The sequence below is a fragment of the Chionomys nivalis genome, chromosome 4 (genome assembly GCF_950005125.1).
Source record: "Chionomys nivalis chromosome 4, mChiNiv1.1, whole genome shotgun sequence".
NCBI lineage: Eukaryota > Metazoa > Chordata > Mammalia > Rodentia > Cricetidae > Chionomys > Chionomys nivalis.
Window position 1 is genome coordinate 74438824 of NC_080089.1, and position 66938 is coordinate 74505761.

The 66938-nt window shown below is 47.6% G+C and overlaps 2 protein-coding genes across 2 annotated transcripts; both read left to right on the plus strand.

Annotated features, from left to right (window-relative positions):
* The first annotated feature begins 603 nt into the window (after positions 1-603).
* Gnb5 (G protein subunit beta 5) lies at positions 604-33069 on the plus strand. The gene is made up of 11 exons (XM_057768709.1): positions 604-838; positions 12666-12802; positions 17201-17242; positions 18076-18152; positions 19687-19819; positions 21347-21490; positions 23344-23435; positions 26047-26095; positions 28639-28735; positions 30419-30585; positions 32185-33069. The coding sequence occupies exons 1-11, from the start codon at positions 727-729 to the stop codon at positions 32194-32196; spliced, it is 1062 nt and encodes a 353-aa protein (XP_057624692.1). The 5' UTR covers positions 604-726; the 3' UTR covers positions 32197-33069.
* Positions 33070-35138: 2069 nt separating this feature from the next.
* Bcl2l10 (BCL2 like 10) lies at positions 35139-38818 on the plus strand. Its single transcript, XM_057768698.1, has 2 exons — positions 35139-35591; positions 38236-38818. Exons 1-2 carry the CDS (start codon positions 35151-35153, stop codon positions 38356-38358), a joined length of 564 nt encoding a protein of 187 aa, XP_057624681.1. The 5' UTR covers positions 35139-35150; the 3' UTR covers positions 38359-38818.
* Positions 38819-66938: the final 28120 nt, after the last annotated feature.

A 66938-nucleotide genomic window follows, 5' to 3' on the forward strand; every position in this document is an offset into this window, starting at 1 on the left:
TACCAGAGGGATCACTGCCTTTCGTGCCTGTTTCGAATCTGGGGGGGGGGGGGGGGGGCGTGTCTAAAATTCCTTTCGGAGAAACTCCTTTGGGCATCGAAAGAGTCACCAAGGAACCTAGGCCCAGAGAAATGTAGGTGGAGAGGGGCCAATGCAGTCTGCACACTGCCACCAAATTACCAAACTTAAGAAAACACAAGCAAGACTTCATTCGAGAAGAAAGGACGCCCCTGACCCCAGCAGAGTGCACCATAGACACCTGCTTTTGTTGCCCCATCCCAGGACCCAGGCAGTCAGAACTCATTTTTAAAAGAATGTTCCTGGCTAATGAGTTGCAACAAGGATAGGTTTCTGACGCATCCTGCCCCAAGTCCCCGGGCATGCAGAGGGCTGGGCTATATCTCTTCGCCTTCACTAGGTTTCCCTGGAGAGAGGAAACCAGAGTTGGGATCAAAGCTTGTTCTATGAGCCTCAGTTCCCCGCAACCTCCACCACCCCAACTCCGCCCCCTACCCCGGCCTAGCCCCGCCTGGTTCTCAGGGAGGGCGCGGAGGGCGGAGCCAGGGAAGTCTGTCCCCGCAGCGGTTGCGTCATCGCCGAGGGGGCGGACCCGGGGAGGCGTTCGGGGTCACGGAGGCCACTGCTGCACCCGCCCTCTCGGCCAGCCCCCGCGTCGGCTCTCAATCTCCCGCTTTGCGTTTCTCTCCCGGCTGCATCCCGACGAAGATGGCAACCGATGGGCTGCACGAGAACGAGACGCTGGCGTCGCTGAAGAGCGAGGCCGAGAGCCTCAAGGGCAAGCTGGAGGAGGAGCGGGCAAAGCTGCATGACGTGGAACGTGAGTGCGAACTGGGGGTGAAAGGGAAGCTCTCGAGACCTTCCGAGGGGCTGGCGGACCCGCGTGGGACCTGTTCCACCGCCCGGGGTGGGAGGATGCTGAGCCCCTCCCAGGGGGCGGGTGGAGAGGCAGCAAGCAGGTGTACCGGGGCGGGACCGCTTTACTGTTCCTCGTTGGGACTCTGCCCCCACCCCGCCGCCCCCGTTAGGTCTCTTCTCCGCGCTCCGTTTTCGTGTCTCCCTTGTCCGTGGGGGTAGGGAGCCTGACGGCGGAGGGAAGCGAGACGCTCCCTGCATCCACCCGTTCAGCTTGCAGCAGGCCCTTCAGAAGCGTTTGATGGATGCCGCGGTTGATATAAAAGGGCCAGCACGGTGTAAATAAACTTGCCAGCGTGCCCGCATCCCGGTTCATAATAGGGCTGGGACTCTGGGTTAGAGGAGGGTCCCCCTTCTCAGGGAGGGGTGGTCCTCCGCAGAGTTCAGAATGGGCATAGTGGTCTTACCCGCTCACCCCCCTTTGCTGAGCAAGGCTTGCCAGCATCCCCCCAACACACACACACACACGCGCGCACACACACACACACACACACATACACTTATGTGCGGTGTCCCCACCTTCCTAATTGGTCACAGACTTAAGTTCTATTTGGAGAAAGGAACTGGGGTTCAGTATGGGAGCTTTACTTGCTGGAAGAACAGAACTCTGGTTGTGTCTTCTAGGGGCCTTATTAGAAGGGGAGCACGCCCCTGTAAGGTTTTGAAATGTGTCCAGATGTAGTAAGTTAAACTGTGAGTTGTTTTTCTGGTAACAAGATCAGGTCCGGTGTAACTGCTTGGAGCTTTGAGGGACCCAGGCCTTCCACACCTTCGTTTGTGCCATTTACCCAGCCACTCCCAGATGACTGCAACTGCACCAGACTTTGTCTCCGTATCCAAAGCAGGAAGAAAGGAAGTGTGAACCCCAGGCTCTTTACCTTCTTAGGGAGAAAGCAAAAGTTTTCCCAGCATTCCTCTCCTCCCGAGATTTCTATTTGTACTTCATTGGCCAGAACTAGGCCATGTGGCCCCTGCCAGGGAGTCTGGAGAAAAGGGAGTCAGGCTAAGCGCGTTGCCACTCCAAAGTTGAGGAGAAGTGGGGAGTAAGTATGAGCGGCCTGGCACGGCTCTCGTCCTTCCCTTTCCTGAGCCTGTGTGCTGCAGATGATGGTGATGTTGTCTCAAGCTTGGTATAATGCCTCAGACTCCTCCGTTTGACACCTGAGGAAATGGAGACACTGCTTAGCCCTGAGGCTTGAGTGTTCTTTTTGAAGTCCCTTGTGACATGAGCCCTCACTCTAGCACAGCCCTGCTCCCCACCCAGGGGAATCTTGTCTTGCATCCTCTCTGTCTCTGACTTAGTGTCTCTGACCATAGTCTCTCCAGGATCCTCAGGAGCCCTGGCTCTCGCCTGGACTCCTCGGACTCCTCAGCCCTGGCCTGTCTTTCAGCCCTTCCCTGCCATCAGCACAGATATCTCTATCAACTTCCGAAAGTCTTGCTAAGAGACCCTGACTCTGTCTGGCCCTCCTGCCTCCTCCTCAGCCCTGGGTGGCTCCATGCCTCCCCCACTTCCTCCTGCTGCTGAACCCCTGAAGCTGACTCTGTGGCCAGGGGCTAAGTCACCCTGCAGTGTCTTCAGGCTGCTCTCTACCCTGGCAATTGTCAGGTCTCCAATCCTCTTCCTCCCCGACAAAAAATAAAAGGTAGGGAGCTGGTCCCTGAGATTATAGACCCAACCCCCATGCACACCTGACCCCTCCTGCCTGGGGTCAGCTTCTTCCCATCCCTAGTCTTAGGGTCCCCCCACCTCATCTTTACTTTTTCCTCCATCTTTGCCCCCTGCCTCTCTGCCAACATTCTCTCCCCCCTCCTTACACGCGCGTGCACACGCACACACACATACAGACACACACACACACATACACACACACTTTTCCTTCACTCACACAGTTTGCCAGCCCCTGGTGTGTCAGGCTCTGCTTGATTGGACCGTAGAGATGCTGCAGTGAACAAGAATGTTCCCTCTGAGGGCTTTGGTTCAGAGTCAGGTACTCAATGGATAAAATAAGTGCTGGGTTAGATGTGTGCTCTGGACAGAAGGGAGTGAGGGAGTGAGAATGAGCTGTGGGGGTGCTCAAAAATCCCCCAGAACCTGTGGCCCAGGGACTGTGGCCCAGCATGGCTCCTAGAAAAGACCTTTGAAAACAGATTCCTTACCTGGATAAAGGACAGACTGTCGTGCGCAAGGAGTTTGAAACAAAACAATAAAGCAAGGATTTGTGTGGCGGGGCGGGTGTCTTTGCCGTAGTGAGCCTAAGCTAAGGCAGGGTAGTATGTGTGCTGTGCTGAGGGAAGCCAGGCCTGTCTGGAGAGGTAGGGTAGTATGTCTGCTGTGCTGAGGGAAGCCAGGCCCTGTCTGGAGAGGCAGGGTAGTATGTCTGCTGTGCTGAGGGAAGCCAGGCCTGTCTGGAGAGGCAGGGTAGTATGTCTGCTGTGCTGAGCGGAAGCTGGGCCCTGTCTGGAGAGGTAGGGTAGTATGTCTGCTGTGCTGAGGGAAGCCGGGCCTGTCTGGAGAGGCAGGGTAGTATGTCTGCTGTGCTGAGGGAAGCCGGGCCTGTCTGGAGAGGTAGGGTAGTATGTCTGCTGTGCTGAGGGAAGCCAGGCCCTGTCTGGAGAGGTAGGGTAGTATGTCTGCTGTGCTGAGGGAAGCCGGGCCTGTCTGGAGAGGCGTACACAGGGCCAGAGTTAGAGGTGGGGTTGCAGTGGAGAAGCTCTTGGGGTCTGGAGGGACACAGTGAGGTCTTGGGTGCTGTGTGTGCGCGCATACATGCGTGCATGTATGTGTGTATGTGTATACATCTATGTGTAGATGCCTGAGGTCAGCCTCAGATCCTTGTTCCTGTCCATTTTGCTTTTGTAGACTAGACTGGTCAGTGATGTCCAAAGATCCTCTTGTCTCTGCCTCCCCAGCACTGGGATGGCAAGCACGAGCCGCGATGCCAACTTTATTTACTCTCAAGTCCTGATACACGTGCCATCTCCCCAGGCCTAGGACATGAGCTTTCAAAAAGCCCAAGTGAACTGAACCACTGGCGTGTTTGTTTTTTTATATTTTTAGGTAACTTTTCAAATTTTTAATTGTGCATGTCCACTCCCACAGAACCAAGAAAGCTGCAAGGTATTGTTTAAGTCAGATTTCCTTTAAAGCCTCCAGTGGGGCCAGTGAGATGACCCAACAGGTTTTGGCCAAGTCTGAGTACCCTAGCTGTATCCCTAGGGCCATGTGGTTGAAGGAGAGACTGATTCCTGCAAGTAGTCCTCTGAGGTCCACATACGACACATGCACACACATACGATATGACACACGCACATATGATAGGACACACGCACATACAATAGGACACATGCACACACATACGATATGACGCATGCACACACATACGATACCACACACACAATGTGACACACGCACACACATACGATATGACACATACACACATATGATATGACACATGCACACACATATGATACGACACACACAATGTGACACACGCACACACATACGATATGACATACACACACATACGATGTGACACATGTACACACATACGATACAACACACACACAATGTGACACGCACACAATACAATATGACACATGCACACACATATGATACGACACACACGCGATGTGACACATGATATGACACATGCACACACACGATATGACACACGCACACATATATGACACACACACATACGATACGACACATGCACGCACATACGATATGACACACACACATATGATATGACACATGCACACACACGATATGACACACGCACACATATATGACACATGCACACACATACGATATGACACACGCACACACATACGATATGACACACGCACACTCATATGATACGACACATGCACACACATACGATAAGTAAACAAATTGCTGAAGTTTTAAAAGAAATTTAAAGATGAATGAAAAAATCAATCCTGAGCTACAGCTAGCTCAGTTGGTGAAGGGCTTGCCTAGAATGCACAAGGCCCCAGGTTCTATTCTCTACACCACATAAACCAGGCATGCAGGCCTGTAATCTACACTTGGGGGGGTTAGGCAAAGGATCAGAAGGTTAGGGTTATCCTCAGCTACAAAGTGAGTTTGAGGCCAGCCTGGGCTGCAAAAGACTCTGTTCAAAAACAAACAGATATATAAATAAATATATTTAAGTCCGTGTTGCAGACAGAGATGAGAAGTCTGGAAGGGAATGAGCAGCTCCTGAATCGGAATCTGACCTCAGCCCCGTAGCTTTAACACTCAGACCAGTGTCTTAAAACTTCATTCCCAGCCAGATCCTCGGCCAGCATGATGTGCCCGAAGTAGCCCAAATGGCTTGTGTACCTGCCTCAGTTGCGCAGCCAGGAGCTCCTACCGCCCTAGCCTCCTGTAGGTTCTTCTCCCTGAAGCCCCACCCTACCCCATCTGCCGATACCGAGGGTGCCCTTGCGTCAGTTTACAGTCATACAGCTGTGGCTGCACAGACTTCCACGGTCTGATAGCTGTTAGCTCGGGCTCAGAAGTCTCAATGGGTCAGTGGCTTCAGAGGCTCTGGGAGAGCCATTCCCCACATGCAGAGGTCATTGTGGTCCTCACCTTACAGCTTATGTTCTTGGTGTCTAGAGGCCGTTCCGTGGCTCAGAGGCCACTTTCTTCTGACCACTGCTTCCAGCACCGTCCTCTCTGGCTCACTCTGCTGTCTCCCATGAAAAGGACCCTTGGGGTTACACTGAGTCCACCCAGATCACAGTCCCATCTCAAAATCTTTAACATCCTCACAGATGCAAAGGCCCCTTGCCTCATAAGGTGATGTCTTCATGGTTTATAAGGCTGTGAGCCTCATCAGGAGCCATGGATTCGGCCCGCCAGCAGCCCTTAGATCAAGGAGAATCCCCTTCTCCAGCCTCAGGCCCCAGATTCAAAGAACGCTCTTCTACCTTCCATTCGAGATGTGAACGCATCTGAGTCCCAAGAGGGCAGAGGGGTCACCTCAGGCTGGCATCGCCAGAGCTGCTGGAGGGCAGCCAGGGAAGGTTTCAGGTACAGGTCTCTCCTCTCCACGTCTCACTGTGTTCTAGACAGCAGAGATGCTTTTTGTTTTTTTTTTTGTTTTTTTTTTGGTTTTTCGATACAGGGTTTCTCTGTGGTTTTGGAGCCTGTCCCGGAACTAGCTCTTGTAGACCAGGCTGGTCTCGAACTCACAGAGATCCACCTGCCTCTGCCTCCCAAGTGCTGGGATTAAAGGCGTGCGCCACCACCGCCCGGCAGAGATGCTTTTTGTTAAAGTAGCAAAATGGTAAAGACCAAGTACTGGTCAGTAGGTTCTCCATGGTCTAGTCAGTGCAGAATGCCTATAGAAATGTATGTGCTCTCGAGGGCTCTGGGATGCGGAGAGGCTTCACTTTAGACCCATCCCTCATGTGACGGATTGATTAGGGGTGGCATCAAGACAAGAGGAGGAAGGTGGACACAACTCAACAATGGGGTCCCAGAATTAGAGCGAGGAACCATCCAGAAAGCAGGCTGGCAGTGGGAAGTACTGGCAGGTCACAGCATCCTGGACTGAGGGCACTTTATCCAGAGTTCCAGCTCCTTAACTGCGAAAGCAAATTTATGGAATTTTTTCAATGCACAAATCCAGGTTCCATTTGGGTTAATCACAGGGTTTACCAGCCAGGACAGCTGACTTTTCTGTCCGCTGTACGTGGGCTTTTGTGGAAGGTTTTACTCTCACGCTGTAGTTGGAAGCCTGCACTAATCTGATCTTGTGGCTCCCAGGGAGATCCAGGCAAAACTGTACTAGAGACATACCTGAAGCAAGTGTGTCAGTAGCTTAGCATGTTCTGAGGAAATACAGCCCCAGGACCCAGGCGGAGAGAAAGCTGCTGTCCCTGCAGATGGCCTCCTCCTGCCTACTGCCTGCCCCGCCCTCTGAAGAGAGAGCAGAAAGCCAAGCTGTCCTCCATTTCCTGCCCTCTTCCTCTGCTGTGCGGTTATAGCTAATGGGTCCCCACAGTCCCCACACTCACTGGGGGGCAGTTAGATAAAGCAGAGGAGGAGAGGCTTTGTGACCCCCACTTGTAGGCTCCTCTTCGCCATACGTCGTGGATTGCTTCTAGATTTATAGTTTTGTAAGCACTCTTGAGATTGTATTAAATGCATTGCGACACATTTCATATTCATCCCAATAGTTCCTCCTGTTACAACAGGAGCTGTTTTGGGGAGAGAGCTGAGAGACAGGCTCTCATGTATCTCATCCTGGTCTCTAACTACGCTAGGTAACAGGATGACCTTGAACTTCTGGTTCTCCTGCCTTCGCCTCCCACAGGCCAGGATTCCAGGTGTGCACAGCCAGTTAGTCAGTGTCACTGAGACCTGAAAGGTAGCCTCATCCTGATGGGGGATTAGTCTCCTAGAGCAAGAGATTATTCCCCAGTCCCAGCTAGATGACTCTAATACTTGCATTTCAGGGTGTACAGCAGAGGCTCAGGGGAGCCTGATTGCTTCCATGGAATTGAAAATGCTGTCCTTCCGTTAGCCTCCTCCACCCCTGAGATGTAAGGGAGCAGGTGTAGCTCAGTGGCCTTCCCCCTTGCTGGTGTGGCCAGCCTGGGTCCCAGCCCCCCTCCCTCGTGATTTCATCTGGAGCGCAGCACAGGGCCTGGTTCCTGAAGGAGCTGCGTCCCTGCGTGCTGCAGCATTCTGATCTGAAGTCTCGTAATGAGACAGAGGTCAAGCTAGGGCCAAACTGGCTCTTGACTAACCCTGTGACCCACTGATCTGGTTCCCATATGGGAATCCATGGTTAGGGTGTCTCCCATGCCTGAGTGTCATTGTCCTTGATTTTCCGAAGACTCACAGCCATTTTGAGTAAAGTTGATCCCCCTGTTGAAGGTGTATGCCTGTTCTCAAGGGCCAGAGTATGTGTAGAGAAAGTCCTCAGCCCCTCTGAGGTTTGGCTTCCTCACCTGCAGAACTTTAAAACTGTTCACAAGCTGTTGTACAAAGCCCCCCCGCCCAACCTCAATGCAATAAACGCGGGATATTGTTCACATATACCAAAAGTCTTGGTGTGGTGGCACGTGTCTGAGGAAGAGAGAAAGGAAGGAGGGGAGGGTGGAGGGAGGGAGGTTCCTATCTGTCTTTCCCTTATCCCAGTTCTCATGCCTCCTTTAAATTCAGGAGCTAATGGCATTACCTTTGACAGCCTGTCAGTAAATAGTTGTATAGCATCCTTTGGCTCCCTGATCTCATATGACAACCTGTTAGTCACTGTCACACTACAGAGTGCTTGATGCCAGGGTGTTGGCCTGTCCGTTAGTTCCAGGCTATGAGCCTCCTAAGAGCCAGGACAGCCTATTCCTCTACTGAGGATTCGGCATGGTATTTAACACCCAGTAAACCACACCCATCTCCCTCTCTTGGAGTCTCCACTGCGGCTTCTGGTTCTGACAACGCTTGTCCAAATTTTCCAGCAGTTTAAGCTGTGTGGGCTCCAGCTGAGCAAGAAGGCAGTGAAGTACGCCTTGGGCACGGGTCAGGGAACAGGTTCATTTGGCTCAGCTTCTAGGCTGTTGCAAGCATATCTTAGAGGGACCGCAGGAGTGTGGTACAGCTAGTGCTCTGGTCCCTGCAGAGGGCTCTGCCTAAGAGAGGAGTCCCCTGGCCAGGTTCCTCCCATGCTGCAGCCAGGGACAGTCATAGACAGACAGATCTGTGTCACTCGATGACAGTGCACCGACAGGCTGCCGTCCGTGGGTAACAGCTGTTACGGGGTGCAGACATTACATCATTCTGCTCTCTAGGATGAGTCCCCTTGCTGCTCCTGATTACGTCACACCTTTGGGTCTTTGCTTTCCTTTGTTGAGAATGCCCATTGCGAGCCCCTTACATAGTCTCATTCTCTGAACACAGATATCACCCTAAAGCCCAGTGTGGCCTCCTGCTGTCTCTGTGCCTCATTTCTGGTTTAGCAAGGGTCCCCTTTGTTCCAGGCTTGAGTAGCTCTCGAGAGGAGCTGATAAGGGACCAATCCTTCAGGAGGAGAGATGGAAGGCAGATGGCTGTGTGTGGCTAAGACGGGTTCTTAGTCCCAGGAGGCTCAAGCAGAACACACCACTGTCTTCCTGAAGCTTACCTGCCAGCCAAATCTCCTAACCAGTTAGCATTCCTATTGTAGAAACCAGTGTGTTCATCACTTCTTTAAAAGATACGTATACCATTTCCTGGAGGAACAGTCTGTCAGGAGGCAAAGGAGAAGTCATTCCTGCTTCCAGCCCAACCTCACAAATACATATTTAGCTCATTTCCAAATTTTCTTTTATTTCCTGATATTTAATTTTTTTGTAATTCTTTAATTCAGTGCTTGCAAGATTTGGCAGATAGAGGCAGGATGGAGTGGGCTGGGAGTGAATCCGTGTGGGAAGGGAAGACGCAAAGAGAAAGGATAATTGATAGTTGGGATGTGTTAAAATTGAAGTTATGTAACGAGGGCCCTCTTTTAGTTGCTGAAACGTCTTGTTTTTTTCTCAAAGAGATCTTGAAAAACTAGGCTTCCTCTAATGCTGAAGCAAGAGAAGCTGCAATGGTATGGGAATGGGGATCGGTATAAAATATTAAACAGAACTACAGAGATGGCTCAGGGGTTAAGAGCACTGACTGCTCTTGCAGACAGAACCCAAATCAGTTCCCAGCACCCACCTGGCAGCTCACCACAATCTGTAACTCCAGGGGACATGATGCCCTCTTCTGGCCTCTGCAGGTACTGCATGCACTTGATGCACATAAATAGATGTAGGCAGACACATAAAAATAAATAAATCTTTTTAAAGAAATTAAATAGGACGTGTTCCCTACCAGTGAGGGTTTGTGTAAAATGCCTGTAAGAATTCAGAAAATTAAATCTGTTTTTTACCTTTTCCAGTATGCCTTGTGAGGACTGTGTTTGCAGGAGGCTGATGGTGTCCCGTTTGTGGAATAATTACTCAGCACTTGCTGGGGGCTTCAGCCTGAGCATTGAGATGGCATTTTGTAATGTACAAGAGCCTCTACCATTGAGGTTTTCTTTTGTTTGAGTATTTTTGCTTCATTTGCTTGTTTTGTTTGGGGACCAGGTTCTCACTATATAGCTCCAGCTAGTCTCACACTCAAAGAGATCCACCTGCCTGGGCCTTGGGGGTGGGAAGCTGGGATTACAGACATGCCCCACCATGCTGAAACATTGGGACTTCTCTGCTCTTACTTCTCAAGGGGCACTAACAGGGATCAGGCTTTCTTGGAGAAATTATTGGTTTCATGGTTGGCGTAGTGCAGGAAGCCTGAACTGGGGACCCCTAAAGATAATAAAATGTGGCAGGAAGCCACAAGAACCTGAGTGATGGGGCTTCTCCTGGGCCATGAAGACAATTTGGGCATTGGAGCACAGCACAGAAAAGCCAAGACTGTCGCTCAGAGCAGAGTCCTTTCCTGGGACACCCAAGGCTGAAGATGTGGCTTGGTGGTAGAGCGTTTGCCTGGTGCGTGCAAGGCCCTTTGCTCATTGCCAGGGTGGGGAAAAGAAGTCATAGGAACTGACCTATGACCTGGCCAATACAGTGGGACCCACAGAGGCCACGCTGCTGTCACCATCACATCATGAGGACCATGTGGGGAAAGCAGCCAGTGCGTGTGGAAGGAAGGATAGCTCAGGACAATCACCAGTCGTCAGCCAGCAGTGCATCATGGCGTCATGGCGTGGGTCCATGAGGGTGTTGTTGGAGCTGGGGGTAAAGCTCACCTGGCAGCGTGCTCGCCTCCATGGACAAGGCGCCACATAGACCAAGCAGGGGGCCATGTGTCTGTCTCCCCAGCGCTGGGGAGGGGAAGGCAGGAACATCTGAAATTCAAGGTCATCTTCAGTTATGTAGCAAATTTGAGACCAGCCTGAGTTAAGTAAGACTCTCTTTTTCATGATAGAAGGTGAAATGGTAACTGGTGGACCACCTTCACCAAATGGTCAAAGTTACCATCAACGGCAGAGGGACAGATGGTAGCAGGTGCCTCTAAAAATCTCCCTGTGGAGTTCCTGATAAGAGTCCCTGGGCAGAATCTCATCACGAGTGAGCACCAGACAGGGACCGGAGAGCCCGGGATACACTGAATGACCTGAAACTTGCCTTTGCTGCAAAGGGTGGTGTTGGGTAGCACAGCTCGGCAAGGCCTGTAGGTTAGCCAGCACTAATTCCTGATTATATATACTATACAATATATGTGATATGCAGATATATTATATACTATATATTAAATATTATAATACTATATACTATATGTAGTATATAAGATATATTATGGTTCTATAAGACGGCTCTTTGCACCCAGACGGAAGGTAAAATCACCAGAAGCGAGGCAGGGAAGATGTCCCTGAGGGACACAGTTGTCACAGCCCTGGCCTCCAGCCATAGATCAGCCTGCCCTTGCTTCCTCCTATGGAGGAGTAGCTCAACAGCCAACCACCCTGACTGCAGGAACCAGACCTTCCCTGAGCTGCACCCCTCCTTCTTCCTGCTTGCCAAAAGGCTTAGGAGCCCAGGTCCTTCCTGGCTTAACCACTAACCAACAAGAGAGTGGCCCCTTCAGCCGCCTTCCATGGAGAGGAGTCCCTGAACCCTGCCGACCTTTGTCTCCCATGGGCTTCATGGTGGGCTCTTCATCTCCTCACCGTGTCTTGGCTAGCATCAGCCACACCTCTCTAAGCTCATTGAGCTATTTCTTGGCCTCAGGAAAAGGACACAGGTCCCAGCCCTCAAGAGACTGCTTGGGGGAGGAAATCTGACCTGGTAGAGTGACGTCATGAGCAGGTTCTGTCCAGACTTTGAGGACAGTGTTGTTTAATCTTCAGCAGCCTCACACGGTCATCATTTGATCAGTGCTTGTATGGTTATTCCTGCAGCTCCCACCGTGCCCTGGACTTTGCCAGGCACAGGGACAGTTACATACAGCTTACTTCCAGGCAGCAAGGTACACAGTGTGGGGTGGTTTTGATGAAGTCAGCTTCCCTTGTGAGTAGAAAGTGGTAGAGTCTGGGGATGGATGGTTCCCTTGGTAAAGTACTTGCCTTGGAAGCACTAAGACCTGAGTTCACTACCCAGCAGCCCATAAAACTGCCTGGTGTGGTAGCATGTGCTCGTAACCCCAGTGCTAGGAAGACAGAGACAGGAGGATCTCTGGCCAGTTCACCTTCCAGGCCAAGTGAAAGACCCTGTCTCAAAGATGAAGATATTGTTCCTGAGGATGACACCTGAGGTTGTCTTCTGGCACACACACACACACCCCGAATGACAAAAATCCTCAAGTTCCAGCCTGGTTCCCAGCAAGTTGTATGAACTTGTATTAGCCAAAGAATCTGTGTAAGCCTCTGTCTCTGCCTGTTCCACAGAGACAGCAGCCTTACCCTGCTGTTTGCTCTGCCCGTCTCTCAGGGCCAAGAGGAAAGTCTACATAGTTCTCTAGAAATATCAAGTAGTCTTGCTGGTCTTGTGATGTGTGCATACAGAAATACTCTGAGAACTGTCAGGTCATAAACACAAAAGCGAGCTCGTGCTACCTCTACTCTCTAACCTTAGAAGAAAGCGTTGTAAGGTCTAAACATCAAGAAGAGGATGCTAGGGAGCCAGAGACTTTCCTGGGAGCACTGTGGCCCGGAGCCTGGCCCTGGGAAACAGAACTGATTGTGGCCTTGTCCTTGCAGTGCACCAGGTGGCTGAGCGGGTGGAAGCCCTGGGCCAGTTCGTCATGAAGACCAGAAGGACCCTCAAAGGCCACGGAAACAAAGTCCTGTGCATGGATTGGTGCAAAGACAAGCGGAGGATCGTGAGCTCCTCACAGGTACCGCACGAGGTTATCACATCCACTCGGGGTGAGACAGTATTCCGATCCCATGGCTCAGAAGGAAAGAGCCGTCCGGTCCTCTTTATGACGTTGCCTACTCTCGAAGGGATGTGAGCGAGTTAATCCTCCTGCAGCACTGAAGCCATATGTCAGTGTTGGAGCCCTTGTCTGGCAAGCACTGTGCCTTGGGGTTGATCCCCAGCACTGGACAGACAGATGCTCCGACACCCTGGGGAATGTCACTGGCTTTAAATTAGTGATGAAAGAAATCCTCTAGACTCTGTCTGACTCCTTTGATGAAGCTTTCAAGATCATTTCTCCCTAAGCATGTCACAGGGTCTCCTTTGTGAGTGAAGCCATTTTTTTTTTTTTTTCGAGACAGGGTTTCTCTGTGGTTTTGGAGCCAGTCCTGGAACTAGCTCTTGTAGACCAGGCTGGTCTCAAACTCACAGAGATCCGCCTGCCTCTGCCTCCCGAGTGCTGGGATCAAAGGCGTGCGCCACCACCGCCCGGCGAGTGAAGCCATTTTTAAAGGTCTTTCCCCACCTCAAGGGGGCCATAAATGATTGAGATCCCACTAATGGCTTTTTTCCATTATAAAAGTGTAGTTTTTTAAAACAGGGTCTCAGTATGTGGTTCCGGCTAGCCTGGAAATTGCTACATAGACCAGGATGGCCTTGAACTTAGATCCACCTGCCTCTGCCTCCTGAGCACTGGGAAGGTGTTTGCCACCACACCCCAGTGGTTTATTGATTTTTATTGTGTTTAATAATAAGAAATTTATGTAACTATTTGAAATACATAGTTTCTTGTATAGCTTGTGCAGTTTATTTTTATATCTTATATGTCCCTTGCTGCATAAACACATCACCCCAAAACTGAGATAGAAGATTCAGCTCTGAGGTGCAGCACTTGCCAGACAAGCACAAAGCCTTGGGTTCCATCCCCAGCACTGAACTAAATTACCCCCAAATGAGGCAGCCTAGCACAAGGGCATCATATGTCACAGGGTTCTGAGAGTTGAACACCTGGGCATTGCTTCTTACTCCACTGTGAGGTTGCTGAAGATGTGAGTGTGGCTACAGTTGCTGTCTGTGTGACACCTCTCAGGATGCCTTGCTCACATGGCCATTGGCAGCTGACCTCCCGTACAGCGGGTGCCCCAAGAGAGAGAAACAGAAGCAAGCAGAGCTCTTTTGTGACCTAACCTTGGAACTGGCCTTCCTTTTTTTCCTGTCATGTCATATTGGGCACATAGAATGTCTCTGATAAAATAAGGAGGGGGACTGACTCCTTCAGCTTAATAATTGTATATATAGTTTTAGGTTAGATATTGCCTTAGTTAGGTTTCTATGGCTGTGATAAAGCACTGGGACCAAAAGCTCCTTGGGGAGGATGTGGTATTCCAGTTTACCTGCTCCAATGACAGTCAGCCATGAAGGAGATGCAAGGCAGGAACTCAGGACATGGACCTGGAGGCAGGCACCGAAACAGGCTATGAAGGATCACTGTGTACTGACTTGCTCCTAAACTCGAGCCACCTCCATGCCACAGCTGCTGGCCTTGGTGGTTGTCTACTGGCATCTCCAAAACATTGGTTTGTCCACTGCAACTTGGCTGCACCTTCGCCAGTAACCTCCTCTGGGCTCTCTTCAGGGCCTGTAACACTGCTGCATGGTGGCGTGCCTTAACTTCCCTTTGTGACTCCTTCAGTCCTGGGCATGCCACTGCTGCCAAGGCTGAACTTTTCCAGTGACCTCGCTCTCCTTCAGGGTCCCAGCCTTGCCACATAGTGCCAGGCCTCGGCTGCTCTCCATGACCCTCTGTGCCTTCAAAACCAGTACCACCTGAGTGACTCTTACACATTACCAAGTTCAGCTGCCAGCGTGAGGTACAACCTTAGCTGTCTCTGGACCACAGCCTCCATGTGCCGACCCTAAGGAAACACTTCTCAGAAAGTTTTGTTTTAGTGAAGCTGGTCTCTTATTAATCGCCACCAGGCATGGTAGCATGTACCTGCAATCCCAGCACCTCAGAGATGGAGGCAGGAGGATCAGGAGTTCAAGGTCATCCTTGATTACATCAATTTAAGAGTAGCCTGGGCTATATATGACCTTGTCTCAAACAGACAAAAACTTATGAATCTATATATTCTATAGACCAGACTCAGATAGATAGATTATATATATATATATATATAGTATGTGTATGTATATAATATAATACATATATATACATACATACATATATATATATATATATATATATATATATATATCACATATATAAAGGTTTCCCCACACATCTGGATCTGGCTCACCTCTTCCAGACAAGGGTTTATCTTTCCTTAATAACCTTTTTAGGTATAAAATTGTACATGTGCTGGAGTGGAAAACATTTGTATTGCTTTTGCAGAGGACCTAGGTTCAGTTCCCATCACTCACTTCAGGTAGCTTACAGTGCTCTATAATACCAGCTCCAGGGGATGTAGCCACCTCCTTTGGCCTGTGTCGACACTACACTCATATGCACATATGCACTCTCTCTCTCTCTCTCTCTCTCTCTCTCTCTCTCTCATATACACACTCAAATACATAAGTGAAATCTTTTAAAAAGAGAGTGTGCATGCTCCAGTGACCCTCCTGCTGTGGCATCTGTCAGTCGCATGCTGGATAGGACAAGTGTTATTAGTGTGGCATGTGACGTATAGATCTAGCATGTCATGTTGCGCTTGCTTTTATTTTATACCAGTAACAAATCTATCACCCATACATATTAAAAATACCAGAGAATAGAGCTGAGTTTTGACTCCCGTTTCAATCATTACCTTAATTAAATTTTATTTACTGTTTAGTTTTTTTTTTTTTTTAGACAAGGTCTTTGTAGGCTAAACTGTCCTCATACATTCAATCCCCCTGCCTCATCCTCTCAAGTGCCCTACCCACCTTACCATTTTAGTGCCTTTTTGCCTGATCTTTTCTTATGTGAAGAAGTTGCTACTTAGCTATTTGACTTTTAAATCTTTGCAAACATACCAAGTGTGGGGGATTTCCTGTCACTCACCCGCCTCCTTTTTAAAAGACAGGGTCTCCTGTTTCCCGGGCTGGCCTCAAAATAACTGTTACCTTGGATAACCTTGAACTTCTGACCCTCCTGCCTCCCCTCCCAAGTGCTAAGATTACAGGTGTGCTCCCCCACCCCTAGTTTGTGGATCGCTGAGAACCGAACCCAAGGCTTCATACATGCCAGGCAAGCACCCCAGTGACGCAGATACACCCCAAACCCCTCGTGTGCCACTCTTACTGGAGAAGGAAGGGGAGAGAAGGCCACACGGCCCCTTCTGAGTACACTCCATGCAACCCCCTCTGCTCGATAGGGACGGGGGATGTGGGTGGAAGTGTTGCATGGAGGCTGGAAACACTGAAGATTCTGGAACAGTCTTTGGATTATCAGCAACTTTCTCCCTTTAACAAAGGAGATTATGATGATTAATGGGGTAGGAATAGGGTTTGGGGGTGGAGGTAAGTTCTCCCCAGGTATGTGGGTGCCTGGCAAGTACACCAGCTTGTGGAAGATCACAGTTTTGATGGGACTCCAGAGTGCACAGTGGGTAGGCGGTGGGAAATGGCAGGCAGTGAAATGGAGGAAACCACCGCATTGACTCCGTGTCCCTGTCTGCAGAGTGTGGGCTCTAGGTGCTGAGGCCCCTGGTGTGCAGGCTCAGAGCCCCTGTCCTATGGTGAGTGATTGACTTTCCTAATCCATCCTGTGCAAACTGTTTGACCATTTAGGCAGAAGTTGACACCTGAGCCCGGGGATCTTAAAAGGCCCAGACTATGCACTTCAGCCATAACCACTCAGCGTTATCCTGGCTTCTCCCACCAAATGTGGGGGAGAAAGGTCCTGTCAGTTTAATATCTGATTTTGCTTCTGCCCTAAGAAGTATTTCTTTGCCCGCCTCCCTGTCTCATTCACCACCTGAACTTCCAAATGGCTGAGGGATTAAAAAGTCGAGCCTGAACCAGGCACAGTGGTGCGTGCCTGTAAGCCCAGCCAGCACTCACAAAGCAGACAGATGCAACGTTCAAGGTCATCCTGAGCTACAGGTCAAGGTCAAAGCCAACCCAAGCCAAAAGAAAGAAAAAGTATCTGCCGTTTGCTTTCTCTTATTCCACCCAGACAAAAAATGTGATGCGGAGAGCCGAGCCTTCCTAGAGCTCTCTGGAAAACCCAGCCCCACTTCCTCGCTAAGTGGAAGGGTCTTGATTATCCTGGATTTCAGCTGCCTCCCTCGCTGCCCATGAGGACTCGGTGTTCCACAGACTTCTAGGCCATTGCTGGTAAGAACGCACTGGCAGGTGCCCACTCCTGAACTGTTGTTTCTTCTCTCTCCAGGATGGGAAGGTGATTGTGTGGGATTCCTTCACGACTAACAAGGTGAGGTGTCCCTCCCCACCACATCCTGGGCCTCGGGTTCCCAGCCTTACTGCCCTCTAGGACCCCTGTGAATGCCATGAAAACAGCAACTCTGCCAGCACCCCCAGCCCCACCCCCTAGAGGACCACAATCCCAGACCAGACAGGCACAGTGAGAGAAACCTGCCAATCCCCCACACTTGACCGTGTTTGCTATTTTTCTTCTGAGTGATCATGAAGAGGATCAAAATTCTGTCTTCTCTTCCATCTCTACCTCTAGCCAGAGCCCATGGCACTATAGAAATGCGCACATATAGTAAGGAGGGATGCTACATCCGGATCAGACCAACACTGTGGCGTGGGCTCCAAGGCAGGAGTGCTCTTGGCATACACACCTTAGGTTGCTCTAAGATTAGACTGTTTCCACAAAGTAAAGACCAGAACTCTAAATGCAGGCATGGATGCAGGCCGGGGCCCACAGCATTCGTACAAGATAGTGCCATATGCTAAGTGTGGGCGTCCGTATCTGTCTGGAAAGAAAGGCTTGTTTCTCACTGTAGGAAGGGAACCCGAGTGCATAGCGTACATTATTAAACGTGTTAGATGCGGTCAGCAGCTGAGGCATACCTTGGTCAAGTGAGGGCCATTTTCCAGGACAGAGTCACTAATGGTCAGGCCCCCGGCAAATGGTTTGTTCTGGATGGCAGAGTCCCCTCGTCAGTACAAAGCCCATTTTGTGAAGCCCTTGTCACCACTGCCTTGTAAACGGTGACAAGCCAGTAGAGACCCTGGTGTTTGTATTAAGACCTGTTTGGAAGTGCCTGTTACTCACTGCTGACTGTACTAATGTTTCAGGAGCACGCTGTCACCATGCCCTGCACGTGGGTGATGGCATGCGCTTACGCTCCGTCGGGATGTGCCATCGCTTGTGGGTAAGTTTTCCAATGTCCATTAGCCACAGAATACTGTTTTGCTTTGTATGGTCAAATATTCCAAAATCCAAACGATCCAAAAATATTTCTGACACAGCCTGTACTTTCCCGCTGAGACAGGCTTTCTCTGTGCAGTCCTAGCTAACCTGGAACTCATTCTCTAGAGCTGGCCAGCCTCGAACTCAGAGATCTCTGTCCTTTCTAATCATGAAAAACAATTAAATCCAGAGTGAGCAGCCCTTAGAAACAGCTGGCCAAGAGCTGTCGTGAACAACAAACAGCAGTCAGAGGTCCAGGAAGAAGGCTCAGTGGATAAAGGAATGTGAGGACCTGAGTTCAGACCCTATCACCCACATGAAAACCTGGACAGAGGCCCACAGATGGCTCAGAGAGTAACTGAGCTTGCTGTGCAAGCTGGTGGCTGAGTCCAGTCCCTGGGTCCCACTGTGGATGGAGAGAGCTGACTCCTGCAAGCGGAGCTCTGACTCCACGTGTGTGCTGTGGTACATTCCTCTCTCTCTCTCTCTCTCTCTCTCTCTCTCTCTCTCTCTCTCTCTCGCTCTCGCTCTCGCTCTCGCTCTCGCTCTCGCTCTCGCTCTCTCTCTCCCCCCCGCCCCCCTCTCTCTTTCACACACACATACACAGAACACTAATAATACTTTTTCAGTTAAAAAGTTTAGATTTATTTATTTTGTTTTGTTTGTATATTGTTTGCCTGCATGTATATGTGCACACCATGTGTGTGCCCGGTGTCCACACGGGTCAGAAGAGTGTGTTGGATCCTCTGGAACTGAAGTTACAGATGATTATGAACCAATATATGGGTGCTGAGAAATGAACCCAGGTTCTCTGTAAAAGTATCAAGTGCTCCTTTTTAAGAAATAAATAAATATCCATTTTTCTAATGGTTTTGTTGATGTTTTGCATTTGCTAGTTTCTGCTTATTTAATTTTGTTATGAATATTTATACAGTCTATAAATTGCATGCATACCTGATGCCCCCAGAGTCCAGAGGGAGCTTTGCAGCCCCTGAAATGGAGTTACAGGGTTGTGAGCTGCCATATGGTTGCTAGGATTGAACCCAGGTCCTCTGCAAGACAGCCAGTGTTCTTAACCACTGAGCCATCTTTGCAGCCATTAGGCCCTTAGCTCTTTGGCTCCTTGTTAGCTGATAGGGTACTCTTGCTAACCTCTGAGGTGTGATAAAGATGCAGTGGATGCATAAGGGATGTTCTTAGTTGGGGGAGATATAAATGTGCACCTTTATCTATGTAGAATTAAACACCATGTCTAGATAGTTCTGCGTTTGCTCCCACACACTTGTTGGTGGATCCAAAAGAATCCCCAGTTTCATATTTGTGGGTTTGTTTCCGTTTGACTATAGATTAGAAGATCTTCAGAGTCAACGCGGAGAGGTTTTAATGTAAGATGCTTCTGAAAAAAAAAAAAGTTTGCAAAGTCAGTACAAATGAGAAAGGATGCATGTCGCTTGGCCTTCCATGTCAACCTTTGGTTTCTCTGTCTTCTGTGCCAGGGGTCTGGACAATAAGTGTTCCGTGTATCCACTGACATTTGACAAAAATGAGAACATGGCTGCTAAGAAGAAGTCTGTCGCTATGCACACGAACTACCTGTCTGCCTGTAGCTTCACCAACTCGGACATGCAGGTCAGTGCTCGCATTACCCCGGGGTACCCCCTTGCAGAACACCATCTGGGAACTGCAGGGTGAGGCGTGCCCTGTATGCTGCAGGCTCTAGAGGTAGTTTCTCCTTGGTCACTGTTCTTAATAAAATCAGAAAGAGAAAAACCAGGAGAACTGGGGTAGAGTTAAACTCTGCTGATGCAGTGAGCACTCTGCTTCAGTTGCATGGAGGCCAGAGTGCAGCCTGTAACGCAGACAGCATAGCACTCCACAGCTGCTGTGCTTCAGGGCTGTGCACTGCATGCATCTCCCTGTCCATGTTTTACACTTTCATTTTTACATTTCTTTTCAGATTTATTTTATATAGATTAAGTGTTTGCCTGCTTATATGTCTGTGTACCACATGCATGCAGTGCCCACAGGGGCCAGAAGAGGGCATCAGATCCCCTGCAGGAAACCAAACACCCCACCACCCACCCACCACCACCCACCCACCACCACCACCACCCACCACCACCCATTCTCTGCAAGAGCAGCCAGTGTTCTTAATCTCTGAGCCATCTCTCCAGCCCTTACACTCTAATCTTAAAAAAATTAAAATAAGAGTTGAAGCTGGAGAAATGGCCTCATAACTAGCTAGGTATTCCAATAGATGCCTATAACTCCAGCTATGAGAGATCTGACTCCTAATTTTGACTTCTGCACTCAAAGGCACACACACACACACACACACACACACACATTTTTTCCTCCCTCACACACACACACATAATTTTTTTTTTTAAAAAAAAAAAAGCCTTTTAATAAAAAAAGGCAAGAACAAAATGTTATGGGCATCATTAAGTTCTGTACCCTGCCTTGCCACAAGCAAGGGCACAGCTCTAACACGCCAACTACATGTCTTTGGTGGGTTGTGACTGCTCTCATAGTTGAGTCAGCCATACAGACCTGCACAGCAGGCAGGAACCTGGTTTAGGACCTGGCGAGGGTCTTCAAGTGAGACCTGGTGATCAAGCTGTTAACCTTGGTAAGTGAGTTATTATATGGCTGTCCCTGTCTTCCAGGAATAGTATTTCCTGGAACAAGCAGATAGAGGGGTGTGTGTGTGTGTGTGTGTGTGTGTGTGTGTATGTGTGTTCATGCATGTGTTCACATGCATACATGTGTATACATGTGGAGGGTAGAGGTCAGACTCAGTTGTTGATCCTTAGGAGTCATCTGCCATATGTTTTGAGACTGGATCTCTCATTAGGCCTCGGGGCTCCCCAGTTAGGATAGGATGGTCGTCCAGCAAGACCTGGGACCCATCTGTCTTGATTACAAGTGTGTACCACTGCAGGGCTCCAGCTCAGGTCTTCATGCTTGCCTGGCAAGCACTTTACAAAACAAACAAATAACAAAAGAAGACTTTCCACCTATAGGAGAGACTTCTCCGCATTTGCCCTCAGTAATGTATGTGTGTTTGTGTTGTGTGAGTGTGTGTGTGCTTCTGCATTCTGTGGAAGGTTAAGTCTTTAGTAACCTTCCCCAGCGCTCTCTCTCTTCACGCAGATTCTGACAGCCAGTGGTGATGGGACATGCGCCCTGTGGGATGTGGAGAGCGGACAGCTGCTGCAGAGCTTCCATGGCCATGGGGCTGATGTCCTCTGCTTGGACCTGGCCCCCTCAGAAACTGGAAACACCTTCGTGTCTGGGGTAAAGACAAGAAAAATCTCTGGGGTCTTCCGTCCACTAGGGAGGTAGATGCTGGCAGTTCTTTGTCCTCGGGTCTGGTCCTGTCTCTTTCCTGGAACTGTTCAGCTCCCTGGAATGGAGATCTGGAATGTTTTGTTCGAATGCTGCCACTCGGGGCTCAACTGTAGGCCACTGGGCGTGTACAATGCTTGTTAAGATGAGCTAGTGCTGGCATTTCACTAGGCTGCCGGGGGTGGGAGAGACACAGGAAACACTCCCATCCCTCATCTCTTGGTCACCATCCTCCTCTTGCCCTTGGATGCAGGAAACAGAAGAGGAACTATAGGAATCATCATCCATGGACCCTGACTGGTTTCATCTAGAAGCTTAGCATAATTCACGCTAGCACTTGCTGCCCCTTCTCCCAGATGATATCCACATTAGATGAAAGAGTTTGTAGCGTGTGTTGTGTAGTTGGGAGGGGTGCCAGCTCCCAAACCTGCCTCCCCTGGTCAGGAGACAGTGGTAATTTCTTTTTTTTTTTTTTTTTTTGGTTTTTCGAGACAGGGTTTCTCTGTGGTTTTGGAGCCTGTCCTGGAACTAGCTCTTGTAGACCAGGCTGGTCTCGAACTCACAGAGATCCGCCTGGCTCTGCCTCCCAAGTGCTGGGATTAAAGGCGTGCGCCACCACTGCCCGGCGACAGTGGTAATTTCTGTAGCCAAATGGCCACAAAGCTCTCTACTGCAATCTGCCTGGGCAACAGCCTTGGGAGACAAGCCATTGAGAGCCTCCCATTGCTCATGCGGAGAGATCCTGATTTTCTTCTTGTTTTGGCCCTCCATGCATGCCTTTCCCCCTGTGCCTTTGTATAACTGCATCGTCCCTGCTCCACCACACTGCTCTCTTGAAGTGACCACTCTCTCTGTAGACTATACTGTCTCTGCATACATGAGCTGCTTTCACCTTAGTGTCCCCTAGGAGGCTGAAGATACTTGAATTGTATTGTCTCAGTCCTCAGTGAAGCTCTCAGGGCGCTGTACCCCAGGACAGGTGCTCCTAAGATGTCACTGGACCTCTTTATACCTTTGAAGCTAACTAACTTGAATGCTTTAAGCCATCGGTTCATCTACCTGTTGAGAGAATGCCTTTTGCTATTCAGGCTCTGTGGGAATTTATCAAAGAGCTCCCAGCATCTTGATAGCAAAATATGGAAACTTTTTTGCTTATGGTTCATGAGTGACTCAGAGAGCACGTAATTTTCAGGGTTGAGGCAGAAGGCCCGGGGGAGGGGTTGACTTTCCACCATCGCCCCCAGTTGTTCAATAGCAGGCCTATGAAGAGGCCTGGGACAACTGTTTCCCAGGTTGACATGCTGCTGAGGTACAGGTGAGCCAAAGGAACCCCATTTCTAACTCTGCTGAGGGTTGGCTCTGCAATTCCAATAAAGCTGAGGCTCTTGGCTGCTCAACTTTGATAACACCAACCTATCTGTTAGTGTCAGCAGCCTGGGCTCCCCCACCCCCACCACATGCACCCCCACCCCCACCACATGCACCAACATCTGCTTGCTTTGGGCTTAGGGAAGGGAAAGGAGAAAATGGAAGAGGAGTGAAGGACAGTGAAAGCCCAGGAGGAAGGAGGGAGGAAACCCCGAAGGTCTTGCTCCAACTCAGAGATGCACAAAAGAGGAAAAGACACCAAGGGTGTGTGTGTGTGTCTGTGTGTCTCTGAAGAAACCTGCCCACTCTTTTATCCCGAGATCCCTCGGTTCTGCCTCCTCAGCCTCACTGGGTGGAGGTGCTTGTTCAGGCTCATCCCTGTCTGTATATGGTACTTGCATTGGATAACTAACCGGGCGATCCTCTGTTTGCAGGGTTGTGACAAGAAGACCATGGTGTGGGACATGCGCTCTGGCCAGTGTGTGCAAGCCTTTGAAACTCATGAATCTGATGTCAACAGTGTCCGGTCAGTGAGCAAAATGCTTGTGATTCTCTGTCCTGGGCTTGACCGTGGCCTAGATCACATGCACACACACAGGCACGCACACACATCCCAGAGGTTACCTGAAGAGAGAGGGCTCCTCCTCAACAGGAAAGGTTCCAGGTCCCAGGAACACTTAATCTACTTGCTTTAGAGCAACCTATATCCTCCCTGAGTGAGCCAGTATTTCTTGACCATTCTTCACATACTTAGTGGGTATATACATGCCAGGCATTTCCTCAGAAGTCGGATTACAGCATGATAGACAAGGCCTCTGTTGCCCTTCAGGAAACAAACCAGATTCAAAAAGATACACACATATACAACGAGGTGAAATAGAACAGGGGTATGAATGGATGGGCTGCTTCTTAGAGGGCGACAGCCTCTGAGAAGGTGATTTTAAGTCGAAGAGCCAGGCTTTCAAATTGGTAAGGAAGGGCATCAGGGTGAGATGAGCCACAGTGTAAAAGCCCTGTGCTCAGGGAGCCCCAGTCTCTAATCGGGACAGTCAGTAGTGGCCCATTTGTTTAGACAGGGAAGGCTAGAGGAAGTGTAGAGGGAGCTAGGCAGACGCTGCATGGGGCTACTTCAGTTGAGAAAACCCTAGACAGTTTGGTTGGTAGAGAGCTCTATGATATTCCAGAAAAGAGTTGGGACTTCACATGTTCAGAAGGTGCCACGGCCATGGCTAAATATAAAACATCTTTCTGCTCAGAGCCCTAAGAATTACCATTGTTCTTGATGAAAAAACACCAGACATGGCTCCTCTGAGTTCAGTTTCCTGCACCCTCGTCAGGTGACCCACAACTGCCTCTGATTCCAGCTCCGGGAAATCCAGTATTCTCTTCGGGTCTCCTCAGGACACTTGCACTCACATGATCATAACCTAACACACACATACACCACACACACACACAGTGTTTTTTTTTTTTTTAAAAAAAAAAAAAAACCCACATAATATAGTCACACCATGATGTGGGGCAGACAGAGCTAAACATTGTGGGCATTTTTCTTCCAGCATTTCTGTTCTCATCCCCTTCAGTCAGAACTTTATAAGATCAAGCTTACTGGAGCCAGGTTCCGAAGGCTTATTTGGTAAATCACTTGAGGTCCCAACTTCAATCTCTTAACCACTGAGCCATCTCTCCAACACCCCCAACTTCGATCTCTATCAACCACATTAAAATACATAGTAGCAGGTGGCTATAATCCCAGCCCTGAGGAGGCAGAGATAAGACTTCCTGGGGCTGAGTAGCCAGCCAATCTAGCCTGACTGGTGAACTCCAGGTCACTGAGAACCCCACTCAAAGGTGTAGGGTCGCGTTACACAGGCCCAGATTTTTACATTGTATGGCAACCAGAATTTTAGGCTATAATTGGCACCTGCCGCACAGAAGGTGGTCACCCAGCCTTTTGAGACAAAATCGATGCCATCCTGAACAAAGGGTCAGGATATGCAAATGTCGTTTTGCTCCTTCTTTGTAATTTGGGAAGTCACCTGGGAAAGAGGTGTTAATTTAGTCTATCCTGAGATTGACACCTGAAACTGTCCTCCACCTTCTAGATGCACGTACACACACCTGCACAAATGTATGCATTAAAAAAAATAATAAAGTTTCCAATTCATTAGTATTTTTAATTATAATTTCCCCATGGACAAACTGTGGGGTGGAGGCTATTTATAACCAGAAAGAAGATGCTTTGAAAGAGGTGGGGATGCCTCTGAGTGTGGGCAGAGTGAAGGGCTTAAAGACACTTGTTCATGGGACGCTCTGCTGGGAGAATACTTAACTGGTGTACCCAGAGTTCTCTCTCTAGCGTGGCATAGAACCAGGTGTTGGAGCTCACGCCTGTATTCTCAGAACAGAGGAGGTGGGGGCAGGATGATCACAAGTTCAAGGTCATTCACAGACGGAGTTCACGACTAGCCTGGGCTACACGAGACCCCATCTATAATAAATAAATACCCTACTCCACTCCTGCTTCTGGTTTATAATCTAGCATTCATACTCCGTGCTGAGCACTGAGGTGACGGTGGGAACAGCCACAGCCACTGTTTGTTGATTGCTTTTCATTTGACAGCATTGCCGATTCTTGGGACTCCCTGCCCTGTTAGATCTTCACCCAGAAGACAGGCTTTATTACCCTCGCTTTTCAGATGGGGAAACCAGGCTGGGAAAGTTGATGTCCCTGCTCAAAGCACTGCACGTAGTGACAGTACTAGCGGCTGAGGTGGCTCTGTCCATCTGACGGTTGTGCCTGTGCTCTGAGCCACACTTGGGGAATCAGGTGCATTCCAGGGCTCCTGCTTTGTTCCATGCCTACGGTGAATGTGGGTTATGGCATTTGACTCTCAGCACACCTCTCTGTAAGGCAGTTCGCTGTCGCGGGTTTGCTGGAGGAACATGAGAGGCTGGTGGGCAAACCACATGAGACTCCCCTCTATCTCGTGTAAGAGTCCCCCTGAGTCCCAGAAGTGCAGCTTCTGGGTCGGAGACCCTGAGCCAGGATGCCTTCCCAGGGGTTCTAGGGGCGGGGGTCAGTGGCTGGGGATGGCTGTTCCCCATAACAGACTTTCTACCAACTCTCTCTGCAGATACTACCCCAGTGGAGATGCCTTTGCTTCTGGATCAGATGATGCAACGGTATGTTTTTCAGTTATTGAGAACCCTTTCAAGGTGGAGAGAAGAGATAATAGCTTGTTTTTACTTTATTTATTTATTTGCAAAAGCGGCAGGGTATTTTATTTACAACGAAGCAACAGAAGGAACCAGGAAACACCACAGGCAAGCATCAGGCCTTAATTTTTTTTTCAAATTTTATTTGTTTATTTTTATGCATATGGATGTTTTACCTGTATGTGTGTATATGCAATACATATATGTTTGGTGCCCTTGGAGACCAGAAGAGGGCACTGGGATGCCCTGAGATTGGAGTTACAAGTATGAGCCCCCATCTGGGTATTTAAACTCTAATCCTCTGGAGCCATGCCTCCAACCCTTTAGCTTTGTTTGTTTGTTTGTTTTTGTTTTCCGACTGTCACGGAACTCACTTTGTAGACCTGACTGGCCTCATACTCACTGAGAGTCACCTGCCTCTGCCTCCCAAGTGCTGGGATTACAGGCACGTACCACCACCACCTGGTACTTTATTTTATTTAATCAACTTGTTTTCTGGTCTTAGAAGTCATGTGTAGTCACTGAAAAAAAATGAAGGAAATTAAATTATTCTCCTTTCCTAAGGAAAGCCACACACAGTTTAAGGAATCCTGAATGCTCTTTCTCTTTGTCAACATAATGTCTGTAGATTTATCTTTTTCACTGCACCACAGCTTGTGCACATTCTGCTGGGCTGAACAAGCACTTTTCGCTCGTGTATCCTCTTAATAATCGTCTGGTATTTCATGTTATCGGCATGCCATCATGTGCTCAAAGAGTCTTCAATCTGGAGGGAGCTCTTCCTAAGGTTTCCCCCTGTTAAGAACACTGCGATAAAGCCTAGCATGGTGGTACAGGGCTTGCAACCACAGCACAAGGAAGGTGGAAGTAGGAGGGAGAACAAGAAGGAGTTCAAGGTCATCCTCAGCTACAAGCAGAGCAAGTTCAGGACCAGCCTGGGCAACAAAGCAATAGACCTGCTGTCAGTAAATATTTTCATTCCTCTAACTGTTAAAACTCTCAGGCATTGGTCACTCGCCTAAAAACAGGTTCATTCCTCGTGGTTTTGTTACAAGGGGCAAATTATGTTGACATGTTTTTTAAGAGAAAGCATAATGTCATTTCTTGTTATTAAAAATATCAAATGGGGGGTGGGGCTGGAGAGATGGCTCAGTGGTTAAGAGCATTGCCTGCTCATCCAAAGGTCCTGAGTTCAATTCCCAGCAACCACATGGTCGCTCACCACCATCTGTAATGAGGTCTGGTGCCCTCTTCTGGCCTGCAGGCATACAAGCAGACAGAATACTGTATACATAATAAATAAATATTTTTTAAAAATATCAAATAGGGGAGAGGCAGGGAGGAGAGCAGAGAAAAATGTAGAGCTCAATAAAAATCAATAAAAAAATATCAAATAGCCTATTAAATAATAGGCTTCACTCTGAGCCGCTGCTGTGGAAGACATTACAAGAAAAATTAATGCATTTTAATAATAACAAAAATCTTACGGCTCAGAGGTTAGGAGAACTTGCTGCCCTTCCATAGGACCCAAGTTTAAATCCCAGCACCCTTGTCAGGTGACTTACAACCTCCTGTAACTCCAGTTCCCTCTTCTATCAGCCTCACACACCCATACACATGTGCATTCACACACACACACACACACGTCCATAGTCCATATTCACATAAATAATAAAATATTTTTAAAAACACTTATGTGTCAAAAATATGTAAGTTTTGGCCATGTCATTTCCTGAAAATAACTCTATTCCAAGGGTTCTGCTTACTGGCTTGCTTCTCTTGGCTTGCTCAGCCTGCTTTTTTTTTAATAGAACCCAGGACCACCAGCCCAGGGGTGGCCCCACCCACAATGGGCTGGGCCCTCCTCCATCAATCACTAATTAAGAAAATGCCCTACAGGCTTGCCTACAACCCAAACTTCTTTTATTCTTCTTCCTAGAACTGAAGACCGAACCCAGGGCCTTGCATTTGCTAAGCAAAGGCTCTACCGCTAAGCTAAATCCCCAACTCCTTATCTTAGGGAGGTATTTCCTTATTTGGGCTACAAAGTGAGTTCCATGACAGTCTTATGACTTTAACATGTCAAGCTGACATAAAAGTATCCAGCACATATACTTAAAGAAGAAACATAAAAAAGAATATTGCAATCATTAGCAAATACCTCTAACTTGGGGCAACTTTCATTTCCTCGAGCATGAATTTCTAAGTATTTCGGAATGTTCCATGTTGACTGTGTGTGCCTCATCATGGAAAAGAAAGTAGGGTTTTATGTTTATCTCTGTCCCTGAAGGAACTTTCTACACTTGCTGTTTCTTTGAGTCTCTGCTGACCCATGGAGATTAACAGGAAACGGGGCTGAAGTATAACATAACAGGAGAGAGAACTAAAAAAGATTTTCTCCTGTCATGCCTCAAGCTACAGAAGCTGCTGACCCCCAATAGTAGTTCTGTGGCCTGCCCTTTGACAGATTGAAGTCAGAATGCTTTGCGCCTTTGTCTGTCTCTTCGCAGTGTCGCCTCTACGACCTGCGGGCAGATAGAGAGGTTGCCATCTACTCCAAGGAGAGTATCATATTTGGAGCATCGAGCGTGGACTTCTCCCTCAGCGGTAAGGTTTTATTTCAGAAACTTCTCCAGGAGTGTAGGACCTAAAAAGCAAAGCACCTCTCTGCCTAGCTTCGCCTTTCTGAGCCTTTTGTGGGGAGGTACACTCAGGCCACATCTGACCTTCAGATACCCTTCGCCTAACACACCCTCTTCCCCCTTTGTGCTGGGAAACTCTGCAGCTGGGAGACAGCTAGAAGAAGCCAGGCCAGTGCTGATGGGGCACTCCCCTGTTCTGAGTCTACGCCTTTGTACACAAAATTACAGCCATTTTCTGGCACCTCTACACAGCTCAACTGCTCCGTCCCCGAAAGCATCGATCACCTTGCTTTAATCTCTGTAAACCCAAGTTGAAGGCTTAGAAATGGCAGGAGTGTTTCTGTGTCCTCTAAAGCCCAGTGGCATCCTACACACATTTGTTTTGTTTTCGTTTTTCAAGACACGGTTTTTTCTTTGTGACAGCTCTGGCTGTCCTGGAACTTGATTTGTCAACCCAGCCGGCCTCTGCCTCTGAGTGCTGTGATTAAAGGTGTGCACCGCCACTGCCTGGCTTCCTCCATCTCATGTGAGCCTGGCATGGTGGCTCCTACCACATGATGCTATATTGATATTTCTGTCTGTCCCATGCCTTCCACAGAGGACAGTGACAGCTTTCTCCTGGATTGCAAAGGCAGCATACAATGCCTGCTGCATAGTTGGCTTAGATGAATCTGTTTATTGGATGGATGGATGGATGGATGGATGGATGGATGGATGATGGATGGATGGATGGATGATGGATGGATGGATGATGGATGGATGATGGATGGATGGATGAATGGATGATGGATGGAGGATGGATGGATGGATGATGGATGGATGATGGATGGATGATAGATGGATGATGGATGGATAGATGATGGATGGATAGATGATGGATGAATGGATGATGGAAGGATGGATGGATGATGGACGGATGGATGATGGATGGATGGATGGATGATGGATGGATGGATGGATGGATGGATGGATGGATGATGGATGGATGAATGGATAGATGATGGATGGATGATAGATGGATGGATGATAGATGGATGGATGATGGATGGATGATGGATGGATGGATGAATGGATGATGGATGGAGGATGGATGGATGGATGGATGGATGGATGATGGATGAATGATGGATGGATGATAGATGGATGATGGATGGATATATGATGGATGAATGGATGATGGAAGGATGGATGATGGACGGATGGATGATGGATGGATGGATGATGGATGGATGGATGGATGGATGATGGATGGATGGATGATGGATAGATGGATGGATGATGGATGATAGATGGATGGATGATGGATGGATGGATGATGGATGGATGGATGATGGATGAATGGATGGATGATGGATGAATGGATGGATGATGGATGATGGACGGATGGATGGATGATGGATGGATATGGATAGATGATAGATGGATGGATGATGGATGGATGGATGATGGACGGATGGATGGTGGACGGATGGATGATGGATGATGGATGGATGGATGGATGGATGATGGACAGATGGATGGATGATGGATAGATGGATGATGGATGGATGGATGGGTGGAGAAATTCATTAGTAAGTGAGTGAGGATGAGTGACTATCAAGGAAGGAGAAACAAGAACTGGTTTAACCATTGCATCATCTGCTTCTAGGTCGCCTGCTCTTTGCTGGGTACAATGACTATACCATCAATGTCTGGGACGTTCTCAAGGGCTCCAGGGTCTCCATCCTGTTTGGACATGAGAACCGCGTCAGCACTCTTCGAGTTTCTCCTGACGGGACAGCATTCTGCTCAGGGTCATGGGATCACACCCTAAGAGTAAGGAGATGTCCCGTTTCCCTGTGTGAAAGGAAAGGAAGGCCTGGTGGCCTTCCTGAGATGGGCTGTCAGCCAGCATTCCCATGTCCAGAGCTACAGGTAGATGCCAAGGGGGCGTCTCTGGGAGGTCAGGAGCTTTGTTCACACACGTGTTCAGAGAGACCAAGAATGGTGCCGAAAGAATAATGGACTTGAAGAACCCAAATGCTTTCTTTCATTTTCCCCTACATGTCTGATGTTGTGATTCTGGCCTTGAGTAAGTCACAGGTTCCCAGTCACTGCTCCCTGTGCTGCAGGGTTCTCCACACTGGGACAGACTCCATGTGAGGAGGTGAAGGCCCCTGGGATGGCCTACTGATTGTGTGAATACTATTCCAGGATGAGGGCCTTGTGGCTTTGATCAGCTTTTCAACTCCCCTAGAGTCCCACCACCACAGCAGAAAGCAGGGAGGTGGGCGTCGGGTATTCCTGGAGCATGGGAATGCCGATCACATTGCCCGTTGCTATGCAAGATCCCAAGCCTGACAGAGCCTTGTGTGAGGGTTTAAGGGTCGAGTTTGCGATAGATCTTTGGATAATGACTTGATTCGGCTTGGACATATTTGGAGCATAATAATTTTAACATGGGCCGGGCGGTGGTGGGGCACGCCTTTAATCCCAGCACTCGGGAGGCAGAGGCAGGCGGATCTCTGTGAGTTCGAGACCAGCCTGGTCTACAAGAGCTAGTTCCAGGACAGGCTCCAAAACCACAGAGAAACCCTGTCTCGAAAAACCCAAAAATAATAATAATAATAATAATAATAATAATAATAATTTTAACATGGCTGGGCAGAGGGTGAGGGGCAGATTTTAAAGAAAGTCTTAGAGGGGTCAACAAGATGTCTCATGGGTAAAGGCGCTTGCTGCCAAGCCCAACAGCTTGAGTTTGAGTCCTGGAACCCACAGAGTGGTTGGAGAGAACTGGTGCCCACAAATTGTCCTCTGACCTACTTGTGTACACTACAGCACACACAGACACACACACACTATATCATGAATGAAGAATGCTGTACTAAGGTCTTAGAAAGTTCTATTTATTTTAATGGGAGTAGGTTGAGTGTCTAGTTTGGGGACAAATAGATAAAAAGATTTTTTTTGCAACTTTACAAAAACAAAGTTTAGTAGTGAGGTGTTGATGAACAAGAGTGAGCCGGGAGGATTCGCATGGTTCAGTTCTCAGTCTAGGACATCATCAGTGGCTACCCTGCCGACGGTTAACTGAGGGGTAGGTGTCACAGATGCTGAAGCCCTTGAGAGCCCTGTTTGGTGGAGTGTGTGAGTGAGAGGTGTGTGTGTATGTGTTTGCATATGTGTATGTATGTCTGTATGTGCACGTGTGTGTGCATGTGTATGTGTGTACGTGTGTGTCTGTGTGCATGTGTGTATATGTGTGTATGCGTGTATGCGTGTATGTGTATGTTATATGTGTGTGGTGTGTGTGGTATGTGTATGTATGTATGTGTGTCTGTGTGTATGTGTGAGTGTGTACAGCCTGTTTTCCTCTGTTAAACTCAAGTTTTATGAATAACTACTAAAAATGATCTATCTTTGTCTTGTCAGGTTTGGGCATAATCCTCTCACAGCGTGCACGAAGAACATGTGTCCTCCCACGTAGCTATGACTTCTGGAGGAGCCCAGGACTCCCACAGGTTAGCTCATGGGAGCAACTTCGCAGCTCATCACTCAGCCCTCCAGTGTCACCACAAAAACCGTCCCCTTCCAGGAAATGCACCCCTGTAGGTCTCGGCACTTCGACCATACCTTCGAGTCCTTGCTTCATCTCCAACACTCTGTAAAGTTTGTCTGTTTTTTAAGTTATTTCATCCAGTAGACTTCCACATTTATCTGCATTTAAACTGTCCCCTGTTGCTTCCTCAAATCCAGTCTGTCTTCAGAGCACTTTAAACTACCTTTTCTTGGCGTGGACTGTGGCTTCTAGAACCTTCCTCTGGACATGCCAGCTCTATGGACTGTGAGAATGACTGTGCACTGGTCTGTCATAGAAGAAAATTCCAGCTCCAACTGTGACTACACAGAACCACTTTTTAAAACTGTTTTTATGTAAAAGTATCTTTTTCCCAACCTGTTCAGTTGTATTTTTTTAGATGAAATGTTTTTGTCTGGGAGAGCCTTTCCAAAGGAAGCAGACACATGCAGAAAACAGGCCAGATGTCTGGCTTGTGGCGTTGCGATAGATGGTGGGCTAGGGTGGGGCAGTCCCCCACACTGGAGGGGAAAAACTGGTTGCCATTTATAGCTCAAATGCTGCCGAGAGCAACCAGAACCTTCTGACGTGGGAAGACAAGACACTAAATGGGTTAAGCCTACTAGTAGTGTTGTCAGAAATGCCGAAGTTAAAGTGGGTGTTGTCCGTGTAAATAATATCCGAGTGTCCTATACAGCAACTGTACCAAGACTGATGGCCAGGTCATGAATAACAATGTCTTTGCTACCAAAGGGGTGTCCTGTCTTTATTTGAGTCAGAAATTCCTTCTAGATGCTACTGCCTGCTTCTTATTACAAGGTCCCTGCTTTTTTCTTCCATTTTTCTTTTAAAGGTGTAGAGGTTTGTTCTTTTAGAAATGCTGTATCTAGTAAAATGTCATGTTACCAGCCGTGGTGGCACACACTTTTAAGTCCAGGTACTTGGGGAGTAGGGTGGTTCAGAGGCAGGAGGAGGTGGCTTGAGCCCAAGAGCTCAAGGCCAACCTCGGTCACAGGTGAGACCTCTGCTTTTCATTTTGTGTGTGTTTGGGGGGGTGTTTGTTTTGGTCTATTTTGTCTTTTTATATTTAGTTGTTCATTATTTTATTCATTTATTTATTCTGTGTGGGGGGGGGTGTGGGTGTGTGTGGTGAATACCTATGCCACAGAACACTTGTGGATGTCAGAGTACAGTCAGTGGGAACCTGTTCACTCCTTCCACTTATGGTGCCTGGGGATTGAACTCAGATCCTCAGGCTTAGTAAGAAGCACCCTTACCTGCTGAACAATCTCAATGCCCCTTGTTTTTTATGAAACAATGTATCATATATTCCCAGGCTGCCCTCAAATTTGTTGCATTGCCAAGTAGGTTTGTAAACTTCTGGGTCCTCTGCCCTTGCCACTCAGGTTCTGGAACATCCCGTTAGCCAGCATGCACCACACTGGGTGCACTAAAATTGTAGGGGCGCTGCTGGGACCAAACCCAGACCTTCTGGCAAGCAGAGAAGCACAGCCCCAGGCCCCCAAGACCCCATCTCTAAAAGGATTTTTTTTTTTTTTTAAGAATACTGGGAATCTAAGGTCATCTTGGACACTGGTAATCATTCCTGGGTAAAACTGGCACCATGCGTGGCCTTGGGCATCTAACCAAAGATTTGCTGCCCCTGAGAAGCAGGAGAAGGAGTGTACCCCCAGATTGCCTGGCCCCCTGCTCTGGCTGGCCCTTTGCATAGTGTTGGCTCTTCCTTTATAGCCTCAGCCCCAGACCGTCGCTCCTCAGAGAGACCCCAGAATGCAGAAAGCATACTCTTGACCTCAGCAGCCTCTTTGGACTTGAGAGTGAGAAACGTCACGTACATTTAGTCCTGTCATTAGGATTATTTAAATGTCCCTTAGGAGTCCTGAAAGAGTCTCAGGGACACACGCTGGTTCTGGGTTATACTGTGACACTCTAGAGAGTTCTCTTTGCCCCTCAGGAAGATTGCCCTGGATTAAAGCAGGCTTCTAGAGAGTGTGGACATAAAGAAGGGGCCAGACAGCTGGGCACAAGTGATCTCTGGGAAACGGGGTAACCTCAACTCACAGAAAGTCAAAAAGCAGCCTCAGGAGGGCCCACGAGGAATAGAGCCCAGCAGAACTGTAACCTACCAGAGCAGGGGTTCTCAACCTGTGATCCCTTTGGGGTCCCATATCAGATAGATATCCTGCATAGCAGGTACTTAGGATTCATAACAGTAGCAAAATTACAGTTATGAAGTAGCAACAAAATAATTTTATTGTTGGGAGTCACTGCAAGGCAAAGGTCACAATGTTAGGAATGTTGAGAAGTGATGAACTAGAGACTTGGTCAAGGGAGGCCTGCAGGGATTCTAGGGAGCGTAGCTGGTAGGTCAGAGACAAGCAAGAGTCAGGGGCAGGGCCTGCATTGCCTCCTCCAGCTTAGGACAGCCGCTTTGCAAAATTATTTATATATCCTCACTTTGCAAACAAGCCAGCCCGGTTCATAGCAAGTTAAGACGTGGTTTCTAGCCCGGCCTGATGGCACAAGCCTGTAATTCCAGAGATTCAGGAGGCCGAGGTAGGAGAATGACAATTCTAAGGCCTACCAACGCCTAGAAAGTTCCAGAACCCCGCTAATTCTTAATCCTTGGGCAAAAGGTAAGCAGTAACCCGAGGGTCCCACGTTGTTCTTGTTTGCTCCATCACGGGCCTCGCTCCTTGGAACAGGTGCAAGTGAGATTCCCAATCATCTGGGGGGTGGAGGCAGGAAGCCGCTGGGCCTTGAAAGCCGGCTGGGTTGGGCCGGGTGCAGAGGCCTAAGGATGGACGACGACCCGTTGCAGGAACGCACTAGACGGCTGTTGACTGACTTCTTGACGTTCTGTGCTCGGGAGCCGGGTGTCCCCGGGTCACCGCCCACATCAGCCGAGGCGGAATTGCTGCGCTCTCTGGCAGCTCGGATGCAACGGCAGCACGAGGCTTTCTTCTCCACCTTCTTTGGCTACCAGGGCAACCGCGTGGAGCTGGTGAGACAGATGGCGGATGGGGTGTTCTCCGATGCCCCAAACTTCAACTGGGGCCGCCTGGTGCTGCTCTTGACCTTCGCGGGGACGCTTCTGGATCAAAACCCTAGCCACGCTACCACGCAGAATGGTGTGAACAATCAAGTGCAAGTGGCCCGAGACTGCCATCTCATCGTGGATTTACTGTGTAATCGGCTCCTGAGACATCATCGCTTGTGGCTGGAGGCTCATGACGGCTGGGTGAGACCACACGCGAAGCGTGGGCGTGATGGTGTGTGTGGGTGTGGGGTGCGTTTGGGGTGCTGTGCTAAATGCCTCTCACAGACCAGGAACACTTCAGCTTTACTGTGCAGTCCGATTTTATTTTCTTCCTTTACTTTTTTTTTTTTTTTTTTTTACTAAAGTCAGGGTCTTAGGTAGTCCAGGCTGGACTCATTCATAGCCTCCTATAAATATGGTCCTCCTGCTTGCATTCCCGGGGACTACTTACAGGCTATGCTATTATGGATGGGTTGATGTGGTGCGGATGTGGACACCCCCCCCTCCCCGGGGGAAGCCTTTGAACAGGCCAGAAAAACACTCTTTTACAAATGAGCCACGGCCCCAGCCCGAAGATTTCTTTAGAGGCACTCAGACGGCCCTTGCTCAATAGGTCTCATAAAAACCCATTCAGGGGTGACTAGGCACACATGGCATTCCCTACCCCTTGCCCTCGGAACTTTCAGGGAGGGCTTATTAGGTCCGATAAACCCAAGGAGTAGAAAGGGGACTGTGGTCACGCCCAGGCCCTCCAGAACTTCCTCTCCTTTTTCTAACCCTGCAGGAGACTAAAGCCCTAGGGGTTGTGAAATGTCCGTGACCAAGTGTGGCCCCTGACTGGGGTCTTCTGGCCCACTGCCCTTTTCCCTGCTGGGCAGGCTCCTGGCTTTCTGTTGATCCTGAATCTCTGCATTGTAAAAGCTAAAGAGGCAGCTACACAGAGCTACTGGCTAAGGAAAACACCTAGCATGAGAATAAAGTGTGATTGTAGATTGTTAGCGTCTGTGAGGCCTTGGGTTCAATACCCAGCACCGCCAGAAAAGAAAAAAAAAAAAACCTCCATCCTAGTTTAGCCCACGTGCTGAGCTTGGCCTCAGGTTTCTTCTTCCTCTTCGGGGTTGAATCAAAGCTGAAGTGACCCGTGTTGTACTATAAATGTAAATTATTAAAACCTGCTATAAAAAAGCCTGCTGTCAGCAGTCTGCATTTAGACCACCTGAGAAGGAAAGGCGGTGTGATGGGTTAGCGGTAACTCCTGCCCTGTTCCTGCTGTGTGGATCTACCGGCCGGTAGACTGCCTTCAGCTGGGGTTTTGAGAACCCTCTGAGCCCTCTCCTCTCCCTCTCTCCTTCCTCACTCCTCCTCTCTCCCGATGAGCTCTCAGACTTGGGAGGGTTCAAGAGGAACTGTGAGGCCAGTTTTCTTTTGGGTAAGTTAATACCAAGGAAAGGCAGCATGACGGGCACTGCATGGTGTTCAGGTCTATGGGACAAAGCCGGAATCCCCTCATGGGTTCCAGAGGAGGGAGGAGGCCCCATGCCACTTAGTGGTGAATAAGTGCTTGAAGCTGGGTTGTCACTATTTCCAGAGCAGCCAGGGCAGGGGAAAATGTTGGCTGCTTTGGTTAATGTATGTTCACCATACAGGATTTGCTGGCCATACTTGGGGCCTCAGGGAGCCTGGGGTTGGCAAACTCCCTTTGGGGAAGAGACGCTTACACGTCAAGGGCTCGCTTTCAGTATAGCCTCTGCTATTTCTTCCATCTGAGCTGTGAAGGCAGCGAAAGCAGCTGCTGTGGCAAATATGGCTTGGATACACTCTATACACAAATGTAACCTTCCCAGCCTTTTTGTTTTGGGGTGGCAGGCATGAATTCAGTCTCTGGTTGCTACATATTAACTTGGGGTGGTGTGGAGTCAGCACATCTCCGGTCTCAAGGTATCTGAGTCAGACTGACGTCTGTGTTGGCACAATGGAAGGATATTGTCCTCGTGAGCCTGCGTCATGTGCTGTACACACAGCAGTCTGGATGAGTTGAGATGGGCAGTGTGCTAAGCAGCGGGGGAGGGGGGTTATGAATTTAAGAATCAAGACAGTTATTAAAGGGGTAGCCACAGGTCTGGTCTGACGGGGGGCGGGGGGGGCTCGATGAGTTCTGAAACCATTTTGACTTTGATTTGAAGGGGGGGGGGTCGGGTGAATAGAAGACAGACAGGTGCCGTCAAAGGAGGGAGTGCCCAAGGTTTAAGTTTTTCAGTTTTATTGGAGATTGTGGGGAAGGCGTCAGAAAGTAAAGAGGTTTTTATAGAGTTCTCCTAGATGTCTTTCCTCAGCGTTGAGGTAAAATGTGAGGTGTTGTGAGGCATCTCTGCCATATGGGGCAGTTAGATGATAGCTTCTATGCGAGTTGAACTGTGAACAGATCCTGGGATGTCTGGTAGGCACGTGCCTTTCATTTTATGGCAGGATCTAGAACCTTCATACTAGAGATTGGCCCAGGGCCTTGTGCATGTCATCACATGCTTGACCGCCGAGGTCCACGCTAGCCTTTCCTGTGAATTTTTACTTATTTTTATTCTGTGTGGATGAGTACCTGCATGTGTTGTGTGTGCCATGTACATGCAGTGCTCAGCGAGGCCAGTAGAGGGCGCTAGGTCCCCTGGACCCGGAATTAACCGGAATTGTGAGCTACCACATGAGTGCTGGGATCTGAACCCAATTCCTCTGCAAGAGCAGCCAGTGCTCTCAGTGGCTGGGCCACCTCTTCGGCCCCACCTTCTGTGTATCTGGGGCTCAGGTTTGTTCATGGAGAGTCCGTCTAATGCTCCTCGTGTGCCCCTTACAGGATGGCTTTTGCGATTTCTTCAGGAGCCCCTTCCCAGTCATTGTTTGGAGGAGAGTGCTCATCAAGGCTTTTCTGTCCTGCATCATCGCGACGACCATCCTGTATATCTGGAAAAAGTTTTAAAGTTTTAAAATTTTAAAACGATTTTACCTGACTGTGACCCGCTAAGGGACCGTTTTAGATGACTGGAGAAGAACTGAGGAAATCCTCCTGCCTAGAGACATTTTTTACCTGCATGCTGCAAGGAGTCCTGGGGTTGCAATGGGGCAGCATTTGGAAGGGGAAGGGGCTCGTCACTAAGTGGGGAAATGGTCTTCTGGGTACCCCAAAGAACTACATCCTTTCCGTAGATGCGCAGCTGTCTGCATCTGGCTGTACGCACACTAGAGCCTCTCCCGTCTGTTTTGGGGTTCTTGAGGAGTTGTTCAGTAGCCAGAATTGCCAGGCAGAAGAACCTAAAGCACCAAAACCCCAGAGCAACGAAGAATGCAATAGAAAACCTTAAGAATTCCTTGGAAATCTATCTTTCTGTGCCTAATTCCCAGGACTTCTGAATTTATAGTGTCCCCCTCGAATAAAATTTTAAGTAACTTCAAATTTTTAATAAATGTATATACATTTTTCAAAAAGACTGGCTATTTCTCTAATTCAGCAAGACTTTTGTTCTTGGGAGAAACTTCAATTGATGACAGTGTGCCCAGGGTTTGGTTTATATTGCTGTATGTGGGGGGTAGTTTTTATTTTTATAATGTATATTCATGTTATGCTTGTATGTTTATCTGTGTACCACATATGTGGCTAGTGCCTCTGAGGCCAAAAGATGGTGTCAGATCCCTGGAACAGGAGTTATAGACGGCTGTGAGCACCATGTGGGTGCTGGGAATCGAACACGGGTCCTCTGGAAGAACAGCCAGTGCACTCTCTCCAGCCTTAACAAGGCTTTGCTTTAAACATTTAATCTACACGAAAGTTCTTAAATCATTTCTCTTTCCCCCTCCACTCTCCAGCCCACTCAAACCCTGCAGGGTGGTGGGCACTGTGCCCCTCAAGCCTCCCTGGCCATCATTAACCTGCATTCACACACACACACAGCTTCTGGATGGAGATGTAGGTCTCAGGGATCCATTTTGGGTCATCAGGCTTGGTGGCAAATACTTTTACCTACCAAGCCATCTCACCAGCTAAACTACATTTATTATTTGTTTTTAGTTATAGTTTTATTTGTTTTTAGTTATAGTGTGTGTGTGTTTGCGTGTGCACCACAGTACAAATTGGAGGTCAGAAGACAACTTACAGGAGCTGGTTCTCTGCTTTCACAGTGCAGTTCCCTGGGATCAAACTCAGGTCATTAACTTTATGACAATCACCTTTACCTGCTCAGGTAGCTCTCTGGCCTTCTCTTCCATGAGATTCCTGGGGAAATTCTAATTCTGGGGAGTCCCTGAAGGAGGGAAATCAGGGCCCATGTGGCAGAAGTGGGGGGGTCTTTTTTTTTTTTTTGAGACCTTTCTGAGAACGGGGGAAGAGTGCAAGCCTACAGGTAGACCGATTCCCAGGCAGTAGGCCGGGAAGAGGGTGATGAACAGCACTTGGCACCCATGGCCCCTTTGTTGTGTGCTCTCCGCTCCCCCAGGTGAGTCTGTTAGCTAGAGAGTCACAGTGCCTCAGTAGGTGCCTGCCTGTAACAGTGAGGGGGGAGGGACTGCTGCAAATATCGTGGCCTGGGCAGAGGCTGGATTCTAACATCACATTCTGACAGTTCACTTCTTTGTATTTGCATGGAGATAAAACTCACACAAGACAAAATTCTCAGCATTTTAAAGCACGTCCTTCAGTGGGTTTTACACAGGATTGCACACCCCTCGCCCTTTAATTCCCTCACTCAGAACCCCACACCGTCAACACTTCCAAGCCTCCCCTCCCCAGCAACCGCTAAGCTACCTTCTGCCTCTGGAGCTGCCTCTTCTGGACACTGCACGTAACTGGAAGCAGACAGCTCAGGGCTTTTTGTGTCTGGTTTCTTGTTTAGCCCAGTGTTTTCCAGGCTTCTGCAGCATGTCAGGACTTCTCTCCTGCTCAAGGCTAATGCTGCATCATGCTTACCACACACAGAGAGCCGGAATGTGGGTGGCTCTCCCTGGTTGCCTAGTGTGAATGCGGTTCTCTGAGCGTGCTTTTACGTGATTTTTGCAGACTTTCAGCACTCCTGGGTGCAAGCCTAGGTGGGATTGTTGGGCCCCATGATAACTGTAGGCTTAGCGTGCAGCAGAGCCATGAAACTGTTCTTGGCAGCTGCCCCGCTCAGCATTCCCACCAGAAAGACGTGGGGTTCCAACTCCTTTCATGGTGAAACCCCAGGGTAGCAAAGGGAAAATGGGGAGAACTACCTGAGCAAGATCTGGGGAAGCACAATTTGGGCGTTTAAAATACAACAGACGGCTTCTGCCTCCTTGGCTTCCCAGACACCATGCAGCCACAACCCTGACTTGGTGGGACCAGTGTCATCAGCCCTTCTCTGCAGCCACGTAGGGCTTCTGCAGATCCATCCTTTGGCACTTTCTGCCCTGGGGCCTTTATGCCTGGCCTTGTGCCCATCAGCTGTTATTTACAGACTCTGCTCAAATGGCAAAAAGTATCAGTTTGTGGGATTTTTAAGATTCTATGTCTTTATGTGCATGTGTCTGTATCTGTGTGTATATATGTGTATGGGTACCCATGGGGACGAAAAGAGGGGTTTGGATCCCTTGGACCTGGAGTTATAGGCAGTTGCAAGCTTCCAGAACCAAGCTTCCGTCATCTGCAAGCGCAACAGGCATGCTTACCAGCTGCACATCTCCTTTTAAAGTTTGTTTATTATTCTTGTATATATGTTAATTGTGTATTAATTGGGAGGGTACAGGGGGCAAGCACCACAGCATGCATGTGGAGGTCAGAGGACAACCTTGTGGAGTTGCTTTTCTTTCTCCTCCCTTTATGTGGGTTCCAGCGGCCAGGCTTGCCAGTAAGTGCCTGTGGCCACTGAGCCGCCTCTCCAGCCCCAGTTTGTATTTTGTGGTTATGCCTCTCTTAAGAGTTGAATTCGGTAAAATTGAAAATGCAAATAAGGAGCCCAGGGGATGGCTTACTGGGTAAAAGTGCTTGGTATTCAGCCTGGATCTAACCTAAGGTCAGATCCCCAGAACTACAAAAGCCAGATGTGGTGTGTGTCTGCACCCCTACTCCCGAGTACAGGAGGCAGAGACAGAACTCCCCAGAAGTCAGTAGGCCAACTAGTCTGGAGTCCAAATTTACCTAACAAGACCTTCCTGCAAACAAGGCAGAAGGAAAGAACTGGTGCCTGAGGTCCTCTGACTTCCACGTGCGTGCCATCAAACGCACAGATCCACACACACACATCATATACACATGACAAGCATTTTTAAGTGAATAATAATTATAAATAAAAAAAAATGAAGCCAGGGATGATGGAGATGTAGCTCAGTTGGAAAACTGCCTGCCCAGGGTGCAGAGATTCTGGATTCAGTCCCCAGCAGTATGCACACTGGGTGTGTGGTGGCTGATACAGGGGAGGGTCAGAAACTCAAGGTCATCCTAAGCTAGCCTACGACACAGGAAGCCCTGACTTAAAAATAGTGATAAATGTTTTAACAAGGAAGGTTACAAAGCTGGGGGTGGGATAGTGGCACACATCTGTATTTGCTTCAGCATTCCAGAGGCTGAGGCAGCCTGGGCTCCAGGGCGAGTTAAAAACTGCCCGGGGATAGGTAGCCTCTGTCTCAAAACCAAAAATGAATGAATGACTGAATAAAGAGGTAAATTTTAAAATGTTTCCTTAGGCCAGCAATAGATCTAGCAGACTGCACATTAGAATCTCAGGCTTTTCAACTTAGGCTGCCTCCACCCGCCTGCCTCAGGGATTCATTGGCTCAGGGGAAGCATGGCGTGAAGAAGCTCTCAAAGTCCCCTTGTGACTCTAATGTGAAGGCAGGGCTGTGCTCCAGGGTTTTGAACAACTTATATTAACCGAATAACTGACCCCTAACTGTTATGATGAACCCTGCAACCCTGCTCCTTTTGAGCCTAACCAGGTTCCTTGGCGCCGACAAGATTTCAATCACATTTTAAGATACTTAAGGGTGTCCACTGTGAATTAGCTGAGGGTCTTTTCCCCTAAAAAAATTCTATGTAATTTAATTGAAAGAATCAAACAGTTCAAAATGGTGTGTTACAAAAAATGACAGGATCTATCATTTCTTGCCAGCCAGTTCCACAGAAAACTTCCTGTTCTTCTTGTGGGTTATTTTCCTTTCCGCCTCGATCTTTATTTTTGTTTTGTTTTATTCTGAGATGGGGTCTTATGTTTTGTTTTATTCTGAGATGGGGTCTTGAACTTGATCTGTTGCCAACAATGACTTTGCTTTCCGTTCAGCTTCTACCTCCCAAGTGCTAACTAGGGTTGCAGATGCTACCACCACACCCAAACAGCTCCTATGTCTTTAAATAGACGGCTTTTCTTGATTTTCAGTTTGAGACATTATCTTTATACTCCCAACCCATCTCTTGGCATCCCTAGCCCCACCCAAGGTAATTATATCATAATTTCACTTCGATCACTATTCATCATCCATATCATGAATTCTCATGCTATGCTGAACTGAACCATGTAATCGGCTGAGGTTATTTCTTTCTCACACTGTGCATCCTTGAGTTAATAATTGCCTTAATCTTTCTTACTTGATTAGTTTTGGGCTAGTTTTGGATAAACTTTTTTATGGCCCATCTTTGAGTTCTCTAATAGTTGTGGAAATCTCTTCTGCAGACATTCCTTCCCATTAGGTTTCTCGCGTTTGATCTTGCAGGGTCTCCCAGTTTGCTCACGCCCGGGCTGTCCTTCTCTGTTTCAGGTATACACACACACACACACACACACACACACACACACACAGTCACCACTGTCTCTGCAGAGTGCCTGCTGTGTCCGGACTCCAGATTCCTGTCCCCTCTCCTCCCCATGGAGTCTCCTGTTTCTGGCCTTGCTCCTTATTTGTCTGTGGTCCTTGTTTTGCCAGAGCACATCCTGCAGCATCTATCTTCCTGACCAGGAGACAGTGGGCAGGAGATTGCCTGCAGCCTTGCTCATTGCTTCCTTTCAGGATTTAGAGGCACTTTTCCGCTTCCTTCCAGTTTTCAGGGTTTTCCCAACGTGGGAAGTTTTGTCAGCAGGGCCTTCTTTTCTTTTTCTTTCTTTCTTCCTTTCTTTCTTTCTTTCTTTCTTTCTTCCTTTCGTTCGTTCGTTTGTTCGTTTTTTTTTTTCAAGACAGGGTTTTCATATGTAACAGTCCTAGCTGTCCTGGAACTAGCTCTTGTAGACCAGGCTGGCCTCGAACTCACAGGGATTCGCCTGCCTCTGCCTCCCAAGTGCTGGGATTAAAGGCGTGTGCCACCACTGCCTGGCCTTCTTTTTTTGTTTTATTATTTTATGAGCATTAGTGTTTTGCCATGGGTTTTAGGTTCCCTGTAACTGAAGTTACAGACAGTTGTGAGCTGCCATGTGGGTGCTGGGAGTCGAACCCAGGTCCTCTGGAAGAACAGCCAGTGCTCTTTTCCCAGTAGGGCCTTCTAGTCAACATGACTTTCGAAGTTTTGCAGTCCCTGGTGGGTGTTGCCGTCTACCCTGTTCAGGTGAAGCGAGGTTTTCAATCAGGACTCATCTGTCCTCTTGGCCTGAGAGCATCTTGATCTGCTCCTGTTTTCCTTCCTACAATGTTTAGCATTTAGATCTGGACTTCCTTCGTGCTATCTAATTTTATTTTCATCTTTTAATGTTTGCTTTTCTCTTCTTCCTTTCTGGGGAAACTAGCTGGTGGCACGGAGTAGCAGTTGCAATTGTGACAAGGAAAACACTGGGGGTCAGCAGACTGAAAGTTGAATGTCTTTCAGCATGACTGGCACTATGTTCCCGTCCAACACCCACAAAGCAAGTGGCTTTGTGCGAGAGGAAATCAAACTTAGAAGATGCGTACTTAATCAGTTTGCACACCCAGAAAAGGCCCAGTTTGGCTAGGAAAGTCTCCCACTGAATAAAAGTAGGTCAGATAAAGGAGGCCAGGGCCCCCGCTTACCCTCAGGACCCTTGTGTGTGTCCCCTGTACCCCTCTAGAAACTGAAGTGTCTCCCACCAGGGCCCAAGCTGCTGTTTAACAGCAAAGGCTGTTGTTTCTCAGAAGTCAGTTGTTAAAAAGAGAGAAACCAAGTTTGCTGTGTGTCACAGCTCCAACCAGTCTTTACTACAGCTATTTAGACAACTGAAGCTGCTTTCCAGTAACTCTGAGCAGCTCTCCGGAGTGGCAGTTACCCTCAGAGGCCCATGACCCTAGAGACTCAGGGCCCTGCTGGAGCCCAGGGCCTGACCCTGGGGGAGGAAAGGAGTGTGTAAAGGGCCAGGAGGTAGCGAGTGCTGCGATAGCGTGAGAGAATGCAGGCTGTCCCACCCGAACGCTCCCTGCCCTCCCACACAGCCTTCCAGTGGATACTGCAGACATGGGAGAAAGTGCCCAAGGGGACTTCTCAGTAACCCTGGCTCCTCTCCCATTTGGGGCAGAGTCACACAGCCTGGCTGACTTACGATGGTGCATCCTTGTATGTAGGAAGTGCTGACTGCCCCAGCAACCTGGATATGCAGTGGTAACAGGTGGGTCACCCTTGACTTCTGACCCACAGATGAGGTTTTGAGAATTGCATGGGTACTTGCTTTGCTTCCTATCTACTCCCAGAGGCTAGAAGAGGGGAACCCTGAGGCAGGAACACCCTATCATTGCTGGAGGTGGGGAGGCTTCTTCTTGTTCTTCTTCTTGTTCTTCTTCTTGTTCTTCTTCTTGTTCTTCTTCTTGTTCTTCTTCTTGTTCTTCCTCTTCCTCCTCCTCCTCCTTCTTCTTCTTCTTCTTCTTCTTTTTGACCAGAAGGTTAAATTCTCTAGCTCTTCATCCACTGAAGCTATAATTTTTTCATTGCTTATTATACTCATTAATCTCATCACTGACAAAATACATGGCACAACCTTTTTAAGATATTTTTACTGTGTATGTATGTATGTGTGTGTATGCGTGTGTGTATGCATGTGTGTGTATGCATGTGTATGTATGTGTGTGTATGTATGTGTGTTTGTATGTGTGTGTGTATGTATGTGTGTTTGTGTGTGTGTGTGTATACATGTGGGTGCAGGTGCTCTCAGAGGCCAGAAGAGGGTATAAGATGCCCTGGAGCTGGAGTTGTAGGTAGTTGTGAGCTGCCCAACAAGGGGTGTGGGGGAACCTAACTTGGGTCTTCTGCAAGAGCAACAGGTGCTTTTAACTGTTGAACCATCTTTCCAGCCCCAGAAAGCAACTTTTAAAACCCACGTTTATCTCACTTTTTCTTTGGTGCTGAGAATGGAACTCAGAGACTCGTGCTTATGTGGTGCTCTACCATGGAGCCAAATCCCCACCTAGCATGCTACTGTGAAGGAAGGAAGGGATTATCTTGGCACGTGGTTTAGGAGGAGGGTCTGTCACTCATGGTGTGGAAGGTACAGTGGCGGGTGTGAGACAGCTGATCACACTGTACAGAATCAGAAAGTCAATAGAGCTGAGCGCTGCTGCTCCGTTAGCTCCCCATTCCCCTTTTTATAGTTCATCTGGGAGGCTGGAGAGAAAGCTCAGCAAGCAAGAGCACTGACTTCTCTTTCAAAGGACAAGGGTTCGATTCCCAGTAACTCCAGTTCCAGGGGACTCTAACGCCCCCCCTTCTGCCTCCACCAGGTGCATATGATACATATACATGCAGGTGAAACACTCATACATGATAAAATATTTTTGGCTGGGTATAGTAGCATACATCTTTTAATCCCAGCACTGGGGAAGCAGAGACAAGCAAACTTCTGTGAGTTCAAGGCTAGCCTGGTCTACAAAGTAAGTTCCAGGACAGCCCAGGGCTACAAAGTAGAACACAAATCTCAAAAAAAACAAAAAAACAAAAAGCATTTGGGACCACAGCCCATGGAATGATGCCACCCACATGCACAGTGGAAGCACCCTCATAAGATAACCAGAGGTGTGTCTCCTAGGTGATTCCAAATCCAGTCAGATTGGCGGTGCCTATTAAGCTTCAGGGTTAGTCATTTCCACTTATATAAATGGGCCCTTGCAGTGTTTTTATGATTCAAAATTCTTTATGCTTAGACTTTTAAACTCCCAGCCTACATAGCGAGAAGTTGATCCTTAGGATACCTCAACCCCATGCTGCTGCTTTGAAACATCACTATTCTCCTTCTCCCCCCCCCCCCCCCGCATCGAATGAAAATGGGTACAGTGACTCCTTACTTTGTTACTCTTTAAGTCTTTATGATGAACAAAATACATAGTTATGAACATCCCCAAACTGACTTCTCACCCACCCCTCACCATGCTCCAATCATTGTCAATCTGTGGCCAATCTCATACTGATTATACTTCCCTTCCCATTTGCCATGTGAGCAACCCCAGCCTCCTGCAGGATCCTGAGTAGATCTGGTGCGTGTAGTGGCCTTCATGGCCTCCTTATTGCTGCTGTGACCAGGCATGCTGGGCTCACCCCGTCCATCTGTGACCCAGAGTATAATCAATCAACGCCTTTAGATGGGAAAGAGGCCTGACCTCTTGAGTTCTGGCAATTGTTTTGAGGTAACAGGCCCACTTGGGAGTTTCCAGGCTCTCTAGGCCTTTGAAGACTCTTAAAATACAGCCACCCTCCTTTGGTCTTGACTTTGTTTAGAATAAAGATTCGAAGTCAGGGCAGTCAGCATTTTAGCCCATTAGCCCACTGGCCCCCAAAAAGCAATGAGCTAAGGTAATAAGGAAGACCTGTGGTAGGTAGAAGGCCACTAGTGCTGTAAAAAAGAAAAGCCACAGGGTGGGGAGGCAGACACATGGAGGGCTGGTGTTATGTCTGCTTGGCACAAGCTAGATAGAGTCTTTGGGGAAGAAAGAATTATAACTGAGAAAATGCACCCACCAGATTGGCCTGGGGGCAAGCCAATTTTCTTGATTGATGGCTAATGAGGGAGGGCCCAGCTCCCTATGGTTGGAGCAAACCCCAGGTAGGTGGTCCTAGTAGAAAACAAACTGAGCCATCTAGGAGGAGCAAGTCGGTAAGCAGCACTCCTCCATGGCCTCCGCTTCAGGTCCTCCCTCCAGATCCCTGCCCTGACTTCCCTCAGCGATAGAGTGTGACCTGGGAATTGTAAAGTGAAATAAACCCGTTTCCTTGATTTGTTTATGGTCATGGTGTTTATCACAGCAACAGAAGCCCTAAAAAAACAGGGGAAGCAGGTTTTAGACTAGGGCAGCAGGCTCCCAGGCCGTAGACTCAGTCATCTCATGGAGAAGCGACCTCAACTTGAAATTTGTAGCTTAGTGTATATGCTACATACAGACGTCTGTGTGGATCGCCTGTGCCTCTCCTGTATTCTCTTTTAAGAGTACTTTATTGGGTACACTGCAAGAGAGTAGTGGTGGGCTGCAATACTAGAGTAGTGTACTGTCAACTTCCTGTATGTTCATAGAAAAAGACCTAAGAGGGGTTGGGGTAGGAACGCAGGAAAGTGCTGGCCTTGCAACCAGGAGAACCTGAGTTTGCATGCCTGTTGTCTCAGCCCTGAGGAGATGAGACAGAGCATTCCTGAGGCTTGCAGCTGGTCAGTCTACCTGAGCGAACATGCTCCAGGTTCAGACAGAGCCTGACTGAAAACAAAAAAACAGGTGGGAAGTACAAGGAAGTCACGAGGTCTCCATCTCTGGCCTACACAGACACACACATACACATAATCACAGACACACACAGAGATAAATGCATACACACAGAGGGACGCACGCAGACACACACATACACACACATACGTACACACAGAGAGATACACACATACATACACACACACAGAGGCACACAATGGGAAGAAAGAACTAGGAAAAATATCAAAAATACTACCTTTGGCCCTCTTTGGCAGGCAGGATTGTGGTGACATTTTTCTTGACCCTTTATTATAATTCAGTACAGTTGCTAAATTTTATAACATGAGTAGGCACAGTTTTATTATCAGGAATAAAACAATATATATTATTACATTACACAATTTAAACAGTAACTTGCGTTGTGGTCCCAGGAGAATTTCACTGCTGGATATCACGTAGTTTGCCTGGTGTTTGGTTTTTCAGAAGAGACTGCATTCTTCCACGAGGGGGCGCCTGGCCTTCGGATGAGGAGCCTGAAGCCTCAGGGTTGAGGGGAGCGGTCCAGTGTGTGTGGTAAATCTTGCATAACTGCTGGACACACCTAAGAACCTTACTCAGAATGCTCTGGCAGCTTTTAACACGGGAATGCCTGTCTCCTTGGTTCCTAAGAATATAAAAGCCCATTTTCCCTGAAACTAGTAGGAAATAGTAGACCACAGCAAGACTTGGGCTCAGCTAGCCCAAGGGAGAAAGCTTGCCTTTGGAAGCTTAGCAATCTAACCAGAGAAGCCAGTCCCATAGTCACCCTTCCCTGTGTGAGTGCCCGAGAGTCGAGGAGACCAGGGAGGGACCTGGTACAGGATTACCTCAGGAGAGATGCAGAGGCCGGGGGCATTGCACTACTGTCAGGCTTGGCCTACATATGGCCAAAAAGAGATGCCCAGGGCTCATGGTCTGACATTTGGCTTGTTAGTCTCTTTGTATGTGGGCAGAGGGCAGCTGGTTACGCCCCACCAACTATGTAGCAACAGCTAGCTTCTTTGCAGTTGTGCAAGAAAAATGGAGTAAGACCTGACCAGAGGACTGGGGGATATCCAAGCTTATACCAACAGAAAGATGCCGTGGGAATATAGCGAGGAGTGTCAGGGAGGACTTCCTGAGGGTGATGGCAAATGAGCTTGTGGAAAAGGGCAGAGGGGAGCCCGAGGGAGAGAAAGCCGGGCAGAGGGCACACATACACAGTGTCCAAGAGAAAATATGGATCTGTCTATGAAATCCGCCTGTGTGGTTGGAGTCAGGGCTGAGCGTTTGGGCATGCAGACAATGTTGGGATGAAGATATTTTATCTGACGGGCATTATGGAGCCCCTGAGGGGTTTCTACAGTGAAGTACCTGCCAACCGTGTACACAGACATTCAATGAAGTCACCACTGTGGTCTTTATGCGGTCAAGTTGTTCTGCTTAGTTTTTTTGTCAGCTTGACACAAGTCAAGGCAAGTTAGAAAAAAAAGCCTCCACCAAATTGGCCTGTAGGCAAATCCATGGGGCAACTTTTTGACTGACCTAAGCCTAAATCACACCCCCAGCCGTGCCTCCTCTGGTCTCTGCACGTAGCTGCCCTGTGTGGCTCCCCTGGTTCCTTTCCAGCATTCCCTCTCGTTCTCATGCATTCCCAGGGTTTGGGATGCTTCTGTCCTACTTAGCAGTGACAAGGGAGAACGGTGCTTCAGGGGCGAGCAGAGAGTCACCTCTCCTGGGTGTTGAGGCCAGGGGAGACATGTTCAAACCGTATCGTGAGCAACTGTGGGAGGATCAGAACACATTGTTCAGGGATAAGCAGAGGCATGAACTGGAGGGCTAAGAGCTGCTGACAGAATAATATCCTGGGTCTAAGTGAGGTTCAGAACTCACTGTTCTCAAAGGGTGAGGGACAGACTCTAAAATAAGGTCAAGTCCAAGGTCTGAGAACACAATGAATTCAGGGAGAGGCAGGAAGCACAGATAGGCCCAGTGGGGCAAGGGAGACTCCAAAGTCTGGAGACTCACCAGAGAGAGGTAAGAATCCAGGCCAGAGAACTGGGCGTGGCTTCTGGCCTGCCGGCTTGGTTCCCTAAGCCCTGTGGGCATCAAGTGTCCAAGGATGTGCTCCCAGCTTCGCAGACAGAGAATTGAGAGTATGTGCATGTCACATTCAGATCTCTCCATAACACAAACAACGATAGCAGGAATGTCCCAGTCCCTGCCCTGGTCCCATTTCTAGAGTACATCCCAAGAGGACAAAGAATTTCCCAAGGCTATAGCATGTAGACCATTGATAAAGCAAATAGCCTTCATATCTTATCAGGAGTAAAGTCACAAGCAAAAACACCAAATATTATGTTTAGGCTTTTGCAGTGGGTAGGAAGAGCAGATTATTTGGTAAATGGTGTTAGAATAACCGATTACACTCTTAGAAACAAACCAAGTCAGGTGTCTATCTTAGCATCACACACACACAAAATTAACTCTGTTAATAATTGGTTTCAAAACTTCCCACAAAAAGTCAGGCCCAGGCAACTGAGATGGCTAAGAGGTCAAAGGCTGTTGCCAAGCCTAACGCCTGAGTTTGGTACTCTGGAACCACACGGTGGAAGGAGAAGACCAGCTCCCCAAAGTTATCCTCTGATATTCCACACACAGGCAATAGCACACACAGCCCTCCACCCCACACAAAAGAAATAAAAAGGTAAGTATAATTTTTTTGAAAGCTAGGCCTAGAGGTTCTTACTAGGGAATTCTACTAAACATTCAAAGAACAGCCCTTCACAAATTCTTAAAGTACACGGGATAGTTCCCAATTCACCCTGTGGAAAGGTGCCTGACAAAGAATGGATGTTTGCAAATCATAGATCTAATAAGAGATTTGCTATTAAAATATGAATTTTTAAGCATGATAATAAAAAGGCAACCCAATTGCAGAGCAAAGGCCCTAGAGAGACCGTTCCCCAAAGATTATACACAAGTGGACGATTAGCTTGGATGTTCTCACCCTCACTAGTCACCAGGAAAGTAGAAATCAAAGCCATGATGAGCGATGTTTCACATCCAGTAGGATGGTTGTAGCTAGGAAGACAGTCAAGTGCTGGAAAGAAGGTGAGAAATTGGAACCCTTATTCCAATGCGGTCTATGTCCAAAAAAGTGTAGCATTAAGTTATCATGAGACCTAGCACCACTGAAGTGTATACTCAAGAGAATAGAGCACATGCTTCCAACAGAAATTACACACCGATATATACATATATATATATAGCATCATCAATAATAGTCAGAGAAGACAAGTAATGAGCAGGCAGGCAAGTCATAATGTCCACACAGCAGGGTGTTACTTGAGGAGGGAAAGAAATAACAATAGAAGGGGTAACACATAAAGCACTGCAATCTTGTGTTGTGCATGCATGTGCATCATGAAGCTAGAGACCTGAAGATGTCTTAGGTAGTAAGAATGGAGCACATGTGATGAGAAACCAGAGGGGTTGACTGGAAGGAAGAGGGAAGCAGGAGAAGGGGGTGGGTGTGCTGGCTCGGTTAAGAATGCTCCACCCCACCCCCCACCCCCAGGCTCATATAGTTGAATGGTTGGTCACCAGGGAGTGGTACTATTTGAAAGGGATTGGGAAGTGTAGACTTGTTGGGTTAGATGCGGCCTTGTTGAAGGAAATGTGTCACTGGGGGTGGACTTTGCGATTTCCAGGGCCCAAGCCAGGGCCAGAGGCTCTCTCTTCTTGTTGCCTGTGGATCAGGATGTAAAAGTCTCAGCTCCTTCTCCAGCACTGTGTCTTCCTGTTGCCGGGATGCTTCCTGCCATGCAAGGTAATGCTCTCCCTGCAAGGCAGCCCCAGCTAAGAGTTGCTGTGGTCATGTTGTTTCTTCACAGCGACAGAACACTGACTAAGACAACAGGGAACAGGAGAAAGGGCGTGACTGTGGGAAAGCGTGATTCCCAGAATGAAAATACCAGGAAACCCATTGCTTTGCATTCTAACCAAAATCTAACCAAAAGAGTTAATTATCACTTGGGAGGCAGAGGCAGGAGGATCTCTGTGAGTTCGAGACCAGCCTGGTCTACAAGAGCTAGTTCCAGGACAGGCTCCAAAACCACAGAGAAACCCTGTCTCGAAAAACCAAAAAAAAAAAAAAAAAAAAAAAAAAAAGAGTTAATTATTTTATCACATCTTTCTCTCTCTGTCTGTCTGTCTCTCTCTCTCTGTCTCTTTCTCTCTGTCTCTCTCTCTGTCTCTGTGTGTGTGTGTGTGTGTGAGAGAGAGAGAGATGGGGGAGGGAGTGTGAGTATGTATGTGAATGAGAGAGAGGGATGGGGGAGGGAGTGTGTGTGTGTGTGTGTCTGTGTGCGCACATGTAGGCACACACATGCTAGGATGACTGTGGAGGTCAGAGGACAACTCCCAGGACTCAGTTCTCTTTTTCCACCATCTTTGGGTACCGAACTCAAATCGTCAGGCTTAGCAGTGTCTGCAGCCACTGAGCCATCTTTAACCCCAAACCAAAACATGATTATTTTAAGATTATATTTTATTACATATGTATTGTATATACATATTATATATATGTATTTTTAATTTATATCTTAAAATGTATTTTAAGGTATATTTAAGAATAACCTCAGTAAACCTTGAAAACATTAAGGTAACTAAAAGTCATTGATAACGGCCATGTGCATTGTGAGCCCATTATATAATGAGCTCATCCACAGAGAGAGGCAGTACACTCACGGTTGCCGGGATATTGGAAGGATGCATATGGCTGTAAGTGTCCTGAAGTTAGAATCCATGATAGCTGCAAACTCTGTTAATAAAGTTCAAAAGGATTTCACATTTAAAGGGCTGCATTGATGCCAGGTTGGATGGCACACACGTGTAATCCCAGCACTTAGGAGGTAGAAACAAGAAGTTCAGAAGTTCAAGGTCATCCTCCTATGTACAGAGCAAGCCTAGGATACATAAAACCCTGTCAAAAAAAAAAAAAAAAACTGAAAAATATCAAAAGCACCGCAGAACTAGGTAGCCTGGAATCTTAATTTCACTACCACCGGAACTTGTACAGGTTCCTTAAGTATTGAATTTCTCTAGTTTTGCATCAAAGATGGAGATACTAACTACCTGGTGTACTTAACCTTTTAGGGGAAAGTAAAACTCACATAAAGTTTCTAATATCAAGATGTACCCTAAGGTCAAGGGTCTGTGGCTGAAACAGCTATTCATGCCCTGATGAACCCAACGGAGATAACTAAGTGGCATCCATGTTTGGAGCACCCCGGTGTGCCCAGCTGAAGAAGCACTACCCTGCAGAACAGCAATAGCAAAGAGCCCTCGGGAGCCTTAGACTTGAGGAGGACCACAAGTTCAAGGTCAACCTGGGTATGTTGAGACAGGAAAAGCAAAGCTACATGGCACACTATTGTATGTTACAGGCACTTTGGGTGACAAGTAGCCACAAACAGTCCTCCTGCCTGCCTTGTTCTCACCATCAAAAGCCGTCTCCTGGGGCAGGGTTTCTTGAAAACATCAACAGCCTCCTGGCCATGGCAAAGGGAACCTTCCCTTCCACCCTCCCACCCCGCCCCCAAGATAGAGGTTCTAACAGAGCTGGAAGGATTGTATCTTTGGAACTATGGGCAGCCCCTGCTGCCTGCTGGCTGCATCAGAAAACCTTTGCCTGAAAAGGGACAAACAGAAGCGGGAATCAGCAGCTGGTGCCCCTCCCCCCAGCCTGGTTCTGATTCTGCCTGAGACTCCTAAGAGCCATCTTGAACCATAAGAAATGTCCCCATGTGGAAAGGCTAGCCCGGGGGTTCTGCTGCCAAGGGTCCTTGGCTAACCGTGCCATCTAGGCCTTGGCTTGTGAGACAGGGAGACAGTACGCAGGGATAGTGCAAGACACTTGGAAACAAACAGCTGAGCCGTCTTAACTAGGTCACAGACATATTGTGCAAGTCTAACAGGTACAGTCATCCACTAGGAGCAGCTGACTCAAGAGCAACGCAAATGCTAACCTGAGCTGCACCCGCATTTGAAAATGCAATTAAGGGCAATAAAGCAGCCAGAGCCAGCTTAGGTTTTCCCAGAATTTCTAACTGCTTCTGGGACTGCAACCCACAGCTTGCTCTTCTACAGAGCCACATCTAAAGAGCCCCAAAGCCTCTGGGCCACCTCAATGATAGAAAATTGAGAACAACGAATACTGTAAGATCTCTCTCCAACAAGCAAACCCCAGAACCGTCAATAAAGCACCACCGAACGAGAAGGAACGTGGGACTTTCCTTCATGTCTTCACCCAGCTAGTCAGTGCCGAGGGTTCAGGTGCCTGGCACTGGTAGGCGGTGAAGGGACTGTGGACAAAGCCCCAGCATCAGGGGCTTATTCTCTAACCAGAGGGGTAGCCGGTCTGTAACTGTGTAACTGTGGCAGTGCTTGTGCAGGAGAGGAGAATCAAGAGGGCAGGGCACAGCAGGGCCGGGAGGTGTGCTGTTGTCCCTACACTGGTAGGCGATTTTAAGTTAAGATACAGCTGCACCATTTTCCCTTCCCTCTCCTCCCTCCAACCCTCTTGTGCCCCTCCCTTTCAAATCCATGGCCTCTCTTTCTCCTTAAAACATATATATGTATATATATATATATATATGTATATATATATATATATATATATATTACCTTTATATAGACATGTAATACATATAATATACTTTAGATATTCATAGCTTTGTATATAGTATATTATAAATATATAATATACTCTAATTATTTATATAATAAATATATTTATACAATAAATCCATAAAGTATATATAGTTTACATATTTATGTTACATATTTAAATTTTAAGCATTTATATACATATAGTATTTATATATGTATGTGTTTTTATTATATAACATATAATGGAAGTACACAAATATACAAATACAACCTGCTGCGACTATTTAGTGTTGCTTATATGTCTTTGACTGCAGGGCTTACTTACTGTTGGATAACCAGTTAGGGGAGTCATCCCCGGGGAGGACTAAATGCTTCCTCTCGGAAGTCTTTAGTTGCCTGTAGTTGTTTGTCTCGGGCTGGGGCCCCATGAGATTTCTGCCTTCCAAGTTCCAAGTCAGTATACATATTGGCCTGGTCCTTGATCAGGTCTTACTTAGCCAGCTGTACTGTTGATACATCATGGGCATGGCTTCCTTGTCTTTTTTAAGAGACACAATCTCACAACAGTCTTTTTTCTTCCTCTGGCTCTTATATCCCTCCCCCCTCTCTTTCCTAATGTTTCTTGAGCCCGGGGTGCAGGAGTTGTTTTGCAGATGTGGCCATTGGGCCTGGGCTGCCCACAATCAGTTGCTCTCTGCATTCTGAACAGTTGTTTTCCTGTAATGATCTCTGTCTGCTGCAAAGGGAGGCTTCTTGGACAAGGGTGAGCGCTACACTTGTCTGTGGGTGTCAGGATGGGTATTTAGAATGCATCTGGGAACTATGATGGTCTAGTAAAGCAGTCATTGAAAGCTCTCCTCTAAGTTCCAGGATGTAACTAGCCCCAGGTAACTAGCCTTTTAGCAGCAGGCATGCTTCCCTCCTGTTGAGTGGGCCTTGCCTCCAAATAGACAGCTATTGCTCAGCGCCAAGACATGAGTGCTATGTTGCACCTTTAGTGATAAGTCAGGCTGGTCACTGATGTGGTTCATAGATGTCACAAAGTGAGTAAGAATCTTGGTTGGTTCCCTCCCTTGGCAGGTTGCATAACATCTTGTGGTACTGTGGAATCTGGTGCTCAGGGAGGAGGCTTTCAAGACAGATCCAGCTTGAATCCTCCAAGTCCTGTGCCCAAAGTGTGTGATGTCATCAACAATAGGGACTCACCTTCAACCTCTGGGAGGCAACCAAAGCCGAGAGCATTAACCTCTATTGTTTTGAGAGTCTCTTGGTACACACCTAACAACTTTGAAAGGGAGTTTCTCATGCCGGGTACTGAAGTTTTTACCAGACAGTCTCTGCCTCTTGTGGGAAGCGTTGTCAGCCCAAGTGGCTTAGCTTAATAATACATACATACATACATATATTTGCGTGTGTACATATATGTATGTATTATATATAAAATTTTAGGTAAATAAATAGTATGATTCCTTATGTGTTTTCAAACATCCCTAATGTTAATCTTCCCTCCTCCATCTCACTTCCGTATTGGTCCCCTCCTTTCTACACAATTAATGTCCCCCACCCCCATTTTTCCCGTATTCCCCTCATATCACTGTATCCGCTCGTCCCCTCTCTAGCATTCTTCTCCCAACCCCACCGTCCCTTTTTGCTTTCCTGGATTGCACAGTTACTCCAGGCTGGATACTCGCATCTGAGGGTTTGGAGCCAGGAACCACAGCTGAGCAAGAACAAGCATCATGTGTCTTTCTGTGTCTGGGTTTCCCCCCTCGATGTAATCTTTTCTAGTTCCATTCATGTGCCTGAAAGTTTCATGATTTCATTTGGTTACAGCTGAATAGTATAGCATTGTGTATATGTACCCCGTTTTCGTTATCCACTCATCAGGAGGACATTTAGATTATTTCCCTTTCCTAACAACTGTGACCAGGGCGGCTATGAGCACGGCTGAGCAAGCATCTGGGGAGCAGGATGCTAAGTCCTCTGATCTGCTAAGGAGTGCTAGAGCTGGGTCGTATAGCAGATTTGTTGTTAGTTTTCTGAGCACTCACCACACGGATTTCCAGAACGGCTGTACCCGTTTGCAGTTCCACCAGCAGTGAATGAGGGCTCCCCTTCCTCCATATCCTCTCCAGCATGTGTGGTCAATTGTCTTGTTGATCTTAGTTGTTCTGTCTGCCTGGATAAAGTCAAGGTCGCTTTGATATGTATTGTTCTATTGCTAATGATAACGAACTTCTCTTTTTTTGAGATTTGTAGCCACTTTTATTTCTTCATTTGAGAGCTCTGTTCAGCTCGGTAGCTTATTTTTTGAGTGGGTAATCTGTTTCCTTGACTCTGTTTTTTGAGTTCATTGTATTCTGGATCCATTCTCTGTCAGCTCTATAGCACCAGGCTCGCTCTTGATTTTTGGGGCTTCCACTTCAGTCAGCTGACCGTTCCCTTAGATACGCAGAAACTTTTAAGTTCTATGAGGTCCCATTTTCAACTGTTGGACTTATTTCTGGGAGTCCTGTTTAGAAAGACCTTTCCCACATCTGTCTTGTAGGGTGCTCCCTATGTGGTCCTCAACCTTTCTAACGCAGTTCATGTCGTGGTGACCCTCAACCATAAAATTATCTCACTGCTACTTGAAAGCTGTCTTTTTGCTACTGTCATGAATTGTAAACACTGGTATGCAGGATATCTGATGTGCCCCAAGGGTTATGGCCTGCAGGTCAAGAAGAACTACTTGTGTTTTAGGTTTTACATTAAGATCTTTGATCCATCAGGAATTAACTTTTGTTCAGGGTGACAGACACAGGTCTAATTTCATTCTTCTACAGGTGGACATCTAGTTTTCTCAGCCACTTGTTAAAGATTCTGTCTTTGGGGTACACTGTGAACTATCAGACGGCTGTATTTACCTGTGTGGACTCACACTGGGTCTTCCATGTTGTCCCATTGGTTGACACGTCCGTTTCTGTGCCGGTATTATGCTATGTTTATTACATAGCTCTATACCAGACCCTGAAATTTGCAGTGGCAAATCCCCCAGCATTGTTGTCCCCACTCAGGATTACTTTGGCTCATCCAGGCTCTTTTATGGTTCCAAATGAATCTTAGGATAGTTTTTTCTATTTCTCTGAAGAATGAGATGGGGATTTTGATTGGGTTTGCATTGAATCTGTAAGTAGCTTTTGGTTGTATGGTTATTTTCACAATATTAATTCTACCAATCTATAGGCATGGGATGTCTTTTCCTTTCCATTTTCTGATAGCTTTCTCAATCTCTTTCTTCAGAGTTTTAAAGTTTTGGTAGTAGAGATCTTCCCTCACCTTGGTTCAGTTTATTCCTAGATAGTTTATTTTCTTTTCTTTTCTTTTTTTTTTTTTTTTTTTTTTTTTTTTTTTGATTTTTCAAGACAGGGTTTTTCCGTAGATTTTTTTTGGTTCCTGTCCTGGAACTAGCTCTTGTAGACCAGGCTGGCCTCGAACTCACAGAGATCCGCCTGCCTCTGCCTCCCGAGTGCTGGGATTAAAGGCGTGCGCCACCACCGTCCGGCGATAGTTTATTTTCTTTGGGACTATTATGACCAAGAATGTAGCCACAATCACTTTCTCAATGTGTTTGTGGTGGTATAGAAAAGTTAATAATTTTTCCAAGTTGATTTTGAATCCTGCCACTTTGCTTAAATTATTTATTGTTTCTAGAAGTTTCCTGGTAGAATTGTTGACATCTCTTCTGCGTCTCATCACATCATTTATGTGCTGGCTAATTGTATATCTACTTGACTGAGAAGACAGCTGAAAAGAGGGAGTCTCAATTGAGAAAAATGTGTTTGTAAGATCAGGTTGTAGGCAAGCTAAAGAGCATTTTCTTAGTGATTGATGGGAGAGGGCCCCGCCCATTGTGGGTGGTGCTACTGGGCAGTGGTCCTGGGTTTTATAAGAAAGTAAGCTGAAGCCACTGGTAAATGCACTCCTTTCTTTAATCCCAGCACTGGGGAGCAGAGGCAGGCTGATTTCTGTGACTTAGAGGCCTGGTCTACAGAGGGAGTTCCAGAATAGTCAAGGCTACACAGAGAAACCCTGTCTCAGAAAACCAAAACAACAACAATAGAAAAAAAAAAAACCCACAGGTTGAGTAGTTTACAAGGAGCAAGCAAGTAAGCAGCAAACCCTCCATGGTTTTCGTATCAGCTCTTGCCTCCAGGTTCCTGCTCAGTTTGAGTTTCTGCCTTTGCTTCCCTCGGTGGACCGTGATTCAGGAAAGGTAAGCCAAATAAACCCTCTCCTTCTCAAGCTGCTTTTGCTCAGGGTGTTTATCACAGCAACAGTGACCCCAACCAAGAAACTGGTACTAGGCTGTTTTGTGACAGGACCGAGTGTGTCTTGGGGAAGATTATGGAGGGACTTCAGAATTTCCAGCTAGAAAAGGCTTTGAGTGTTCAAACTGGTGAGCTGTTGTGAGAACTCTGAAGATTAGAGGATAAAGCTGACAGCAGTGTAGACCAGAGAGGCCTAGTCTGTGAATTTCAGAGCGAAGCAAAGACTCTTATCAGGGCCACTGCAGAGTTTAAGAATCTGCAGTTTGGGTCAGCTGGGGCTGAAGACTCAGCTGGGATTAACAAGACAGCGTCACTGAAGTGACCTTCGCTTCATTGGGACAGTTGATGGCAGTCAGCTGGAGCTGAGACATTACTGCTGATTAAGACAAGACCAGCATTGGGGCTAGAGAGTTAAGAGTACTTACTTCCTCCTTCTTCTTTTAAAGCTTTATTTGTGTGTATGTGTGTGTGGACGTGCGTGCACACGTGTGCACACATGGCCTGTATGAGTTTATGTGCATCACTCGTATGCAGGTGCTGATGGAGGTCAGAGGGAGTCAGATCCCCGGAAACTGGAGTTACAGAAAGTTTTGATTTCGGTGTTGGGAAATGAACCCAGACCCTCTGGAAGCACAAAATCAACCTTACCACACACAATCTTTAAAAGAAGAAAGGAGGAGGAGGAGGGGGGAGGAGACCAACTTTAATGATGCAAATTCTGGGAGGGGTTCCTTAGAGTAGCACACACAGAAGCTGTGTTCCAGAAGAGGCCAGGTACTGGCAGCCACATTTGGTAGTAATAAAAGTCCTCCAGGTGGAACTGGCGTTGGAAGTCATGAAGGGGTCACGGAGAACAGCTGGAGTCCCTGAAGAGAACCCAGGAAAGTGCAGCCCAGTTGCAGCAGAAGACCCCATCATTTTGGAGATGCCAGTATCATGGGACAACCACTAAGAACAGCAGTGGCCTTGGAGTGGAACCGACCTGATCCCAGGAGACAATCTGTGTGTGCTGCCGATGGTGGAGCTGGAGAAATGGCCCCGACCCTTTGGAAGAGCTCAGGAGATCACGAGTGGATCCCAGACATTGGACACTTGAGTTTTTACACTGTCTCTGCCTCCTGAATGCTGGGGTTAAAGGCGTGCAGCACCACACCCAGCCTTTGGATTTTTTGAAGTAGGCATCTCCCTCACAGGTCTGCTTAGTCTGTCCCAGAGTTTTGTTTTCATTTAGGTCTAGGAATTTTTTTTCATGATTTCTTTGATTCATACACCATTATGAGTTGTTTAATTTCTGTATGTTTACGAGATTTGTTTTCTGTTGATTTTAAACTTTATTGCATTCTATTCAGGTAGGATATACTGAGTCATTTCAATTTTTCTGAATTTGTTAAAGCTTGTGTTCCAGGATGTGGCCTACGTTAGGCAGCTTCCAGGAGTTGCTGAGTGGAATGTGTACTGGCGTCTGAGTGGGCTGTTCCGCAGAGACCCGGTAAGTCCATTTGAGGTACGATGCCATTTAATTCTTGCATTTTGTTTGTTTTTGTTCAGATGGCCTGTCTTCTGGAAAAAGTGGGGTCCTGACATTATCTACTATGTGTCTTTAATTCTAGGAGTGCACTTCTTTTCTTTTTAATCTTTTACTTGTGTGCTTTGGAGTTTGACCAATGGGCTGCACTCCCATCAACAGCCTCTCCTGGGTTCTCTTCGGCACATCTGTTTCGGTAACCTGGAGCTGGAGTTCAGACAGTCTTGAGCAGCTGCCATGTGGGTGCTGAGGATTGAACCTAGGTCCTTTGGAAGAGCAGTCAGTGCTCTTAACTGCTGAGCCATCCCTCCAGCCCCAGAAGTGCACTTTTTATGAAACCAGGTACATTAGAGTTTAATGTGTATACGTTTAGGATTGTAATGTCTTTTTAATTGTTCCTTTGATTAGAATGAAGCTTTCTTCATCTCTTCTGATTAGTTTCAGTGTTAGATATAGGGAGAGCAATGCCTGCTTGATTCCTGGTTCGTTTTGATGATTGTGCTTGTATTTCTTTAAGGTGGCGCCTATTTTTTTAAAACATATTAATGTTTTTAGACAGCAGAAAGATGAATTTCTTTTACAAAATGAGGTTTGAGGTTTGTTTATTTTGAAGATAAGGTCTATGTAGACCTGGCTGACCTAGAACTCATTCTGTAGAAGATCAGGCTTGCCTCCAAGTCACAGAGACCCGCCTGCTTCTGCTTCCCAAGTAGGTCTAAGGGCACATGCCATCATGCTTAGTTTTATACGATGTGTATGCATGTTTTGCTTGCATGTATGTCTGTATACCACGTGTGTGTAGTGTTCATGGATGCATCAGATTCCTTGGGGCTGGAGTTACAGTTATGAGCCATCACATGGGTACAGTGAGTCGAACCTGGGTCCTCTGGAAGAGCAGTCAGTGTTCTTATTCACTGAGCCATCTAACCCCAGATATTGTTTCTTAGTCTATTCAGCCAGCCTGTGCCTTTTGATAAAAAGTTAAGGCCATTAATATTTAAAGTTATTTTTGGAGGGCAGGCGTGTTGAATGCGGTCATTTTGTTGCATTATTGCTATTTGTGTTACTAGTCTATTTTTATGTTTCAGTGATTATAGCTTCATTTGGTTTCTTTCTACAGCCCCTTGGCTATGCTCAGTCCTCTCCTGAGGCTGGAGTATTGCTCCCAATATTGTTTAGGGTTGGTATACTGGATATGAATTGTTTTAAGATTTCATCAAAATTTTTTTCTTTCATTGTCAGCCATGGCAGATAGTTTGCTGGGTACAGTAGTGGAGGTGCAGTTGTGGTCTCTTAGAATGTGGAGTGCATTGCCCCAGGAACTTCTGGATTTCAAAGGTTCCATTAAGAAGCCAGATGTTGGTGCAGTCCTGTCCAGACACTGAAGAAGCAGTATGTGACCTGCCCCGCTGAAAAAGGTACTGAGCCATGTGGCTAACACAGATAAAATAATACGCTAATATAAGAGCTAATACGAAGCCTGAGCTAAAGGGCCAATCAGTTTATAACTTATGGAGACCTCTGTGTGATTTTCTGTGGGACTTGCTGACTGTGGGAACTGGGCAGGACAGAAACCCCAACAAGCAGGCCCTCATGTTACATGTTGGGGCTGGAGAGATGACACAGTGGTTAAGGGCACGAGCTGCTCTTCCAGAGGACCCAGGTTCAATTCCCAGCATCCACATGGTGGCTCACAGCTGTCTGTAACTCCAGTTCCTGGGTACCTGACACCCTCATGCAGGCAAAGCATCAATGCGCATGAATTAAAAAAATAAAATCAGATGTTGCCAGGCAGTGGTGGTGCACACCTTTAATCCCAGCACTTGGGAGGCAGAGGCAGGCGGATCTCTGTGAGTTGAAGGCCAGCCTGGTCTACAGAGCTAGTTCCAGGACAGCAAGGACTACACAGAGAAACCTTGTCTTGAAAAACCAAAAACCAAACAAAAAATCAGATGTTATTCCTTCATATATGCCTTATGTTTTTTTTTCTCTTGCCGTTTTTAATACTCTGCTATATATATTGTGTTTTAACTAAGATATGTCATGGGGAGATTTTCTGATCTTCTATATTTGATGTTTTAATGTTCTTGCATCTGTATGGCTATGTCTTCCCTGAATTTGGGGAAGTCTTCTATGGTCCTGTTGAAGATGTGGTCTGTCTCTTAGAATCCTTCTCCTTCATCTATGCCTATAATTTGAAGATTTGATCTTTTCATGGTGTCCCAGAGTTCCTTCATACTGCCTCCTTTCCCCCATACCTGTGTGTGTGTGTGTGTGTGCACGCACACACACGTTTCATATTCTTTGCTTGAATGGTCTAGTTCTACTCGATCTTCAGGACCTAATATTCTATCTTCTACTTGCCTTTCCCGAGTTTTCTAGTTGGGTTACTTCAATTCCATCTTTATCCATATTTTTTATTTTTTTAAGTTTTTTTGAATATTTATTATGTATACAATATTCTGTGTGTATGCCTGCAGGCCAGAAGAGGGCACCAGACCCCATTACAGATGGTTGTGAGCCACTGTATGGTTGCTGGGAATTGAACTCAGGACCTTTGGAAGAGCAGGCAATGCTCTTAACCTCTGAGCCATCTCTCTAGCCCCCATATATTTTATAGAATTGTTTTTAAATGTGTTTTCTCGAGCGTCATGCTAATGTTTATTCTCTTATTACACTTTAAGTTACCTGAGCTGTTTGTGTTATCTTTAAGTTCCTTCAAGTTTGTTTTGTTTTGTTTTTTAAGGATGTGAATGTTTTTTTAAGTTCTGTGTTGAGGTCCATCTACGTAATTCTACTGGACTGGTGGGTCGAGGGGAGGGGAATATCCCATCTTGTCTTTCATATTGTATTTCTATAATGAAACCTGGGCATGTGGACTTTGTTAGTTTTGTGACAGATGTGGAGTCATACACTGGGCTGCAGTGTAAGATGCGCTGGGCCCTATTGGGCGGCAGGTTGGAAGTGGTGCAGGCCAGTCATGTGACAGGTGGTGGGCTGGGCTGTCAGGCAGGTGGTGTGTCATGGTCAAAGCCTGGGAGTTGGGTGTGGTATGTGAAGAGTTGACCAGGTTAGGCCAGGGCCCTAGATATGGGACCCAAGCTAGATCTGGGAATTGGAGTGTGTGCACAGGATAGAATCAGACACATCAAGCTGGGCCCTGCATCCAGATGTGCAGGTTGAATGTGCCATGGAGGACTGACGTCAGGTGGTAGGAGGGGAGCCTGTGCTGGCACGTACAATGTGTCCTGGCCAAAGCCTCAATGTTGGGGATTGACTAGGTCAGGGCACAGGATATGGGCCCCAGACTAGATCTGGGGGGGTGGGATGGCGTGAGCTCTCCATGCTGGTCCTGCTGCAAGACTGAGTAGCTTCTCATGAGGAGAGGGACAGTGACACAGCTGTGTCAGGTACTGGGTAAAGCCAGGAAATAAGTCTGAGCCAGAGGGCTGGAGCCATGTGATGTAGACTGAGGAGTGGGAGAGAGAAATGTGTGTCTCACCAGCCTCCCCAGACTAGGGGAAAGTCATTTAGACCCTTGAGTAGCCCAAGGAGTGACACGGTCTAACAGTTTTAAAGGATTGATCTGTGGGTAGGAGAGGTAATGCAGTGAAGAGAGTTTGATCTTCTTCCAGAGGACCTGGGGTCAGTTCCCAACAACCACATCAGGTGCTAGTGAGGCTGAAACAGAATTTTTGTGAGTATTAGACTAGCCTGGGTAACAGAGTAAGCTCACATCTCTACCAAACGAAACCAAACCCAAAAGCAAATAAATTAAGTGATAAATAATAAGGAAATGGCCTGTTTTAGTTGTGAATCGAGAAGAAGCTGTGTAGGAGATGAAGGCAGCAATAGGGGACCTGTCAGGATGCTGTTCCTATCCCTAGGCGGCCTGCATCTTATGCTGGCCAGAGCTGGCAGAGGTGGATTCTTGATATTGCTACAGGACCCACTGGTGAATACGGCATGGATTCCCAGAAAAGAAATGTAATGTTTACCCTAGGCTTTTCCCCTTCACAAGCGCATCGAGTTATTAGCATTAGGTTATACCCAGCAGGTAGGATCCTGAGGGAAAGAAGGGCTTTTGGCTTCCAGATGAAGACGCTCGTCTCGGGTAGGGGACAAAAGCAGGCGGCTCATGGCAAGCCTGGAAAGTGGATCTGAGTCAGGCGGGCCTTTAGGGATACAGGGCTGCTCACATGGAACTGTTTCAAGCAGGAGTCTGGGTTGATGAGAAAGGATGAGAACAAGCCCAGGGCTACAGCAGACAGTCCTGACCATCAAAGGAGCCATTTCAATGTGGAGAGATGACTTAGGGCAGTCAGTCAATTTTGTTTCCATCGGACCTAGGAAGAATTAGCAGTCCTGGCAGGACACAGATTTCTAAAGATACACTTGTGCCCCCACCCCAAGTCTATCAGACTATGGAAACAATGGGCTCCTGAAACTGGAATTTCCCGAGTTGTCTGATGCTAGAAGGAAAGGCTGCAAGCTGGTACCAGCTTGGGGGTGGGAGGAGTCTAAGCAGGCAGGTGTGGGAGCGGTGAGCACGGGCGGAGGTAGTCTGAAAGTCCAGATGTCAGTCTGTGGTGTGTTAGACATGAGAGGCTCGTTGGGATGGAGTTTAGAAGGGCAGGGGCAGCATGAGCAAAACCCCCATCACCATCCCCTGGTCTGCAGCAGTGAGGCGAAGCCTCCAGGTACTGACAACTCGCACACCGCGTCACGTCTGCTTGGTGAGGTTAATGGCACCATGGCTGACCTCTGTACTGCAATGGAGACGGTGCTGTCCAGGGGGCGATGAAATCCCACCTCCTTCCACGGGAGCCCTATCACCAGACATGGGAAGAACATCCAAAAGTGACTCTTGCCTATTTAAGACCACCACCCCAGGCCTGTGAGTAAGGAGCTTGACAAGGAAATCTCAGGATGTCAGTTGTTTTTGTTTCTTGATCAGCAAGCACTGGTGCACAGGATGAGTCTAGCCCAACCCAGACACTGTAGAACCTGTGAGCGTAGCCTGGTGTGAGAACTTTGGTGATGTCACACTAAGGAATGAAGAGTCTTCTCTTGGAGTAGTTTAGACCAGGAGTGAGCCAAATGTGAATTCTCTACTTCTCTGTGTGTGTGTCTCCCATCTGTCTGTGGTCTGTCCGTCTCTAACAAAGGGCTTCCCTCTATGTTTACACGGTATGGGAAGAGAACAACAAAAATACCTTTTGTGGAAATCTTTAACGGGGGTGGGACCTGGAGAGATGGCTCAGGGGCTGAGTACTCCCTGCTCTTCTCAAGAACTCAGGCTCAATTCCCAGTATCCACGTGGTGTCTCCTATCTGTAGCTCCAGTATAAGGGGATCTGATCACCTCTTCTGGCCTCTACAGGCATCAAGTACACTTGGTACACATACAAAGTCGAAACACACAGATCATTCTTTAAAAATCTTTAACGGTTTTATGAGAAGTTACTTACTGACCCAGAAGAGCACTCAAAACCACAAACTCATCACCAACCTACACCCACGTTACCTCCAATATTCATGGTGGATACTTGTTTTAATTTGCTTCCAGGGGCTGAAGACATAGTTTGGTAGTTAAGAGCACTGGATGATATTCCAGAGGGCAAAGACTCAACTCCAGGTATCCCTGTGGAAGCTCACAACCACCCAAAGCTCCAGTTCCAGGAATCCCTCTTCTGGCCTCAGTGGGCACCAGGCACCCACATGGGGCACAGACATACATGCAGCCCAAACACCATTCACATAAATTTTTTAATTAAAAAGCATATTTGTTTGTATGTATGCCACATGTGTGCAGTACCCACGAAAGTCGGAGGTGGGTGTTGGGTTTCCTGGAGCTGGAGTTGCGGGTGCCTCTGAGCTTGGGTGGACGCTGGCGCAGTGGGTGCTCTGGAAGAGCAGCAAGTGCTCTTGGCTGCTGAGCCATCTCTCCAGCCCCCCAAATTACTCTTGCTGGTTTGATGGCGCACACCTTTAACCCCAGCACTCTGGAGGCAGAGACAGGAAGAGCTCTGTTAGTCTACACAGTGAGTTCCAGGACAGCTATGTAATAAAACAGTAAAAGTTGCTTTTAACCTAGTAGTTGTTTTCAAATGATTATCAAGCACACCCATGGCTCTGGGTCAGGGTCATAGAAGAGCAAAAGGCTTAAGATTAAAGATACACATTTAGCTTAGGTTGTAAAAGCTGACTGTATGGTAAATCTAAGGCATAATGTTGGTGGTACTCTAGACTTACACAGGCTGAGCACTCTGTAGGACAGCTCACCAAGTTTCGATGATGGCGAGGTCCAGCGGAGCCCAGTCTCTCCAATGGAAAAGTCTCTCCCTAAGGGCAGTGCTTGTGCTGTCACGACTGAACACACTGTCCCGGTCAGTTTGTCCGGGTCACCGGACCGTCAGGCCAGACACTGCAT

Coding starts and splice junctions, on each gene's coding strand:
- Gnb5 (XM_057768709.1), top strand. CDS start 727: ATGGCAACCGATGGGCTGCACGAGAACGAGACGCTGGCGTCGCTGAAG. Junction 12,803..17,200: donor GGATCGTGAGCTCCTCACAG/GTACCGCACGAG, acceptor TTCTCTCTCCAG/GATGGGAAGGTGATTGTGTG. Junction 18,153..19,686: donor GGATGTGCCATCGCTTGTGG/GTAAGTTTTCCA, acceptor CTTCTGTGCCAG/GGGTCTGGACAATAAGTGTT.
- Bcl2l10 (XM_057768698.1), top strand. CDS start 35,151: ATGGACGACGACCCGTTGCAGGAACGCACTAGACGGCTGTTGACTGAC. Junction 35,592..38,235: donor TGGAGGCTCATGACGGCTGG/GTGAGACCACAC, acceptor TGCCCCTTACAG/GATGGCTTTTGCGATTTCTT.